General features: G+C 32.7%; 3 protein-coding genes across 3 annotated transcripts; 1 reads left to right on the forward strand and 2 right to left on the reverse strand.

Moving 5' to 3' along the window:
- Positions 1–414: 414 nt before the first annotated feature.
- Positions 415–4,338, reverse strand: LOC126883817 (uncharacterized). Its single transcript, XM_050649487.1, has one exon. The coding sequence runs from the start codon at positions 4,336–4,338 to the stop codon at positions 415–417; it is 3,924 nt and encodes a 1,307-aa protein (XP_050505444.1).
- A 1,053-nt stretch (positions 4,339–5,391) lies between these two features.
- Positions 5,392–7,436, forward strand: LOC126883818 (uncharacterized). Its single transcript, XM_050649488.1, has 4 exons — positions 5,392–5,395; positions 5,633–6,268; positions 6,668–6,747; positions 7,167–7,436. The coding sequence occupies exons 1-3, from the start codon at positions 5,392–5,394 to the stop codon at positions 6,730–6,732; spliced, it is 705 nt and encodes a 234-aa protein (XP_050505445.1). The 3' UTR covers positions 6,733–6,747; positions 7,167–7,436.
- A 3,401-nt stretch (positions 7,437–10,837) lies between these two features.
- LOC126883819 (uncharacterized) lies at positions 10,838–11,791 on the reverse strand. The gene has a single exon (XM_050649489.1). It carries the CDS (start codon positions 11,789–11,791, stop codon positions 10,838–10,840), a length of 954 nt encoding a protein of 317 aa, XP_050505446.1.
- Positions 11,792–72,089: the final 60,298 nt, after the last annotated feature.

Raw genomic sequence — 72,089 nt, forward strand, 5'->3', positions numbered from 1 at the left:
CAGATGGGAGAAATTTTTTTATTCGAATTAAATAACCATCCAATTCTACAACTTTTAGTAACGATACAAATCCATATAAACAGATTTGGTTTTTAAGATATAAGTCACAAATTTCAACACCTTTTTCATATTTTCTAGCTAATTCTGTACAATATTCTGAAGAATATGGGGATGGACGCACTGCACCATAAATGGCTTCATGAGAAGCATCAAATTCCAAATTGGAGAAAAGTTGGTGTAAACTTTCGACACCACTCTTTAAATCCGTAACTTCTATGTCGGTAACGTAACACATCCACATTGTAAATACAAGTTACTAGCAGTGAAGCTGAAGAACAACTGTATAAGTTTTCTCTACAACACGTTATAAACTAAAACCCCCCACCAACAGATGGTTAGTCCCCCACTACGATTTCATAATAAATCCATTTCAAAACTATCTACATAAAATTCGCGCCCATCATTATTTTCTTGTTCTGGTAGAAGTAGTTTAGCTTGTTGGATTAAATAATCGAGATTGTTTTGTTGTTGGTCAGGTATAAAGGCATCTATTTTGTAATGACCCCACGCTAATGTATTAATAGCCCCAGGTATAACATACCTCTTATCATCGTGGGAAGTTAAAGCAACCTTATTTTTTAACTCGGTATACATTTCATGTAAATGTGACTTAAATGTATACATTTTACGATAAATCTTTGCATTAACATTATCAACCACTTGTTTGTAATCCGTAAATGTTAAAGATTTATTTATAACGTTTTTGGAAATCCCTTTTGCTTTTTTAAAATGTTTATTGTTACTCAATGTCACACAATAAGCTTTGGCACCAGTACCACAAAAATTTGTAATTGGTTGACCTTTAAACTCATCCTTTAATTTACCAACTACTGATGGTGTTTTGGGTATATTAAAAATATTATCTACTGGGTAATTAGATGTATCAAATAAATCAAGATTTTCTTTAATATCGCGGTACACGTTTTCTGTTTGAATATGTAAAATTAAAGAATCAGTGTCGGTATACAAAAGGGTTGCATCACCCATATATTTAGCTTTAATATAGTTGTAAAAGAAATCATACATACGAATTTTGGATATTTCTAAAATCGAAAAACCGACATATACGGGTTTGTCGTAAACAATTTTTAAAATATTCATTTGAATTGCGACTAAATTGTCAGAAAATATTGAAACTGAGTGGAAATTCGGCATACTAATAAATCCTTCAGCACCGATACTACCGGGTAAGTTTTCCCAGTGGGATAATAGTTTAATATCAACCCTTTTATCAACGTTTTCCATAGTTTTCCCATAAATAGAGTTGGTGTAATTCTTATATGTGCTTTTATCAAATTCATTATCTGAGGAATTGCGTAAATTCGTATTCAATTCAATATAAGGTTTTAACCACGGTGATTGAGAAAATTCTAGAATTCGATAAATTTTAGCTACCTTTAACCTTTGTTCAACACATTGTTTTAGATTTCTATAATGGATAATATATTTATGTTTCGGTAACAACGTTAATACAAGTTTGGGATCTTTACCATTAGGAGGTATTATATTTTCAGGGCAAAACGGTAAGTCGTTGTGATGATCATGCAATGTTTCAGGATATGTTAAATCAACTTCTAAAACATACCCCTTCGGAGATTCATCATCGATTGATAAACAATCAAAATTAGTGATTTCTACACCATCTAACCACCGAAAATCGCCATGTGGAAGATATTGACTCATAGCGTAACCATAAAGATTTGTTGCGTCTAAATAAAGAATATAGGAAGTAGGTTTAGAACAATCATAATTTTCACAATACTGATTATTTGCAGTAGCAAATCTAGTGCTACATTGACTTATACCTCCACGTATACCCTTTTTAAAAAAATGAAGCATATCAATATCTGTTAATAATTCAAGCTGAATATTAGTTTTACGCAACATGGCATCCCAGCTAAGTGATGGAGCTGTTAAATATTGAGCAGGATCTAATTTATAATTAAATAAACAATTACGCCGAAAATTTTCAAAAACATCAGCTAATAATAAAACATCCGATTTTAAATAAACATCAGAGTACTCTCCTAAATTTTTACAATCAAAAACTTCCCAAACTTGCTTAGCTCGTAAATATTTTTCATCGGAAATACCTTCACCTTTTAAAACATCGAAGAATTGTTCTTGTGCAGGTAAAGATACCTCACTAAGTTTTGAAAAGTTATCCAAGTATGAATAAGGGAAAACACCTTTCTGCCGTAACAATCCGAACTCTTCATTTGACCGACAATATTTTCGTAACTCTAGACATTGTTCACCGTTGAGAGTTTTACTTAAATTATCTAGTGAATGAGGTAAAAATCTGAAAGAATCTACAAACCTTAATTTTAAATATGTATTTTGCTCTAGACCGCGATCAACTAAAAGTAATTTGGTAAATGATATATATTTTTCTTTAGTTTGTGCAATAACATCAATTTTTTCATTATTTTGAGCTAATTTTGTTATAAAAAGATGTGCATCGTAATTGGTTAAATTATGCATAAAAACAGGAATAAATTTTGGTAATTTGTAATTTAAATTACAAGCGTTATGAGCTGCTCCCGAAAACAACCCCGTTAAATGCGAATGATCTCTAACCTTCATTTCGTTAATATCGAATGGTTTATCACAAATGTGACAACACTTACTTTCAAAAAATTGTAATTCCTCTGCCGTTGTGAGTTTTTTCATGGGTTTAATATGTTTAAGGTATTTATGATAAATAGTGTAAACTTCTTTTTCTAGTTTTTGAATAAATGTTTCAGCCACATTATCACCACGGTAAATAATAAGTTGTGATAAGCTATCATCAAAATAACATTTAATATAAAAACCGAATGAATATGGTGTGTGCTGGTAGGTTTTAACAGTGAATGAGGAATTATCAGAAGATGTCGCATGTTGTATCGGTTGTAGTATACTTTCAAAATCAGCGTATATAACAAACGGAACTTGCATTTGTTTATGAAAGTTGGAAAACTGTAAGATATTTTCTTTTTGTAGACGCCCAAATTTATTGAGAATCATGTCTGTAGTTGGAAGCTTAGTATATACAAAGTTACAATCATTGTCTTCATGTTTGTGAAGACGTTCCAAGGATGAGAAAAATTGTAAACAACCATTACATAAAAAAGTCTGACCATTATGATGTGATTTTTGACTTGATATTAACCGTGATAAATTTTTAATATAACAATAATGACTATTCCCGTTATCATCAAAAATAAGTAATAAATTAACATGTGTAGATTTTTTAGATTTTGTATGATACAGTGGTCCAACGATTTCCAATTGTGTAACATTATTTTTAAAACATTCACTGACCCCAAAAACGTTAATTGAAATATTATTTAGTAATTCAAATTTTGGTATATCTGACAATTTCATAGGGAATTCTATATTATGGAACTGTAAGAGACTAGTATAATGCGGATAAGAAGTAGTAAGATTGGATTTACCTGTCGGGTTAAAAATGGATGCGTTTACCGCCCAACCAAAACATGCTTCATCTTTATTCATTATATTAATGACCGCTTTTTTTACCTCGATTTGTCGTGGCAACCTGATATATGAAGAAGATCGTAGAGGGTTGTACTTATTGATATTAACTTCTAATGATTGGATTTGTAAAAGACTCCATCCAGAATCCTTTTCTTGTATTTCCGAAACCTTGGGTAATATTTCACTAATAAAATCTTGATATGCTTGTTTCAGATTAGTAGAAATAGTAATAATTTGATTTTGAGTATTAAATGATTTTAAATCATAAGTATCTTTTTCAGGTATTGTATACATAGAGTAAAGTTCGACATTAACTTTTATCACTTTAAATTCGTGTAAATAGTTATGTAGAAGACTCAAAACATTTCCCTCAATTTCATTAAAAAATTCCAAGTGGTCGGTGTGATGTTTGCTGCTAGTAAGACGGTAACTACTAATACGATTTTTAAACGAACTTGATAGTTTCTCAACCCCACTGTCTAGATAATTAATAACACTTTTGTGTGAATTACTACGTAAATGTCCTGTTAGCCCTCTTCCACAAATTTTTTTATAACAATCTTGACATTCTATAATATTGGATCTAGTCTTAACTGAACGGGTATTAGATGCTTCTGCGGTAGGACGGGAAGTTGCTTCTGCAGTAGCCGAATAGTTTATATTAGCTGATGTATCAACACCTGAAAGTTTCACCTTTTTCACTTTATTATTAAACCGTTGTGGACAACTTTCCCGTTTATGTCGAGTTACACTGCTTCTGCTGGATAAAACTTTTAAACAGGAGTCACACTGCATGGTTCTTGACTGAAGCTTGGTGAACGTATGACACAAAAATAAACAACAACGAAAGAAGTGTGATGTATAAATATAAACCGGTTTTCGAATACCGGTTTTGAACTGGAAATACCAGTTTTAAACTGGTGATACCAGTTTTGGAAATACCAGTTGGATACCAGTTTTAAACTGGATATCCTCGTTATTTTCAAGTAATAACAGATTAGTATTTATATACTGATTAGTATATACTGACTATGAGGTAGGATGAAACCGTTTTTACCGCTTTATCGCGATATGTATGATTTTTTTCTAAAAATTAATGATAGCTTCACATTCTAGACGTCAAGACCTTTCATTAGTGTGGTTGGAATGTGGTAGTAAGATGAAAAAACAGGTTTTACCGCTTTATCGAGCTATGCTTGATTTTTTTTCTAAAAATAATGATAGCTTTACACTCTAGACGTCAAGACCTTTCATTAGAGTGGTTGAAATGTGTAAGTAGGATAAAAAAAACAATTTTTACCGCTTTATCTCACCATGCGTGATTTTTTCTAAAAAATAACGATAGTTTTGTACTCCAACCGTCAAGATCTTTCATTAGAGTGGTTGGAAGGTGGTGGTAGGATCAAAAATAAAAAAACCTCAAAAATAAAAAAATATAAAAAATGGAAAAAAAAAAAAAAAAAAAAAAAAAAAAAAAAAATTGAGAAAAAAAAAAAAATTGAGAAGAAAAAAAAAAAAAAAAAAAAAAAAAAAAAATGAAAAAATTGAGAAGAAAAAAAAAAAAAAAAAAAATTTTAAGACAAAAAAAACAAAAAACCTCTACCAGTGTCAGGTAAACCAAAGCCTTGACCGGTTATCCACCTTTCTTTGTTTGAGAACTGGTTTCAGAACTGGTATTGCGTCGGGTCGATTTAGAACTGGATCTACCCTACCACTTTGTTTGGTTGAGTTCACTTATAAATTGCAGTTTGAGATGTTCGCTCGATTATTCCAGTCTTGTTTTCCATCCGCCGGTGAAATGGATTTAGATAATATTTTAAATTTCGAAACTCTTAAATGTCACACGCAATGTGTAAGTGTCGGAAAGCGTGTTCTGTGTGAAGAGTCGGAGGTGCCGCCGTCGAAAAAAAGACGGGATGTATTTAGTGTTGATTCGTCGTTCGTCCCTCCATCGGTATCGGGAGTGAGGGATAGCAGAAAGAGAGCGCCGTCAGAGGAAAGCGTCATTTATGTGGGGAGCGAAACACTCCCCCTAAATCAGCCACGCAGCGAGATGGGACGCTTAATTCTAAAAATTAAAAAAAAAAAGCGGTGGCGGCGCAAACTTTCAAAGTAGCGGCGGAGGTGCACGCTTCTCCAAGCGTGCAAACATCAAAACACCACTCTACATCTTTTGAAGATATTTCCGACTCTGAAGACGGGACATCTGATCACCCTTCACTTCAAACCTGCAACAAACCCTCTATCGAGGGTTACCCCTCTATCGGAGATATATTAAATATCTCCGAATTGGGATCATCACCTGAAGAGGGGTTAACACAGGCACATATAACTCAACCCCAAGTTGAAGAGGAAATACCCATGAAACCTATGACTGAGACCCAAGTCTGGGAAAAAGAGCTTATATCGAGAACAGAGCCGTCACTCACTAATGTAGTGACGAGAGTTCTCCAAATCCCCAACCGCGCAGAAGCTTACCACCAAGCATTATGTGAGGATTTTAAGGGAGGACTTGTGTCGGCTCTTGAACGTCATCAAGACCGCATTCAGGAAAGGTTAAATGAGAATTTAAAGGAAAGTGAACTCCTTAAAAAAGCCATCCAAAACATTTTTTCATATGGTGAAAAAATTTCCGAGGCTTTTCACGAGGAGAATATCCGGCTTTCACAGGATCTCATTAATATAAAAGCTTCCCTGGCCAATGCTGTGAGGTCAGATTCTCGAGGTAAGAATTTTTAATTATAACATGTTGCAACAATTTTACTAATAAAATGTACAGCAATGCTAATAATGACAATCACAATAGTGATAATGTTTTCCATGAATTTTTACAAACGAAAATTAAATTTATTTTCTATTACGAAATTTTAATTTATTCTTTATTAAGCGTGATCATTAATTTTTGTACACCATTATAATATTCTAATTTGTTCTACATCTTGCTATAGTAATTATTAACTATTTAGTAATTATTTTTTCACAAATTTTAACAAATTGACAAAATTACTTACTAAAATCACTATCTAATTGTGCCTGAATTTAGCGAACCGACTATACTAACAAAATTTAGAGCAATGCTAATATTAACAATTGCAATACTGATTACGTTTTTCGTTTGTTACAGACTTATTCAACAAAAATGTCGCTGGTGATGTCCTGAGATGCGGGATGCGGGATGAAGGTGCATAAAGCGGTATATGTTGTGTGAGTTTTTTATACAATTTTTGACCTAATCTAACTTTTACTTTTATGTATAATAAAACAGTTTTTCACGAATTTTTACAAATCCTCTATTACGGATTTTTAATTTGTTCTTCTATTAGCGCTATTCATATATTAATACAATTTTTTACGTAATCTAACTTTTCCTTTTTACGAGCATAACAAAACAGTTTTACGAATTTTTACAAATCCTCTATTACGGATTTTTAATTCGTTTTTCTATTAACGTTATTCATATATTAATACAATTTTTTACGTAATCTAACTTTTCCTTTTTACGAGCATAACAAAACAGTTTTACGAATTTTTACAAATTTTCTATTACGGAATTTTAATTTGCTAAAATGTTGTTGTTTTCTGTAATTGCTGTTTTCTATAATGTTGCTATTTCTTTGTTACAGATTCTACCCCGTAGGTGGTCCCTGCAACCCTGTATAGTTAGTATTAATGATTTTAAAAGTGTATATATTGGATCAATATTTGTATTTATGTTTATTTTTAGTTAGTATTAATTATTTTTTAAGTGTATATATATTAAATTTTATATTTATGTTTATTTGTTTATTTTTAATAAAAACGTATTTAACAATTTCATTGGTTTTTCTTACTTTAAACTTGAGAAGTATTTAATTTTTATAAAATAATATTTATGTCGAAGGGGGTAATAAACAAATTTACTTTAAAAAAAGTTAAAATATTATTTTAAATTAAGCTTTTATACCTATCAAGTTCATAATTATTCTAGCATAACTTTATTACCATTTTGAATAAACTTTTTGTGAACCAAGTTCTATAGTTCGGTCAGTCTAATTTTTATAAAATTTCTTCTCTCCATCTTAGTAAGGCTTATATCATCATTTACACCATAATTCGATCGCTTTAAAAGTAGTTTTAAATAAAAAGTAATAAATTTTAATTTAATATCCATCTTAACCGCTTTTAACTTAAAGAGTAAAAAATAAGTTTTTATTATCAAACAGTTTAGTATTAATTTTATGTTTGGGTAGTAAAATATAACTTAGCAGGTTGTAGTATAAAATTTAATTTAAACATTTATTTAAAGTTCTATTTAATCTAGTTTTAAATGAAAAAACGGTAAAAATTGTAGTTTGCAGGTTGTAACGAAAGGGTGGAAATAAGTTTGTAAATAATTTATTATCAATTACATTTTCGGATGGTATATAAGTATACAAAGTAAATTATAATTTAACATGTTACAAATTATTATAACTTAAAGTTCTATGATTACATCGACAAGATCGGGTGGTACAATCATAGGTTGCCAACAGATTTCTTCTATCTCACACACACGTCCGTTTTCTATAACCATATTATCATCAACGTTATTTTCTTCATCTATTTCATCCTCCACCCCGTCATCCTCTGAAGAAGAGTCCTCCGGGATTGTTGAGAGACTCCATGCAGATCGCAGCAGGTTTGTTGTAGAATCGCATGGGCCGGGATCAATAGTGTCGCTATTTACCACCCAGTCCGTGCTAGAATCACATACGTCACTATTAACATTTACTAACATGTTTGATGGAGAATAGATTCCCGTAATCAGTACACCTCTCGTACTCTTCTGTGCGACTATTTTCGATTCCTATCACAGGTAGCACCTCCACCACCAGACTAATAAGGGTGGAAGTTGGGTAGGTGGACAAAAAATGATTATCCGGTCACGGACAGATCACTATACCTCTCAAACTCTTGAGTGCGACTATTTTCGATTTCTGTGGCAGGTACCACTCTCCACTACCAGATCAAACAATGAGGGTGGGAGGTGGGTAGGTAGATGGTGAAGAAAGGTGAATATCCGGTCACGGGTAGTTAGGTAACAAAAAGTTAAAAAAGCGGTCAAAGTTTTATTGGTTTTATCTCTTATTGTTGGTTTTTTACTTTTTTGGTAATACGGGAGGTTGGTAGACGGCAAAGAAAGGTGAATATCCGGTTACGGATAGTTAGATAATAAAAGAATAAATAAGCTGTCAAGGTTTTATATTTTATTGTTGGTTTTTACTCTTTATTAATGTTATTATTTTTTTCTGTTTTATAGCGTAATTAGTGTTATTAATGTGGTGAGTTTAAAAATATATGGGCTTATACCCCCCTCCATTCTAATTTTATATTATATAAATTATATTCCCGTATAACTTTTTTAGTCAAACATGTGTCTTGACGATGGTAACTTTGGTAGTATGTGTTCGTTTGAGAATCGTTTACTATCATTTCAATATTGGAGAGGACTAGTCGACCCCGTGTTGTTAAGCAAAGCTGGGTTTTACCATACAGGGGTTGCTGATGTAGTTTGCTGTTTCCACTGTAAAATCGAAATACACAAATGGGAATCATACGATATACCTATTGATGAACACATAAAGTATTCAACATGTCTGTTTGCAAGACTACTGAAATCGAAAACATTTGAACCTGACGATAAACCGAATATGTTAATTAAATCAAAACCGAAACTTGAAAACTTTAAAATTTATGATTGTTTTTTAACTGTAATTGTAATTCTAACTGTTTTATATACAATTTGTAATAAATTATAAAATATTTTTGTACTACTTATTAGATTTAAATTTACATTGGGAACAAAGAAAGTTGGTTAACCTCTAACTTTGCTAAAAAACTGGTTCACCTCTAAAATTTGTAGTTAGCGATACAAGTTTTAAAACCTGTTTTGATGCGATGGAGTGGGGGATTGATGGTATATAACTATATTGATGTAATCATAAAATCAGTTTATGAGTAAAAATAACTATAACCATGCATCAAGAAAGTGTTGAACTTATTATGGATAAAGTGAATAAATTAGTTACCAGTGAAACATCGATACATAACCTAACATCTATTGGATATTACACCAACAAAAAAAAATTAAATAAAATTTGTGTAAACTGTTGGGTAGAGGTACTTTGTGAACTCGGACAACACAACATGTTTGATGATGTGTGTCTAAGCATAAAGTTGCGTGTGTACGTTAACAGATACCCGACAATGCGTTATCTATTAGACACAGCTTTGCAAAGAATTTTTGAACTTTCCGAAGTTTGGTTTTGGGTGGAACAATTCCAAAAAAAGACTTCAACTTTTGATGACCTTTTCCCAAAACTTGTTCAATACCAACAATTGGAGCGTCTTAAGCCTATAGAAGACCTGCTACCACCAAGGATTCTAAAACGATTGAAGGGTGCGCGGTATCAACATCCTTGCAGATGTGAAGGTTGTTTTGGTAAAATCCTGTGAACTGTTAAGCTCATGGAACACCTGACACCACCAAGGATCCCATGATTCATGCGTACATGGTGTCAACATTCCTACGAGTGTGAAGGTTGCTTGGCTGGATCCTGTAGGTACAAGTGAACTATAGATAGAATTTATTATTGTAGTTTGAGTTTAAAAATAAAAAAGTATAAAATATAATTTTTTTATTAAAATTTACTCCATTACAAAATTATCATATATAAAAAATACATTTGAAAGAGCACATATACATTTTTTTTCAGAGTGGTAAAAACATTTTGCTTCCGATACTGGTAGTGGTGGAAATTCACCTACTTCGACTACAGGTGTAGTAGAGTATTTTCTTATGTAATTCGCTTTTTCCAATCCTTTTACATAGACTATTTCAGCTTTCTCTGTTATTTCCCTTATAATTTTTTTAAACTCGTACAATGGGGTATAACCTTCATTCCAAGAAATGCAGTGATGGTGTTTACTTAACCATGTCACCTGCTGAATTAAATTGGGAGGTAACATTCGTAATGGGAAAGGAGGCTTAAAAATATATACTATAACTTTATCTCCTGAATAACACGCTAATTCTTTACAAATAAACTTATTATTCTCGATTTTAAAACCTTGAATGTCAATAACAAGTTTCATATTTTCAATTGTTTAAGTTTTCGAATAACCTGTTTTAGGGCTTCGTACTGCTGAATTTGATTTTTAAGTTCTTTTAAATGATCTATAAAGTTATTTAACGTGTTTTCATGTGAGCGATACATCGTAAACTAACATTTATAATTGATACTATCAAATAATATACAATTACAACATCTGTTTATTAATACTGCTTTACTATTTTTGTTAGTGGATTGTATGTAAATTCCTTCTCATGTAAAATTAAACAATAAGCAGATACATCAGTTGTTGAAGGTGTATTTGTTTCAAATTCGATACGGAGAACGACGGACCCATTTTGGATCACTTCTTTCTGTCTAGAGCAATCTATATGTATTAGTGGTGTCTTAGTTTTAAAATCTTGCGGGTTAAATATCGGTTGGTTTAAGTTTAAATTATAATAACTTGTCTGAAAACTTCCAAACATCTCATAAATTTGAGCGAATTTGTTAGTGTCAAAATCTATTTGTAAATCATTATAAGGAAATCGTTCAGAATTCAAAAATACCTTTATATTTTTAAGGTCGTTATGATCAAATTTGCTCATATCTTTAGTAATCTTTGATTTTCTCCCTTTCTGAAATGCGATAATGATATGTCTCGGTGTTTCAATGTTAGTACTGGTTTTTACCGCCCACGTATGCCGTGTCGCATTATTTAATGATGGGTATTCAATCATTTGCCACGAACGAAATTTAATTGGTAGCTCAATATTTTTATGAGCTATACTATTTAATCGTAGTTGTTCACGCATGCTTGGGCTAACATGGGCTACATTCCACTGTAATTTTGTAATTTCGACTTTGGGGCGTTCGGTTTCGTCAATACTCACAATTGCATCGACATCATCGTTTGATCGTATTAAAATGAGCTCCTGCTTACAATTCATTATAATTCGTCTGAAGTCTTCAAAAAAACCTGATAATAATCGTAATGGTATGCAAACGTTAAAGTTACCATGAGCGTCCACTATTATTTTTTCATTTTCTGATTTTGGAAACCATCCAGCATTTTGGAATAGAATACTTTCGTTTTCGTTGAGACTTAGATAGTTTTTAATCGTTGATACCAGTCCAACCTCTCGAACAGAATCTATAATAACTCCATTTAACTCCATTTAATTCATACCGAAGCTCGCGAAATAAAAAGGAAATAGCGTTATTTATAAATTTTAGTTTTGTTGGCTCCTTATCATCATGTGTGAGTAGCTTCCCCTCTATGTCGAGATATGATGTTGAAGGTAACGTGTACGCGTCTAGATCTTGAATGGGAATTCGTATTTCATCGTTATAGTTCAATTTTCCGGGAATATATGGTGAATAGGCGTGAAATTGGTATTCTTGTATAGTCGTGTCATTATAAGGTTGCCCAGTTACATGTAACACCTCCATCACACTAAAACTTTGAAGCCAAGCTTTTTTAATAATAATCGATTAGATGGTGTTAATATTGCAACTGTTTTTTTGAAACTGTTAGATTTTTGCTTTCGGTTGTCTCTTTTATAGTTTTTTATGTAATGTGGTTGTTGGTAAGAAAAGTTTAAAACCATTATAATCGCTGTCGTAAATGTAAATTTAAAGTAATCTCTTCTTGTCGAAAATTAAGTAATTTACCGTTTTGATCAACAATTTTTATACTAATGTTGTTGATCGTCTTAACGCTGATGGGGTAATATAAAATATTTTGAGGTGACTCAACTATTTTATACCCGCTCGGTACGGTAGGGAAAAACTGGTGGATTATATGAACTGGGTTCCCATTTAAATACGAGCCTGAAGCGATATTGCAGTCCACACAGATTGCGTTTGTCACTGAAATATTTACTGGTTCATCAGAAACATGTGTTTTATTTGCTTCCAGTTCTCTTTTCTTGAATCCAAAAATTTTACCTATAGAGTTTTCAGTAGTGAAATATAGTGCACAATTACTTTCAATAGATACTTTAGATGTGTTTTTATCTGGGGTGATATTAATATAAGCAGTTTTATCTCGTTCTTTCATCAACTTCCTTAAAAGCTGAATTATATCTTCTAATTCATATGAGCCTAAGGGGATATTAGCTGTATAAGTGAAATTACGGCGACCAAAGAGAAATACATTATTAGATTCGTCAATGTTGGGTATGGAATTAAAAGAATAAAAGTTTGTTAAACCAACTTCATAATCAAGACTTTCATCCAAGTAGATGGGTGGATTAAAATTATAACTTAAGGTGGAAGACTTCCCGGTCAGGGTAAAGTTGTACGACATATTTGCTAGAGGCTTGTATTGTTTATACTGATCCACAGGACCTACTTATAGTGGTTATATAGAAATTGTAATGCGTATTGACCGCAATTGTATGAATTATGTTGCAACCTTTCATAATTATAATTTATGTTCACAGAACCACCAGTTTTAAAGTATTTGATTACATTGCGTGGTGGTGGCAAATCACCGTAAGAATCAAAGTATATAATGTTATTGTCTTCCTTTGTATAAGCTGTCCAGTGCGTACCTTTTCCACTATTTGAATCCATATTTATAATACCGCTTTCATTTGTTCGAATTTTATTTGGTAACGTATCTCTCATGAAAACACCTCTAAAATGAGGGATTTTTAATAATTTCACATATTTTCTTACATCGACATCTGTTAACGGATGATGGGGGAATATTAGTTTTTTGAATACGGTTTTAGATACATCCCATACCCTTTAGCAGGTTTTAAGTATAACCCTTTACCTCCTTTTTCCATAGCCAGATTATGCCGTTTTTGTTCAACAATTTGTTCACGGTTGGTTTTTGCGTCGTTAATGGCCTTCATAATCGAAGCTGTCCCACCCCCAACAGCCCCTAAAGCCCCGAGTAATGGTAATAATAAAGGTAAAAAACCTCCTTTTTTAGGTGTTTTAATAATACGTTTTTTTAAATTAATTTTTTTTCTTTTTAAGGAACCACCTTTTTTATTTAACCTGCGTCTAAATCTTTTACGTAAACCCATACCTAATTTGCGTTTACCCTTCATCGCCGTTGTAACTAACCAAGCTGCTGTTTTTTCACCAAATGTAGCGTCTTTGGATTTCACCCGATCCCAAGCTTTGTTTTCTAGTAATTTATCAGCTTCGTGTCTTTTACGAAGTTCTTTATGTTGGGAATATGTAATGTCGTGTTCTTTGCAGGCTTCGTCTAATAAATTTATTCCTGAATCACCGCGTGTAAGTCTCTTCTCTAGCTTAGTCCCCGGTCCACAATACGAATAACCTGGGATGTGTACCTCGACTGGTAGCTTATTAATGATAGAATTTAATAATCCGCGACCTCTTCGTTTTACTGCTGGATCTCTACTAATCCTTTTTTGCCTCATTATACTTCCTTTTATATATAATCTGACACCCTATATATACCCACATCATTCGTAGATATAATGAAGATCGAAAAACAACAACTATCTCTCCCTATTACAAACCACGATGTAGTTGTACAGGATAATAAAATAAAAAAACATGGTGGTTTATTTGGTGGTGATTCAAAACGCTGTCTTATTATAGGGCCGAGTGGGTGTGGTAAGACGAATACATTATTATCGTTGATTGTTCATCCTAATGGTTTAAGATTTCAAAACATTTATGTTTATTCCAAATCACTTCATCAACCAAAATACGTATACCTACGTAATCTAATTAAACCGATATCTGAAATTGGGTATGAAGAATATAGTGATTCCACAAACATACCTACTCCAGAAGACATTAAAAACTATTCAATAATAATCTTTGATGATGTAGCTTCTTGCGATCAAAAACTTATTCAAAGTTATTTTTGTTTTGGTAGACATAAACTTACCGATTGTTTTTACTTATCACAAACTTATAGCTCTATACCGAAACAGTTGGTGCGAGATAATGCCAATCTTTTAGTGATTTTCCAACAAGATATGACGAATTTAAAACACATATATGATGACCATGTTAATATTGATATGAGTTTTCAAAAATTTAAAGATTTTAGTTCTTTTTGTTGGAAAGATAACTATGGGTTTGTAGTGATTGATAAGGATTGTTTGTTATCTTCAGGAAAATATCGCAAAGGGTTTGATACTTTCGTACATATATAAAGGAAGAAGTGTGCCTAGTTAGTGTTAGTAAAAATGGATACTCGAATTGTTAAACAGCTGTTAAAAACCCGCCAGGCATTAAAACGTAAATACCGTAGTTTAAAAAGTGATATTACCAAGTCTCAAAGTCAGCTAGAAAAAAATTATCAACCCATAACAAAACCACTCAAGGAGTTGTTATTAAAATTAGAACCTACAAGTAATATAAAACAAGAACCTGTCAACCCTAAATTTGAATCTTCTGTATCTAATTCTCGTCGATTAAGCGCGCCGAATCTTAAAAAATATTACCAACTTTCAGCTTCATCACCAATTAAAGAATCTACTTCATCACCAAATAAAGGTTCTACTTCATCTAACACACATACTAACTTTGGGGAACTCTCTATTGTCCAGCCTAACGCGATCGAAGAAACATTCGAAACAAGTCATGGGGGAGATAGTGCAGAAAATTCAACCTTTACATCACAACATGTAGGAAATAGTAGTGAAGATTTCAATCGATTATATGAAGAAACTTTACTAGAGTTTAACAGTATGATTAATAATCCTGACGTAATGAGGAAATATTATGAAGTATTCACTAACCCTTTACCTCGGCAGTACGTTAAAAATAATATAGAAGATGTAAAAGGTGAATTTGATAATACATTAGGAGTGTATCACGATTTAGCAAACGAAAAATTCTCAATTGGTGATTCGAATATTGAGTTTGAAGGACCGGATATGATTATAAACGATGTTAAGTATATAGGGACTCCAGGTCTCTATGAATTATTATTTAAGGCTAACCCTGTTAGTTTTAAACGTGAAGATGTTAACGAATATGTTGATATTTTACGGAGGACCAATGCTCTTCATAGAGACAATAACCCTGAATTACCAATTAGAAGAATTGAGTCTAAAATAAAAGATAAGTATCATTTTATCATACAACCAGTGTTAGAAACTAGACCACAACCTCCCCGACAAAGGTTGAGTTCTCTACCTTCAGGTCTTGGTGTAACAACTAGACAACGCACTAAAAAACTTACCGGTAAAAAAGGCGGTGCTTTAACATTGAAACGGTTAACTACGAAGCCGACAGAGTATAAATACTTTGACAATTACAATGAAATCATAAAGAGACTTGGACTGCTTGCAGCATCACAATCTTCAGGAAATAACGCTCACGGTAACGAAATCATTTCCATTATTGAGGAACTTCGAGAGGGGGGTATAATTCAATAATGCCTATTAATAAATTTGGGAGCCACTTTCTAACTGATTTAAAGTCTTGTGATAATTCTACAAATCCGTTATATTTTATTTGTGATCCAACTTCTTACCACAGTAAATGTATTATAGCTTTAAGTGGGGAGAAAAAAACAAGTTTGAACAAGGAGTTTTATGTATTAGATAATGGGGGTGTGTCATATATATTTACTGTGGACGGTATAATTGAAACAATACAGCATTACAGTTTTAATGGATTACTTTTAATAAATTCTACACAGTATAAATACGGTCAATTACCTGGTTTACATATAAAAAAAGGTGATAAACTTTCGTTTAAACTTGATACAAGTCCTAACGTTTTTGTTCATATTACCCTTCAGTGCCCGCTGGAAAAAAATGTTTAATTTTAAAGAACAAGTCGTTAAAGAACTGCATAAACCTGCAAGAAAAAACTTTAAACGAAGACATGTTATAATTAAAGGTTTGCATGATTTATGCCAGGCAGATTTAGCTATTATGTCACAATTTGTTAAATACAACAATGGATATAACTATATCCTTATCGTTATAAATACATTTAGTAAATATGTCTGGGCATCACCAGTTAAAAGAAAAACAGGGGCTGAAGTCACCAAATGTATGAAAAAATTTTTATCTCAAATGTCTAAATCCCCTAAACATTTACAAACAGATAATGGAACAGAATTTTATAATTCACAATTTAAACACCTGATGTCATCCTATGGTATAAATCATTACAGCACATATTCTAATTTAAAAGCGAGTATTGCTGAACGTGTGATACGGACTCTTAAGTCGAAGTTGTGGAAACAGTTTAGTCTGCAAGGTTCTTATAAATGGGTTAAAATACTACCGTCTATCGTTGAACAGTATAATAATACCAGACACTCAACTACGGGGGAAATTCCAAGTAAAGTTAATGATCAAAATGCAAAGTATATAACTGCTTACAACTGGTTAAAAACCGTCGATAAACGTAAACCCAAATTTCGAGAAGGGGATTATGTTCGAATAAGTAAATATCGTCACGCGTTTGCTAAATCATACACACCATCTTGGACCACTGAAATATTTAAGATTAAAAAAGTACAGTTTACCAACCCGACCACCTACTTACTTGAGGATTCCAAACAAGAGGAGATTAAGGGAGCTTTTTACACAGAAGAACTTCAAAAAGTTAAATATTCGGATGTATATCTTGTAGAAAAAATATTACAACGCAAAGCTAATCGAGTTTATGTTAAATGGTTAGGTATGGATAAAAGTCACAACTCTTGGATTAGTAAAAATAATGCTATATAAATATAGAGAACGTAACTAAACGGATTTAGTTCACGCTTAAATAATGTCTGGAGCAGGTCTTTTCATTTTACATACCGTTGTGCAGGGAGTACTTTATATTTACCAACCTTATGCTGTGAAAGATATCCATATATGTTTTGATAAAAATGGTATAAAAAATGATAGTTGGCCTTCACAGTGGGTCAACATGAGCCTCTATAAGCTAAATGGGGTGGAACTTAGATTTGCTTACATACCAAGTAACAGTACAGTGTACAAACTACGGTTACCCTTCCCAAATTACTTAAACGATGAAACGGAATGGCGTCAACTATATAGCTGTTCAGGTGATACTCAAGTTGGAAGAGAATATTTATCAAACATTTGTTTATCCTGGTATTTAGTTATTTGTGTTACTTTTTTACTTTTAAATGTGGTTATTAGATATGTTAAACATTTTGTATTTAATAAATTTTATAAATAAAAGACTTTTATGTTTTAATATTTATTTAAACCTGTTATTGTATACATACGTTCTATGATTTAAACTTAAAATCGGGGATATTATTTTTGAAGTTTTTTCAATTCTTTTTTTAAACCTGATTGTATCTATTACAAACATTTCCCAATACCTTTGCCGTGCTTGATGATGTGCATATTTCCAAACTCGTAGAACATGTGTTTTGTTAAGATGTTCATTAAAAGTTACTTTTTTCCCAGTTTGTGTAGACATCTTTCAGAACTTCTGGATACACATACACTAATTCCAAAATATTACTTAAATCTTCAAAGCGAATGTGGGTGCTTGCGTCGACACTTCTTAACACGTTTTCATAAAAATTACCTGTGTTGTTTCGTAATCGTTGATATAGACTCTTCAAATATTCATCGAAACTTCCTTGTTTTAAATGGTTAATATGATGTTGTATAAGCGGTAACACTTCCCATAATTTGCAAATGCTTTCGTACCCCAAATATATATAGGAGTTAGTTTGAGATATTTTTATTACTTTAGCTTCCTGCACCTTTTCAAATTCTACACTATAGTTTTTTCTATCTATAGACACACTATCTCCCACTGTATACAGATAATTTGTAATTACTCCTTGGTAGTATAGTAAATCTTTCCAATCTTCTTCCGTGAATATCACCCGTTGCCCTTGATTACCGCATAGAGTTATCACTGGTATACACTCCGCACCATACTTTATTCCAATAGATACAAATTTACATTTTGATCTATTTAACTGAAAGCTTCTTTCTGCTATTATTACATCTTTTTTATTCTCCACAATATATTTTTGAACGGGTGTGTTACCACTAAAGTTATATTGAGACATGTTTACTCACTCGATAGACAGGTTACCTAACCTTTGATTCTCTACGTCCGTCTAGTTTATAAGTAGAAGGTGTCTGAAAGTGGGAAGTCTCTGTAAGTGAGGGTGGGAGGTATTTGTGGGTAGGAGGTATCTGTGAGGGGGGGGGGTATCGAGATGGTAGGTATCTGTGAGTGTGAGGTATAACCAGTTATTTTTGTGTTGACTATTTATTCGACATCTAATCAAACATTTAGTATCCAACATGGGTTCTTACAGTAAACACTTTCCTGCTATTCCGTTGAGTGCATTTTCTTCTGAAGAATTACGTGATTTTCCTTTACAATATCTTCAGTATATGAAAACATCTGATTTACGAGAAATTGAACATAAACTACCAGATGAAGTGAAAAATGATCCGCATATTCGACAGAAAATTACTCGCTGTTATCATCATTGGCCTTCCACCTGTGATGGGGTGATGTATCCTCCTTCTATAAGTGACTGCTATATTTGTATTTTAAATCTAGTTGAACATAATCCTTTATTAGAGCAAGTGATAACGGATCATTACCTTCGTCGTAAAGATTTTTGTTTATTTAACAAACAAGAGATGGAGCGATTTCCAGCGTGGTACCTTCTGGATCACGTAGATGGGTTCGATTTGCTAGATAAGTGGGATGAACTTCCACCACATATTCGCGGAAATGAAGCTATACAAATGAAACTACCTTGCTGGGAACACTGTTCTACTTCATTATTTAGCAATTACCTACCATACAAATACCAATGTCATAAATGTATCACATAAAAATAAAGTTGTTACTAATTCTTGTTTATTTAATATATTTTACCTTCCCCACCCTTCATTCCTCAATAGTCGTTGACTTCTTAACCGTTTGTTAACTTCTTGACCGGTCGTTGACTTCTTGATCGGTCGCTGTCTTCTTGACCGGTTGTTGACCTGGTCAATGGTGGGAGGTATACAAAATGGTGGGAGGTATAAAGTGGTAGGGTATAATGTGATGGGAGGTGTAATGTGGTGGGGGTATAAAATGGTGGAATGAGAGTTCTGGCCGCACAACCCCCACCCCTTTTTGTACCCCCCACTCCTACCCTGTATACCCCCCACCTTTGTATAATTAGGGGTGGGGGGTATACAGGGTAGGAGTGGGGGGTACAAAAAGGGGTGGGGGTTGTGCGGCCAGAACTCTCATTTGCCCACTACTGCAATGGACAGGGATTAACGACATACAATCTCTGATACGAATTGCAAGAAACAGAGAGTTAATGGAAAATGTGATCGCTAACATCCATTAGTGGATTTGCATTTGAAGAAGAAGAAGTAGGTTATAGCCTAATTTTATAAATGTTATTGGAGGTCGTGTATAACCTACACGTTTATTTACTTATTGCATATTGTTGTTGCTTAAACTATAATAATTATTTGTTTCATTATAATGTAACTAGGCCTGCAGCGGGGAGTTTTGACCTCGAAACTCATATATAAAAACACGTAACAGATTAGAGAACAATTAATTAGAATTATACGAGTATAAAACCGGACTTCGTGTCAATAAAAGGCTCTATTTTGGGATTAGTGGTTTTACTTACATTTAAAATTTCATCTCGTTCCTGTATAACCAGAAATACATACACTCAAGAACATTTATTCAGACGGCAATATCTAATTTTGGGTCTTCTTATGACAACTTTGTCCCCCCTACTTAGTGTTGGTATTTTTAAGGTAGGGATTCTGCATAGCATGAAAAGACCCTGTTCTTTAGGATATGCCAGGATTGGAGCCATTGTAGTACATTCTTTCACGGTTTTTGCTCTAAATTTTAAAGAACCGCTTGGATTGACATGAAATTTGGCATACGCATAGCTTACATGTCAAAGAAAAAAAGTGATATTGTGCCGATGTGTGCTTTTGACCTGGCGGTGACTTTCACCCCCTCTTGGGGGTAAAAAAATATATGTCCAAAATAAGTCCGGAAATGGGTATACTGACTAATTTTAAGTAACTTTTGTTCCATAGAGCTTTTTCGTCAAGTCAACACTTTTCCATTTATTTGCTAGTGAATATGTTCATTTTTCAACAACATAACCACATTTTTAGACGGTTTTTCGCAAATAACTCAAAAAGTAAGTATTTTGTCGAAAAAAACGTTCTTAGCAAAAATATAGCCTGTAAAAAAGTAAAAAAAAAATGGTGTACGCGTTAGGTCATTGGATGTTGTAGAACCATAGTTATAGCCAATGAAAAATAGATTCATATTCCCCAAAGTTCAAATAGAATATTTCGACGTGAAATATCCAAAAAATTAAGCACTTTTTGTGGAAAACCCATTATAACTTTTTTAAAGCGTTTAGAAAAAGCTTTATTTCTGTTTTTATAAAAAGTTTCTAGCATTAAATTTAAGCAAGTTACGCTCAAATTAAAGTTGGTCCCTTTTGTTTTGACAAAAAAAAATCGGGAAGACCACCCCCTAATTAGCAATATAAATGAAATTAATCGTTACCGCTCCACAAATTATTTTACTTATGTTGTGTTTATATGATCTGTAAGTTTCATCGATTCAAAGTGCTTATTTTAAAAAAAATTTGGTTTTAAAGAAAAATTTTTAAAAATTTTAGTTTTGAAAAATACATTTTTTTTTTCAAAATAACTTCAAAACTGTTAGAGATACCAAAAATCTCGAAAAACAAAAAAACAAAAAAAGTCAGCATTGCTTTTCTGAATATCATGTAATTTTTTGTTTTTCTGTTAGACAAAAATTGATTAACATTTGGTGTTTCTAAATTGGCATACATTCGTGATCAGTGACTCGTTCAACTCCTTTTAACTACAGCCCTTTCAAAAATAAATACTTTGAACCGATGAAACTTACAGATTATATAAACAAGACATACCTACACGAGTCAAAAAACTTGTGAAGTCGTAACAATTAAGTTCATTTGAGATACTAATTAGGGGGTGATTTTCCCGATTTTTTTACCAAAAAAAAAGGGACTAACTTTATTTTCAGCGTTACTTGTTTACTTTTGATGCTAGAAATTTTTTTTATGAGATAAAAATGAAGCTTTTTTTAAACACTTTAAATAAGTTGTAATAAGTTTTCCCCAAAATGTGCTTCATTTTTGGTTATTTTACGTTAAAGTATTTTATTTGGAATTTGACGAATATGAACCTATTTCTCATTAGCTATAACTCTGCTTCTACTAGGTATAGAGACGTGATATATACACCATTTTTTTTAAATTTTTTACAGGCTATATTTTTGCTAAGAAAGTTTTTTCGACAAAATACTTACTATTTGAGTCATTTGCGAAAAACCGTATAAAAGCGTGGTTATTTTGTTGAAAAAATGAACAGATTTACTGGCAAATAACTCGAAAAGTATTGACTTAGTGAAAAAACTCTATAGAACAAAAGTTACTTAAAATTAGTCAGTTTATCCATTTCCGGACCTACTTTGGACGAACATTTTTTCATCCTCAAGAGGGGGTGAAAACCACCCCCAGGGCAAAAGCACATATCGGCACAATATCACTTTTTTTCTTTGACTTGTTAGCTACTTTTGCCAAATTTCATGCCAATCCAAGCGGTTGTTTAAAATTTAGAGGTTTTGCAATATTTTGCCGTTAAAGAACGGACTATTGCCAATTTATGCTTGAGTGAGGTGAAGGAAAGCTGGTAGTCTGGTGTTCTTTTAAACGGCAGCTTTCTCTTAGTCAGGTTATGGATAAGTTTGGCAATCTTTCCAAAATACAGTGACAGTAATAACTGCAAAGGTCAAGGAAGCTTTGCAGTTATTTCTGTCACAGATGTTAGAACATTGTGTTTGTTTCTTGCTGTGGGCCATTCTTTTACTGCTTTTATATACCACCTGGGGGCTCATTATCTATAGGTTACAGGTTCCCTGAGAGACCCATAAATTCTTCTTCACGTGTCATCTCCGCGACGGAGGTTGGCAATCATCATGGCTATTCTAATCTTCGATGCTGCTGCTCTGAATAGTTCGGTTGATGTGCATCCGTACCATTCCCTCAAGTTATGCAACCATGAGATTCTTCTCATTACTACACTTCTCTTGACCTGGATTTCCTCTGTATAATCAATTGAAGTATGTTGTATCTCTCATTACGCATAACATGCCCCAGGTATTGCAGCTTTCGTGTCTTGACCCATAAATTACCTTACAATAAATAAATAAAACAAATTCCAGAACACTTTAATAACTACCTACAGTAAAAATAAATACATTTTATGAATTTCTATGGAGCGTTCGATTATTTTTGAATTTTAAACTGGATTAATATAATGAGATAAGTTGTAAGGGCCGATATGAATACCGGTATCATTTGCTGATTTATATAGAAAAAACCATACATAGTAAATTTTGGTCTCAGCTCTATTATGAAAGTAGACAAACCACGAAGCTCTTCTTCCAGGATTGGATCTTGGACATCTGCGTGTAGACTGTTACATAATTTTGCTATTTTGAATGCGACCTTTTCTGCTTTATCGCAGGACATGACGCTTATGACGGTTAGTATCTAAAACAAAATGGATATTGTTAATTTTTTTTATTTAGCTTAAATGCCTCTACAACTAAGGCCATTGGCATGATACAGTTGATTTTGCAATCAGACTATAGTGTCATGTGTAGTGTGTGTGCTGAAAAAATGTCTTGTTACTTAGTAAAGTCGACTTCATTGTCTTTACAAAGAGACGCTTAGTGTATCCGAACGTCTGAGGTTCCTCAGGTGAGTGCCGATCCCACAAGTATGGCAAATATTTTTATATATTAATAATTTATAGAGAAATAGAAACTAAGAGGTAAATCAAGAATTTGTGAAATAAAAAATAAATTACGTCTTTATATACAAGGTGTTTCATTAATTGGGAAACGGATATGCTTGAATGGTGAATAGAGGTCGCTTAGGCGGTTCTAGAATATACTACATTTATTGCTCCACCGATTTTTATAACCAAATTACAGGGTGTTTTATCGATTTTGCCCATTCATTTCTGCGTCCATAACTTTAGAACCACCTTGTATATATATTTTTGAAGTTATACTTCTTTACCGGCGATAGAGGGTAAATTTTTATATGGGAAAACCTAGCGACCGGGCGCATGCGCATTATAACTTTGTTCTGATTGGATGTTCAAATGACATGTCAAAAATTATTCAATATGGTGGCTGTGGCACAGCTGTAGTTAGATTATTTATGGTTGTTGCGTTTTAAAATTTGTGTGAAAAGAAACAACAAACAAAAGTTAGTTAATAGTTATACTGCCTTTTTAAATAGTTTTCATATACCTATATTTTTGGACTTTTGGACTATTTTGGACAAGGAAAACTCATTCTAATTTGGTAAGTACCTAGTTTTTATTATAATCATATTGTAATTGTACATTTGCATTAGGTTGAAATACATACATTTATTTTCTCAAGAATGCGGATTTTAGAGAGAAATCCCAAATTAGGTTCGATTTTTATTTTTAAATTATGATATTTTGGCGTAGATTTATTTATCTAGTAGGTATGTAATGCTTTGATTTACATACTTAATTTGATTAACAACAAAAGTTCTAGCAATCTTCATCTAATATATTGTTTTCTTACTGTTTTGTTATATTTTTATATTTTCTTCCACAAAATTTAAACTACATAATTTTCAAAACATTTGTCAAACAGTACACCGTTCAGTTACCGTATTTTTCCACATGATAAATAATGTGCGATTGGACGAGTGAGTCTACGCTTCGATTACGAGTCAAAGCGGCACGAAATTCAAGGGTTCAATTCCCGATGCAAGTTTTATTTTTTTATTTTTTTATGCATATTATGATTGTAAGTATATTTGTTATATAATTTTTTTTTTCAGCAAATGCGTATTTAAAATTTTTGCCAACAATTATCGTCCAGAAATCATTTTTTCTTTGTGGCATTTTTCAATGTGTTTGTGTGCGTTTTATTCTTTTATTTTTTTAAATTTTTGGTATAGTCCTAAAAATCACATAATATGTAGTAGAAGTATAACTTCTTACGTGCGTACAAAGTACACACACATTCTTGTTTTGATATTTGGTACACTCATGTCTCATTTATAACCCAAAACACCCAACTACTAATCAAAACAAAAATATCGGCCGGACTAAAAAATTATAAATTTATTGTGACCTTGAAACAACACCCTATATATAGAAATTTTCAAAATCCGTTTTCATATTTGAAAACAGCTCAAAAACTAAGTTTAATGGTTCGCTTCAATTTTTTGGACAGACAATTTAATGACTTTAATTTTGAAATTATACTGAAATTTTTAAGAACTCTGAGATTAAAAAATAGCAGATATTACTAACTTTTAATAAAAATTATTAAAGTTATTTTAATAATAAATTATTAAAGTTAATGAACAAATACTCATTTTAAAAATAATCAATGCTTATTTACCACTTTGGAACGACCTATTTAGTAATCACAAGAAAAATACAGGTCCAGATTAACAAAAAACATAATGTAATTGTGACCTTATTGAAACAATAGTCTGTATATTGAAATTTTCAAATTAGGTTCGCTTCCATTTTTTGCGCAGACAATTTAATGACTTCAATTTTGAAATTATGTCGAAATTTTTATGAACTCAGAATTAACAAAAATTTCGATGGTACTCTTTTCAAATGTGCAAACGGATAGGTACAGGGTGTTGTTTGAAGATCACAATTACTTTATATTTTTGAAGTTATACTTCTTTAGGCGCGACTGGGAGTGAATTTTTATTATTCTGCGCGCATGCGCACACAGACAGTATGACGTTAGTTGCTAAATCTTTCAAGTTATGTATATATCAGTGCAAAAAAGGTGTGAAAAGAATATCTTAGTGTTTTTAGTAAATATATTTATTATAATTTTTGTGTCTTTGGATTTGTGTTCCTGGGAAGTAAGATAAGTATTAAAAACATTTTTATATATTATTATACTTTGTCTGTTTGTTACCGTGAATTGTCATTTTGTCATTATGTCCGAGAAACTATATAAACAGAAAGCTCGTGGCGTTATTGCTAGAGCATTCGGCTACAGATCGAGAGGTCTTGGGTTCAAATCTGGACCATTAATATTCTTTTTTTTTTGGAAAGTGGTAAACATTCCAATTAGTTTAATATTTAGATAAAATAAAAATAAACTGTCTAAATTATATTTATTTCGTTGAAATGATATAATAGAAGTAGGTATAACTTCTTACGTGCGTACAAAGTACACACACATTCTTTTTTTTGTTAATCCGGATCTCGATTTTTCTTGTGATTAATAAGTGGGTCATTCCAACGTAGTAATTAAGTATTGATTATTTTTAAAATGAGTATTTAATCATTAACTTTAATAGTTTATTATTAAAAGTTAATACTACCTGCTTTTTAACCTCAGAGTTGTTAAAAATTTCAATATAATATCAAAATTCAAGTCATTGAATTATTTACTTAAAAAATGAAGCGAACCTATAAACTTATTTTTTGTGCTCTTTTCAAATATGCAAATGGATTTTGAAAATTTCAAATTACAGGGTGTTGTTTTAAGGTCATAAAAACTTTATATTATTTATTAATCAGGTTTGGGTTCTGAATTAGACATATTTGTACCGTATGTAAAAAAGAATGTGTGTGTACTTTGTACGCACGTAAGAAGTTATACTTCTATTATATGATTTAAACGAAATTAATATACTTTTTATTTATATTTTGTTTAAATATTAAACTAATTTATACTTACTACTTCTCAAACATTTTTATTAGAACAGTGCCAAAAATTAAAATAATAAAAGAATAAAACACACACAAACACATTAAACAAGCCACAAATGATGTCTGAACATTAATTGTCGAAATTTTTTTTAACTAAATACGTATTTTCTGAAAATACAATTATATAATAAATATACTTACAATCATAAAATGTATAAAAAAAAAAAACAAAAAAGAAAGTTTCTATTGGGACTCGAACCAGCGCTGATAAGAGCGGTTGGTATTGGAATTCATTCGCCTTCTCCGCTTAGCCACGGACACTATGTGTCATTATTTACGAAGATCGACTAACTAAACGGATTAAACTTGTGATATTTTGATATTTTGAAAATTGATCAAATTATTTTAATTTTGAATTGAAATGATTTAGAATTGAAAAAATACAACAAAACATAAAAAAACAATATATTAGGTGAATATTGATAGAAATTTTGATGGTAATCAAATTATATAAATAAAAGTATTACATACTATGTATTTTGGCAGATCAAATAGGTAGGTTTATACCCATGATACATTAACAATTATTACGTACCTGTTGCTTTTAAAAACTATTTAAAAGTCACTACAATATTATAATTTTAAAAATATATACAAATTGCATACCAATCTGATCGATAAATAAAAAAGATATTTTTTTGTCGATTTATTATGTAGCAAGTGACATTTAATTTAATAAGAGCTTTCTGATTGGATGACATTTAACTGCTGCTTACGATTAATAACTTTTATATTATTGGATTGATTGATTGAAGTTATATTTTTTTTGTTTTGTTTCTATAAGTGTACATATTAAATTTTAATCGTCGATCTTCCTTTTATTGGTGATTTATCGATTTTATTGATAAAAAATTATAATAAGAACAAGAATAAAAAATCGTTAAACGCCTCGCAGTAAGAATGAGTGGCGCACACAATATTCCAACTACAAAAGAGCTGATATGAATATTACGTGGCGCAAAAATGTATGCGCAAAAATGAACTCGGATTGCGTGATTAAATTTAACGTCGTAATCACTACAACTCGAGCATTCCGGCGATAATTGTTAAATGGATTATACTTCTGGAGCTCGATAATTTCTAAACATGATTAATCGGCTTAACCGATTTTAATCACTGAACATGAGTTTGAAAGGTTGTTCCGTGCCTCCACACATTTTTTCTTTTAATTTTTACTAATTATTCTTATTTATTTTATATTTCATTTAATTCGTGTATGTATGTCTTGGTTACGTTACCAATACGGTCCTCTAGGTACTACATCCAAGTCCACACACACACACACACACACACACACACACACACACACACACACACACACACACACACACACACACACACACACACACACACACACACACACACACACACACACACACACACACACACACACACACACACACACACACACACACACACACACACACACACACACACACACACACACACACACACACACACACACACACACACACACACACACACACACACACACACACACACACACACACACACACACACACACACACACACACACACACACACACACACACACACACACACACACACACACACACACACACACACACACACACACACACACACACACACACACACACACACACACACACACACACACACACACACACACACACACACACACACACACACACACACACACACACACACACACACACCCCCACGCACGCACGCACGCACGCACGCACGCACGCACGCACGCACGCACGCACGCACGCACGCACGCACGCACGCACGCACGCACGCACCCACACACACACACACACACACACACACACACACACACACACACACACACACACACACACACACACACACACACACACACACACACACACACACACACACACACACACACACACACACACACACACACACACACACACACACACACACACACACACACACACACACACACACACACACACACACACACACACACACACACACACACACACACACACACACACACACACACACACACACACACACACACACACACACACACACACACACACACACACACACACACACACACACACACGCACGCACGCACGCACGCACGCACGCACGCACGCACGCACGCACGCCCCTTTTAGTAATGTATAAACTTTCAGTGAAACAACCCAATTTTGTAAACAGTTTTAACCCCATACAAAGTGCCAGAAAACCAAGCAGAAATCCAGCCTAGTACTAGGGAGAAGAAGACGAGCCACTCCATGTAAAGGTACCGTAACATGTATTTACATATACTCACCTTTTATTAATTGATAAATTTGCTTTTAACTTATTTTGCTATATTAGGTATTTAAAACCGCTCCTATAAATAAATAATTGTCTTATTTCTAATTCTTTAATTAATAGATACGATCAAAGGTATTGGCAAATAGTGTCTGGTGCATCCAAGTTCAAATTTGATAACTGAAGGTACTATATAATTTAGTGAACTTGAAAAACCGTTTTTGCCATAGTAAACGGATTTGATCATACTTATGACATGAGGCCTACAACTTAAAAATTCAAATTTTCCCAGATATGAGGTATATACCAACATAACATGTTCGCATCATATACTACTAACATTCGACAGAGTATATTCTTTTTAGTACATGCGTAGTACAAGCGTAGCATGTACAGTCACAATCACTGAATAGTTTACACCCTTTAATATCTTATAGTTTCATGGCACCCTTTAATATCCAGTGGCCAATTTTTTGAATTTTTACCTCGCTTAAACAAGGCTTAAACCATAGAGTTAGACCCGTTTGCCATTATACTAATTTCAGTACGTATTTCAGTACTAAAAATATTGGTTAGTTGCGCGAGTCGATTTAGTATGAAAAAGTCAGTTTGTGCCAAGTTTGTGTTTGCAACTATCCGAATTGTAATCAGCATATAGGCATGCGCTCTACCTACTAAATTTACATGAGCTTTACTCAAGGTTCATAGATAGGAGCTTTACTAATTGAGATTGCAAGTTGCAAGCCATTAACTTATTAAGTACCTAATATACAATACAACCTCACTTTTTAATATTGTGTCAATTTCAGTACAAGAAATTAGAACATGTTTTAATTTTTAGTACTAAATCGGCGCGCGCATCTAATTTGTAGATACAATATTTTTAGTACTAATTTCAGTACTAAATTTAGCATAGTGGCAAGCGGACCTTATATATTAGCATAGAGAGAGTGTCATTCAGAGCGAAGTGACGACACCATCTTTTTTATTTGGATTAGTGCTGTTTCACTCTTACGTATAGTAAAGCTGCTACAGTTGTCCTCCTCTTCCGTGCCTATATTCACACTGAACAAGCAAACCAGTCCATGAGATCTTGTCGTCAGGAAGCGCGGAAGGTAGGCTCCGTCCACAGGGCTCCCTCTATGTTAATATATACCTCTAACGCACCTTTTACGTCAAAATGACGTTACCAGTGGCGGACCCAGAATAGGTTGATTAAAATTAAAAAATCAAAATAAAATAAATCTATTTTAAAAAATTTAACAAAACGGAAAGTAGGTATAGAAAGGCATTTTTTTTTAAATAAAATTGAGTTAAAATTATTGAGTTTGGCAATTACTTTTGGTTTTGCGCGTGATATAAACGGCATTTTGGACGCTTTTAATAACTTCTTATTTTATACTTCAATACGCACTAAAATTTTTGACAAGCAATTTGACATTTAGTAAATCCGTACGACACTGCGATTTTACAGTTTTACAATATAAAAATAAAGGTGTAAACTATTCAGTGATTGTGACTATACCATAAAAACATTCTAAATTTCATGTTATCTGAATATACTTTAAAGAATATTCTCGTACCGAATATACTGAGCACATTCGTGTACGTAGTATCTCAGAATATTCGTAAAAGTACATTCTTGGAATATACCTTCATCGAATGTACTTTAAAAGTATGTGCTTAACACATACTTGTACGTATGTACTTTTAAAATATCTTAAAAAGAATATGTATAGTCCGTCCGCTATACCTTTTCCCATGCGGTACGATTCATTTTCAATCAAATTAAGTCAAAACAGAAAGTGAAACGTACGCCGATGTGTGTAGTATACAATAGTATACAGTATACAAAATGTATATACACATCGACGTTCGTTTCAATTTATGTTTTGACTTAATTTGATTGAAAATGAATCGTACCGCATGGGAAAAGTTATATCGGACGGACTATATGTATGTATAGGAAGAATACCGTTAGCCTCTACTTATTATTTTTATAATAATTAATAAAATTTATGTATGTACATAGGTATCCCAGACGAATTCATTTCTCAAAATTGGTTTAATTGTAGGTATGATAAAAAAGTTTAAAAATTAATTTGTATTAAAGAAAAAAATCGTTTTCATTTTGATTTTACCATGAGTATTTTTTACATCGTTGGAATTTAATGTTTGGAAAGAATACACCATCACCAGATCGTAAAAGATCGGAATAATGCAAACGGAAATGACCCTTTTCATTCTACCTGCATAGGAATTAACAAAGGTTTTATGAAAATAAAAACACAAACACTAAACAGGAGGCACAGTGCACGAGTGCACAGGCAATATTTGTATTTGTATCCAATCTATACTTGATGCATGCTTGATGTTGTTAGTGTTAGGATAGGGTGACCAAATCATAAACTTGAAAAAACGGGACACATCCAAGGAGCAGTAGCGCACCTGGAATTTTTCTCTGGGGGGTTGACATTTTTTTGTATTGTTTGTGAAACATAATTTACATTTTCCTACTATTCTTTATATACTTTTCATATGCTCTGGGGGGGGGGTTAACCCCCTTGGGTACACCACTGCCAAGGAGGGTTTGGGGCGATACCCTCCAGCTAACCGAGGGGCCTACACAGAGACGTAATTATTGAAACATGGTCTTTTAGCTAATTTGGGAAATATAAATCCTTTTCAATTTACTTACGTAAATTACATGATCATAAATTACATCAAGGCTGCGAAACAGACAGAACACTAAAACACTCCGCCAGAATGACATAAATCAACAACCCGTCAAAACAAAACAGGAGAGAATACAAAATAGCGATAAATAAGGCTAACGCAACAAATAAAAAGAAGAAAAATGACTGGTTTCGCTAGAGGATATTGAAAAGGACAGAAAAGACCATAAAATAAAATAATTTTACAAAAAAGTCACCAAGAATCCCTATTTGAAGGCAAATAGAACAGTAGAATATGGGAAGATTATTACGAAAAAATGCTATTCACTGCAAAGGAAGACTGTGATGAAGAAGTAAGGCCGTACGATTACAATATCACAAAACCATAAATAATATTTGAAACTGTATCCACCTTTAGCTACTTAGTAGTAACAATAGGGAAAAGAGAGAACAGAGGAAAGAATTCTGAAAGCCAAAAAAAACATAAATATGGATTGAATAGAAATCTGCTGAGAAGCAAAACTCTAAATAAGAGAACAAAGATAAACCTATAAGTGTAAGACAATAATTAAGACCTTAATAAGACCTGTTGTTACATATGGGATGAAAACAACGACGCCTAACAAGAAAGAGGAAGGAAGACCTTCTGAAATTTGAAAGAAAAATAATGAGAACAATACTGCGCCACAATGTAATAATATAGGGAGAAATAAGAATGAAATCAAATGCCGAAATTGATGAAGAATTAAAGAGAGAAAATATAGTCAGATGCATAAAATCAACCCAACGTAAATACGGGACATTTAGGCGTCCCGAGAGACATTTTCGGGACACCGGGAAAAATCGTTAAAAAACGGGACAATGCCGTTTTTACGGGACGTTTGGTCACCCTATGTTAGGAGGAAGACGAACGACAAAGTATACTAGGAACTAAGACTTGGGACATACATAATATCTTTATTTTGTTTGTGTGTGTGTGTTCACAAAGAGGGGATGGCATTAGATAAACTTTTTGCCACAGATATTTGGAAGTTGAAGATTGAAGATGTCATATTAAATTTTTATTTTAGAATCTTTAAGAAATTGTATGATAATATCATTAATAGTTTTGGTATTGAACCTTAGTAGATGTGAAATATTCAGCGGTAAACTTACATTCCGCTCCTGAAGTCTAGCAATTAGTGCTTTCGTATGGTTTTTATTAAGTTCACAATTAAAGAATATATGATTTAAATCTGCAGTAGAGTAGTTATCACATGAACAGAGAGAGTTGATACGCATTGATACGCATTCCTATTTTAGCTAAATGTGCAGGAAAATTGCCATGGTTTAATCTTAAGCGACTTAGGGATGTGGAATAAAATCGAGTAACGTGATAATCAAATATATGTGGGATATTTTGCGGAAGTTGTGGGTGTATGTTAGTGTATGGATTCCTCGAAGTTTGTACAAACTTAAGCCAAATAGTTTCCCATTTTTTTCTTAATTTTTTATGCAATTTGGGAATGTAATCGCTGGAGATTGTTAAATCTACTATTTCATTTAAAGTTGCTGAATTCTTTGCCATTTCATCCACTATCTCATTTTCTTTGATTCCGGCATGTCCTTTTACCCAGATAAAGACCAAGTCACTGCTATTATTTTTAAATCGAGCGATTGTCTTTCTAATATGGCATAACAACTCATTGTTGTGTTTTTTGGTTATTGGTTGCGATATTGCCTCAAGAGCAGATAAAGAATCTGATAGTATAACCGTGTCTCCAAAGTTCTGTTCAACCGCGTAAGTTAGGGCTCTTTCAATAGCATAAAGTTCGGCAGTGAAGATAGATGTACATTTAGGTAGTCTAAAAGAATTACCACTTTTTATATTAGAAACATAATAAGCGCTACCTACACTATTACATGTTTTTGAACCATCTGTATAGATGTATTTATAATTAGAAAATTCAGATAAGATTAATTTTACAATTTTATTGTTTTGGCATGGTAAGTTTCTGTATGTAGGTTTTATGATCTTTGGAAAGATTGCGATTTCCTCAATAGAAAGGTTATATATGGGTAATATTTGTTTAGTGTTAATGCTAAAGTTGTTAGTTTCTAGATAAGCATCTGTAAGAGGGGGAGAAGTTTTAATTCTCCAATAAGAATTTGTTAAGTTATATTCAGTGAGACTGTTAATTTTACTTAATAATTTATGTGAGTCTAAAGTCCTGGTCTTTAATAGAAACTTATTAGACAAGAATTCTCTTCTAAGGTTTAGAGGAGGTTCCTGCGCTTCTGCTAGAATTGCAGCACATGGCGTTGACTTAAACGCACTAATACATATACGTATTGCCTTATACTGAATATGATCGATTTTTGATAAATTAGATTTTGACGATGAACCATATAAAAAGCATCCATAATCAATGATTGACCGAATATACGATTTATAGAACATTAATGCTATCTTTGGGTCGGCACCCCATCTAGCTTTACATATGCAACGAAGCATGTTTAAACCTTTTTCGCATTTGTTGATAATGTGATTCACATGGAGTGTCCAGGTTAGTTTTTTGTCCAAAACCACGCCCAGATACTTATGGTGAGAGGATACATTAATATCAACATTACTTAAATTTATACTGGTAGGGGAACTTAACCTATGTCTAGTGAAAAAGGTGATGCTAGATTTCTCAGGGGATAACGTGAAATTAAAAGCCATAGACCATCTTTTTACACATTGCATTATCAGTTCCAAATCGCATAAACACTCATTATATGATTTACGGCTGCTGTATATACAGAAATCGTCTGCATACTGAATGATTTTAATTGTATTATTTGTTTCATTTAACATGTCATGCAATTCTGCAGTATAGATATTAAAAAGTACTGGACTTAGGACTGAACCTTGCGGAATTCCGACTGATAATAATCGAGGGCCGTAAATGTGATTTTCTGAATCTCGAATGAAAACTTCTCTGTCCCTATACAAATCTGTGATTCTTTGTGCGAATTTATAATTTAGACCGTATTTTATGAGCTGTACAGTTAGAATATCAATATCCAGAGTATCATAAGCCCCTTTAATATCTAAAAACAAGCATGCCGTTATAAGATTAACGGAAAGTGCATTCTGAATGTCGGAAACTAAGTGAGCTAATGCTTCAGAGGTGCCTTTGCCTCTGCGATATCCAAACTGATTAATAGGTAATAAACAATTACTTTCAAAATGCAATTCCATTCTTAATTTGATAATTCTCTCAAATGTTTTTGTAATGCATGATATTAATGAAATGGGTCTGTAAGAGTTAGGTAGACTTAAATTTTTGTTGGGTTTAGCAAGTAAGCAAATTACAGTTTTTTTTAAACTTTGGTCATATAAACCTTGCAACCACCAACTATTAAAAATATTTAAAAGAATGTCTTTAGCAATTGCAGGCAAGTATTCAATCATTTTATATGTAATGCTATCAAAACCCGGTGCTGTACTTTTAGATTGTTTGATTGCTAATCGTAATTCCTCCAAACTGATAGGCATATAAAATGATTCATTGCATGCTACATTACTATTGAATTTACTGAAGTCGATTTTATTTGATGCAAATTTGGGAATAAAAAACTCAAAAAAATCGTCCACCATATCAGCTGATATACTGCCCGATCCCGTTGAGTCTTTGTTTGATATTTTTTTTATAAATTGCCAAATTTTAGTAGGGTGCGTGTTTTTATTAATACTGCTTATGAAAGATATCCAGCTGTCTCGAGCTTTTTTAGAAAATAGTAATTTAGTTTGACTAGCTACATTTTGGTATTGACAATAGTTTGTATAGTTTGAGACATGTTTATACTGGTTCAGGGCTTCTTTTCTGCGACGAAACATATCATAGCATTCGGTATTCCACCATATTGGACGTTGAGTTACTTGTTGTCTTGCTCTTTTTAGGGGAATAGTTGCGGATGCTGCTTCTGAGACCTTTTCCATAAAAATAGAGAAGCTTAGTAGATTGGAGTTTAGATTTTGGTTTGTACTAATTAACGAATTTTCCAGTATAGTGGAGTATGCAGACCAATCAGCTAATTTATCATTCCATTTAGATGCTGGATTTTTATTTATTATAACTCTATCCCTAATAATTTCAAATTTGATTAAACAATGATCTGAACCTAACGCATCTGGTACGACATCCCATATACAACAATCACTAGCCAAACTAGCAGAGCAAAATGTAATGTCTACCGCCGAAGGTAGCTCTTCTGGACGAGAAATTCTAGTTGGTTTACCATTATTGAGAACAACATAGTTATTATCATCTAAGGCTTCTACTAATTGATTACCACAAGCTTTATTAATATGAGATCCCCAAAGTGTATGATGGCTGTTAAAATCGCCACAGAAAATAACAGGAGAATTAAATTGCCGAAAGATATTTGACCAATCTGATTTAGAAACATTTAATTTAGGTGGTTTATACACCGATACTAGTATGATAATTAAGGACGGAAATTTAACTGCGCAAAGTTCTAAATCTTTTTTATATGCAAAAGTAATAGGAAAATTGATAAATTTAATGTCTTGGCGAACTGCAATGGCAACACCGCCAAAGCCATTTGCACGATCCTGTCGGATAATCTTATACCCTTTTAGTTTAAAAGAATGGTTTGGTTTTTTAAAGGTTTCTGATAAAGCTATAATATCTACAGGATTATTGTGTAAAAAATTTAATAAACTTGGATGGTTTTTAGAGAAAGAACGAATATTCCATTGGATAACTTTAATGTTTTTACTATTGAGTGTACTTATCTTATTAGTGGATTGAATCATCAGAACAAGATTCAATATCCATTTCTGGAATTAGATTTGAAGAACTTAATATAGAGGAGATCATATTTCTAATATTTTCTTCTAAATTGTAATTTGTTGCGGATGAATCTGAATTAACTACTTGTTTAACTACGGTTATTATCTGACTTGTTAGTTTTTCCTTATATTGGATAAAGTCATCTCTGTGAGGATTTGGTATGATGGGATTATGTGAAGATTTGGTTTTTTTTGTTTGAAAATGGGAAGAAGTAGGCAGAGACTGAGAAATAGGTGGAGACTCCGGAGCAGATGGTTTACGTTTTTTCACTTGTCTTTTGGGTGAAGTATTTCGAACATTGGGTTTACGTAGCAAAAAGCTAGAATTTGGAGTTTGGGACGTACTAGGGAGTGGCAGAGAGGGAAAATTAGTGGAATTATTAAGAACTGAAAATCTATTATTTGTAGAAATCTTGGCATAAGATGGATTATCATGCACTCTTTCAGCTTCTTTAAATGTAATATTTTCCCTGGCCATGAGTTGTTTGATATTTTTTTGTTTCTTATATACTGGACAATCTCTGGATGTAGAGCAGTGTTCATTATTTTGGCAATAAATGCAGAATTTTTCGCAAGAAGAGTCTGACGTATGATTTAGGCTAGAACAGTTTCGACAGTGAGAAGATTTGGTTTTACATTGCTTGGCAGAATGTCCATATCGCAAGCAATTAAAACATTGAACAACGGGGAATATATATGGTTCTACAGAGAAATTGCATAAATTAATTTGTATATTTTGAGGAAGTTCATTTCCTACAAATTGCACAATAACCATTTGTCTGTTTACATATGAAATATTACCGTCTTTATCTGTTACCTTTCGTTTCATGCGTTGAACTTGAACCACCTCTTTATTAGATATTATGGCATTTTTTAAATATTCCTCAGAAAAGTATGTGTCAATATTCCTCAACACACCCTTCTTGTGTGTAAAAAATTTGGGTATATACGCTACTAAGTTATTATTTGACATAATTTTATTATCAACTAGATAATTAGCTTTTTCATACGACTTAAAAATAACTTTAACGCGATTAAGACCAACCGATTTGATATCAAGGACATCGGATTTTATATAATTGTCAGTCAACAAAACGTGACCAATCCGGATTGGGAAAATTCTTCCCAAATGCTTATCAGTACTCTCAATATATACAAAATATGGATCTTTATCCTCAGTTCTATATCTATTATTTAAATCTATAAAATTATTTACATACCTATCCTCCTCTGCATCCTTATTTTCGGGTGGCGAAGTGCCACCCGAGGTCTCATCCATTATATATTTTTTTAATTACTTACCTAACCTACCTATTATAAACAATAAAGAAAATTAACAAAAGGAACACTAATTAACACAATAACACACAATACACCGAGAACTGCTCGTTTGTATCGTTAAAATCAAACTATAAAATGCGGAGAATAAAAATTCGTGTCCACACTTTGACAATTATTTGACGTTTTTTTTTTGTTATTTTGTTTGTGGTGCTGGAAAATATTAAATTCATACTCAGTATTACTTAAATAGTAGGTAAGTACAAATTATATAAATTTTAGTTGTTTAGTTTCAATAAATATTATATAATATTTATATTTAGGTATTATATTTATAAATTCAGCATGTTTATTTTGATATGCACATAATACCTAAATATAATTTAAGTAAGGATATATTATATACTTGCCTATATAATATTTATATAAATAACTAAAATTTATGTGTACCTACTTAATTTCTAAGTAATATTATAAAATGTGCTAATTACATTCTCGTATGCAATTTGAATATGTAAATAGGATAGTTGGTAGAACCTAGGATGAGATTAGGTGATGCTGAAAACATACTTCTGAGCAATATAGCATTTGCTTGGAATAATCTTAAAAGCATATTCTTCCCACATACTAAAAGGATGTGCAGTAGTATATTCTTGGTATATACTGAAAAGAAGTGCGGCAGTACATTCTAAGTATATAAATAGAACGTTTAAGTACTGTAATGTAGTATATACTCAGTATCTGCTCTGCACCTTCGTAATGGTAATTACGCATATTCTCAGCATATACTCTTTCTGAAAAGTATGTTCTATGAATTTACTAAGAACATGAAATTGTTATGTGGGTAGCGATAGACGTAACTATAGAGTCCTCCTACAAACGTTCAGTTATTGGGGCAATTCATAGGTTGAAATGGAATGACCACATAAGTAAGGACAGCGAGACACGGTTCCCCAATAGGAAGACGATCAGTGGGAAGACCACGAAAACGATGGAACTTACTGGAGACACATTGAAAAAAACAGAGAGAGTCATGTCTATACAAATTGAGGAAGAAGAAGTTTTTAAGAAATGCATGCAGATTTAATCATAAAAATACTTACGCTACCGATTCCCGCAAATATAATTGATCGGATAAGAAGATGATGAGCTAGACTATTCGACGGATCATTTTGTAATATGGGAGACAACATTTTACTTAAATCGCTGATATACTCGAAAAATGTAAGAGTCACTAAATTCAAAAAGCTTATTTGAAATATTGAGTTTGTACTATCTGCAATAAAAAATATATCTCTGTACTTTTGTTTAATTGTTTTTATGTTACTATAAATGTTCATCTGTTTTTCTGTGAACGATAACTTTATTTGATCATTCAATTGATTTTGCCTTCGAGATATGATATCAATAAGTTCTTGGAGGTGGGTAGTAGTGGAGATTAATTGGATATATGTTATTAAGAAATATATACCTCTTAAAAGTGCTATCACACTATAATAATTAGTCATAATTATTTGTGCGAAAAATATACCTAAACAACATATTGATAATAAAATATGTCGACATGTTCTATGAAAATCTTTCTCTTGAAGGACTGTTTTTGAAACATCCAGTTTATCAAATATTAGTTTCCAGTCTTTGTTTTTAATTACTGACACATACATTGTGGTTGTAGTAAAATGAGCATATAGTCCCAAAGATATTATTGTTAGAACCTCCTCTATCAATGAACTTGTAGAGGTAAAATAAGAAGTAATACTAATGGTGACAACAATATTCCATGGCAACAGAAGAAAGTTAAGTAGTAACTGCATCAAATTTCCCAAACATTGACGATCAAGTGCCCAGGGAAGTACTCCACAGTAGACACTAATTTTATACATTATTTTTAAGTAATGGGTATCAAGCTTGTTACCTTCAATATTTTTTGTGTACATGGTACTGTACTCTAAAACTAATTGCGAAAAAATGTAATAAGAATAAGGGACTGAACGCTATGCAGTGATTAATATTGTCATATAATTCTTATCAATTCCTGTCAATAAAAGTAAATGCCATTTATGGACTTAGTCCAGGCTGTATGCTCGTCCCGTTAGGTAAATTATTCCGATTCGTTTTTTTTTAAACGAATCGGAAAACATATCTCGTAAAGAAGTAAAAAACATGGTGTATATATTAGGTCACTATACCTAGTAGAAGCTATAGCTAATGAAAAATAGGTTCATATTCGTGAAATTCCAAATGGAATATTTTAACGTGCCATAACCAAAAAACCAGGCACTTTTTTGGGGAAACTCATTTTACCTTTTTTAAAGTGTTTAAAAATGCTTATTTTTGTTTTTAAAAAAAGTTTTTTAGCATCAAAAGTAAACAAGTTACGCTAAAAATAAAGTTGGTCCCTTTCGTTTGGTAAGAAATCGGGAAAATCACCCCCTAATTAGCATTTCAAATGAACTTAATTGTTACCACTTCACAAGTTTTTTTCTCGCGTATGTATTGATCATATGATCTGCAAGTTTCATCGGATGAAAGTCCTTATTTTTGAAAGAGCTGTAGTTAAAAGGGCTTGAACGAGTCACTTATCACCAGTGTATGCTAATTTAGAAACACCTAATCTTAACCAATTTTTGTCTTACAGAAAAACAAAAAAATACAAAATATTCAGAAAACTAAAGCCGACTTTTTTATTCTTAAAGATTTTTGGTATCTATAACAATTTTTAAGTAATTTGAAAACAGCATTTTTTTCAAAATTAAAATTTTTAAAAATTTTACTTTAAAATTAAACTTTTTCAAAAGTAAGCACTTTGAATCGATGAAACTTATACAGATCATATAAACACAACATAAGTAAAGTAACTTGTGAAGCGGTAACGATTAATTTCATTTAAGTTGCTAATTGAATTTCCTGATTTTTTTTGCCAAAACAAAAGGGACCAACTTTATTTTGAGTGTAACTTGCTTACATTTGATGCTAGAAATTTTTTCAAAAATAAAGCTTTTTTTGTAGTGTGTTTTCCCCTAGAATGCTTCATTATTTGGATATTTCACATTGAATTATTCTATTTGGAATTTTTCGAATATGAACCTAGTTTTCATTAGTTATAACTCTGCTTTTGCTAGGTATAGAGACCTAATATATACACCATTTTTTCACTTTTTTATAGGCTATTATAGTTTTGGTAAGAATATTTTTTTCGACAAAATGCCTATAGGTCTGGATCCCGCGTATGAAAAAAGTTGATTAATAGCAAGCTGAAAATTTGTTAATAGCTTAAGGGTGTCTAGTCGGACAAACTTTGATATATGGGAACACTGATACAGGGGAAGTTTTAATTGTGGAGCAGGTTAAAAATTTGGAACGGTCAGACCATGAAAACGTCGGACACAAAATCCAATTGATTTGTTACCCTTTCATTAAACACTCATGCAAAAATCAGACTGCTATTTATCACCTGTCATAATTTCTGTCATTTGACATGTTCTACGTGTTCCACTCATTAAAATGCCCATTTGGTGATAAATATCAGTCTGATTTTAGCATTAGAGTTTAATGAAAGGGTACCAAATCAATTGGAAGTTCTGGCGGACAAAATACATGTGACATTTTCGTGGTATGACCGTTCCAAATTTTTAACCTGTTCCACAATTAAAATTTCCCTGTTCCAGTGTTCCAATATATCAAAGTTTGTCCGACTAGACACCCTTAAGCTATTAACAAATTTCCAGCTTGCTATTAATCAACTTTTTTTTATACGCGGGATCCAGACCTACTACGCAGGGCCGCCGAGAGTGATGAGCGGGCCCCGGTAAAAAGTGAAGGGCCCCCGGCAACAGTGAAGAGCGAAAAAAATTGTTTAATTTTTATAGAAATAAAATTATTAATAATAAATAATAATAACAAACATTTCAAATATAAATTTTATTAAATTTTGATTATATTTATAATACTTAGTGAAAATATTATAATACTGGTGTTTTTCGAGTTCTCTGATCGGCAAAAATGTCTCTAATTTTCGAAAAATCGCATGATTTGGCCAAATCATTCTCAATTCACAAAGTTGATAGGCAACCAATCGATCCTGTTTCATAGTAGCATTACCGCATAGCATTTTTTATGCGAAAAAGAAAACTAAAGGATCTTTCTGCTTATGCGACTGTCACTGGTAATGTGCAAAATATTCTTAACGCAATAACGATTCAAATTTGAGATGTTTAATTTTATTAAGCAATCTATTGAACAAAGTTAAGATTCACCAATATTATCGGTGTGTATCGCTCTCAAATGAAAAATTTCATCTATCAATTCTTCACTGATATCTTCTTTATAAAACTTGCGCAATACATAAGTAATACTTATCATTTTTTTTAATATTGTCTTCATCTTCATCTCGGAATATCCATAACATTTTAAATAACAAATTAATTTTATTTTCCGCATTAAATCTCCTGGTTAAATTGCTTATTATATGACAATATTAAATATTTCCCAGCGAAATATTGCGTCGGGCCGTTGATTGAGGTCCTCCAATACCTTAATCAATGGTCGGGCTCAAAATTATCAGTCGCATCACTACTAGGCCCAGGCAAATCATCATAAATCTCACAGGCTTTTTGCGCCGATTTTCTTTATTTGATGTAAATACTGGATTTATTCCATAGTTGCTGGTAACTAATTTAGATTCTTCAACATAGATTTTTCTGATTTTTTTGTAAATCTTCTAGAGGCCCTGATATAATTTTAATCTCCATATCCATACCATAGTTTTATTTGACTCCACTGTAGTACTTGACACCTGTGATTTATTGCTGTTAAAATTTTACACCAAATCGATCAAAGGTCATAATATTAAATATAGCCGAGTATTACGGACCACGCGACGACGCATTATGAACATAAAGTAAGGGCAAAAAAAACGGGAAAAATTACGTCTTTGGTCTGGTCGACGCCGGGCTCCTTACATCGCCGGGCCCCGGTAAAATGTACCGGCTGTACCGCCCTCTCGGCGGCCCTGCTACTACGATTTGAGTTATTTGCGAAAAACCGTCTAAAAACGTGGTTATTTTGTTGAAAAATGAACATATTCACTTGCAAAGAACTCGAAAAGTATTGATTTGGTGAAAAAACTATAGAACAAAAGTTGCTTAAAATTAGTCAGTTTTATCCATTTCGGAACTTAGCTTGGACATATATTTTTTCACCCCCGAGATGGGGTGAAACTCACCCCTAGGGCAAAAGCACACATCGGCACCATATCACTTTTTTTCTTTGACATGTTAGCTATGCGTATGCCAAATTTCATATCAATCCAAGCGGTTCTTTAAAATTTACAGCAAAAATCGTGAAAGAATGTACTATAAGATAAGCCTTTTTTGAATTTATTTAAAAAATTTGTTTAAACCATTTTCCGACCGCGGTACCGCCTGGCACCCTGTGGGTTTGTTATAAGGACCTCTTTTTGAGTAAGTTTTGTACAAAAAAAAAACAAAACGGAATAATTTCCGTAACGGGGGCGAGCATACATCCTGGACTAAACATAATTTTCGTAATTGACTGGTTTGGAGAATAATGAATGATATTAGTTAAATATTACATACGATGAATAATTAGATGTGCTTTATAAGATAACAAACGATAAAACATTAATAATAACCGTAAATGTCATTTTAATGATGAAAGACATATATTAATCTTCTTCTTCTTCTTCGTCTTCTTCTTCTTGTTCTTCTTCTTTTTATAATAGGCCTCTTGGCCTGTTCCTTACCGATTTTGAGCTTGTATTCGTAGCTGTGATGTTGACTGCCAGCTATCTCGCCACCTTTTAAAGGGCCTTTCTATTGGTCTCTTGCCTGTTGGCTTCGAATCCCTGGCTATACGGGCTATTCTCTCACTGTCCATTCTAGTCACATGCTGATTCCACTCTCGTCGTCTCTGTCTTCACCACCGTACTATATCTTGTATGTTACAGATATCTCTTATTCTGTCGTTCGGTATTCTGTCTCTCAGTGTTTTCCCAGTTATTGACCTCAACGTTCTCATTTCTGATGTTCTCAGTATCCTCTTCTTTTCTGCAGTGTCACATCTTGTTTCTATCGCATACGTCATGATCGGTCTTGCACATGATTTGTATATGCGTACTTTCCCTTCCAGCCTCATATATTTGTTTTTCCAGATGATATTGCTCAGACATCTTGACACGCAATTGGCTTTATTTGCTTGTTTTTTCGTCGCTCTCTTTAACATCTCCATAACTACATATTTTGATTCCCAGATATTGGAATCTCGAGACTTGTTCAATTAGTTCGTTGTTAATTACTAATTTGCATCTTATGGGTTCCCTTGACACTACCAGGGATTTTGTCTTGGCTGTTGATATTTTCATGTTGTAGTTCTTCGCCACTGTATTGAAAGTTTGTGCCATTCGCTGTAGATTATCCTCGTTATCGGAGATTAAGATTGCGTCGTCAGCATAACAGAGGATTTTTATTTGTTTTTCCGCCATCTTATATCCTTTTCCAGTACCTTTAATGTTTTCTATGATTTTGTCCATGACCAAATTAAAAAACAATGGACTCAAGCTATCCCCTTGTCTGATTCCCGAGTTGATTTCTACTTCCGATGTTAGTTCATTCTCGACTTTTATTCTGGTTTTGTTCTTCGTATTAATGTGTTTAGTTATCCTTATCATCTTGTTGGGCTGATTTTTCTCCTTTAGCAATCTTAGCACATCTTCCAATCTTACACAATCGAAAGCCTTAGTCAGATCTATAAAGCTCATAAATGCAGGTGTATTACATTCCAATTTTCTCAGCAATTTGTCTGGCTATGAATATGGCGTCTATTGTGGACTTATTTTTCCGCAAACCTTGTTGTTCCTCACTAATTGTGTATTCTTCATTTATTTTATTGGCAAGTATTTTTGTTAAGAGTTTAAGTCCCGGCGCCTATTGAACCTAAGCGAGTCACAACTTGCGCCGGTTGACGGGTGACCTGTGCAGTTATTTTTCTAGCGTGCCGCATATTAAACACAAGCTAACCCGACCGTCGGCTGTCGCCGTAACGAATAGAGACGGGCAAAATAAGTGCAAACGTGTAACGGTTACTATTGATACCGGTTCTCAGTGGTACTGAGTACAAATACTGATTACAAAATACTGATGTATCTGATCCTTGTACTGAATTGAGTAGGCAACTAAAAAACGGTAGTTCCGTACATGTAACTAGTAACGTTTCAAAAATATCTTACACGTCTACCTAGTAGTCTTAGCGGTATGACTTTCGAAAACATCGAATTTGATCATAAGCGGGGTGCATAAAAAGATATCTTACACTGAGTATTCTATTTCTACATACCTTTATAATAACAAGCATAAGTTAAACACTGCATTGATTGTGATTGCAAAAACGGTTCGCATGTTTTAAATAAGATTTTTGCTGATTATGTTTTTGCTAAAATATTAAATAACACAAAAAATACAATTCACAACCATCATTTAATTTTTAACGATAAACAAAAGTCTAATAAATATATGATGACAAGTTTAAAATTGATCGACTTTGTCGATAACAGTGTCATTAATAGATATTTTTTACCATGAATCATTTTCCAATGATTGTGTGGATTTAGAAATACATACTAAACAATTTTTTGATCTGTATAAAGGAGATTATAATTATGACACATTATGGTACTCCTTATTTTTCAAATAATATGCTCTTGTAAACGCATAACTTTGATTTATTGGCAAAAGCCACACTAACTGCAGAGCCGTGCGGTTCATCTTTTCAATATGATGCAAGTCTTCGAAATGCCGCCTCTTAAGTATTACAGAAACTTAACTTTTATTTTTATTAAATGAACCTACACAAAATGAAGGACACCTTTTATTTTAAAATCAAAACATACTTTATAGACCTGGATCCGGCAAACTTAAAATTTATTAGTAGCTTATCGGTGTCTATTCGGACAAACTTTGATGTACAGGAACACTGGAACAGGGGAAGATTTAATAGTAAAACAGTTTAAAAATTTGGAACGTCACATTACGAAAACGTCCCATGTATTTTGTCGGACAGAACAACCAATCGATTTGTTACCCTATCATTAAACTCTCATTCAAAAATCAGACTGCTGTTACTAACCAACATGATTCCTGTTATTTGACATGTTCTTCCTGTTTCACTCATTAAAATGCCCAGTTAGTGATAAACACCAGTCTAATTTTTCCATGACAGTTTAATGAAATGGTAACAAATCAATTGGAAGGTATGGCCGGCAAAATATATGGAACGTTTTTGTAGTCTGACGTTCCAAATTTTTAACCTGTTCCACAATTAAAACTTCCCCTGTTTCAGTGTTCCCGTACATCAAAGTTTGTCTGACGAGACACCGTTAAGCTATTAACAAATTTTCAGCTTGCTATTAATCAACTTTTTGTTGGTACGCGGGATCCAGGCCTAGAAATACAATGTCACAAAAATGATGGCGTAATCCCTTTTCTATAGGTATAAACATTTTGTAAATATCATTCATTTCTTAAATCTACACAACATTATCATTAAAAACCGTTAAGCATATCTGTGAATATCGCACAACCCTCAAATAAAATGTGTCATCATACCGGGCTTGTTCATGCTTAAAAATAAAATATGTAGACAAGATATAAATATATGTAATAGGTAAGCAGTTTTTGCAACGACGATCCAATCACAATCAGTGTTGTTTATAATAATAGTAATTCCGAACGAGTTCTATTAGCTTTTCTACGTCCATCTCGAAAACAAAACCGCAACTGAGAATTGAGTCACGCGTCCCACGACACCAGAAAACTGTACGCCGATGACAAACGTTCGCATGCTAGACCCAGGTCTCGATTTTTGACCCTTCGCTTCGTTATCGAACGTATTCGTTTCGTATCTGTTTAGTATACGAAGAAAAATCGAGGCCCTGGCACTGTATTCACTGATATTAGGATGCGCAGAACTCTCTACGCACCTCGCCGGTGCCAGGTTGTGTTCTCTTAGGATCAATTTGCGCCGGCACTAAGAGTTGTGCTCAGCAAGGTAATGGTACGGTAGTTGCTAGGGTCTTTGCTGTTTCCTCTCTTGTGTATAGGTATTGCTATACTCGTCCTCCACTGCTCTGGTACACGCTGGCTACATATTATTTCTTGAAAGAGGATCTCTATGTTTTCGATGAAGGTTTTTCCTCCGTATTTTAGGAGTTCATTTGGTATCCCATTGGGTCCTGGTTCTTTTCTGTTTTTTTAATTTACGTATGTTATTCCTTATTTCTTCTTTTGTGATTTCTAGTTCTGTGTCTATGTTGGATTCGTCATTTCCTGTTTCTTCCTCTTCTTTAGGTATTATAGTATCTTCCTTATATAGTTCTTCTATATAGGCGGTCCATTGTTCTGCTTCTATTTTATTTAAACTTCTATATTCGTTAATGGGGTTTTCCTATTTTTTAGTATTTTCCAAACATATATTAATCGACAGAGGTAACTGGGTTAATTGTCGACAAGATGTGAAAAAATGATGCAAACTGTGTGACTTGTGAACATCTAAAACGGGACCAAATCAAGACTTACGGGAGAATTCAAACAGTATATCACAGGTAGAGAAATTAGAAGTCCCAGATCTAAACAATAAATCTGAAATTTCTGGTGGAACCAATATCTGGTAACATCCTTAATCTCTGCCTTTTACCATTTATAGGGCAAGGAGACGACGAATAAAGAATACGAAAGAGACTCTACAATATGCAGTCACATTCCGTCAATTTATCTAGGAGAAATTCCAACGAAAGTTGATTCCTTGTACTTAAAATTTGAGTAAAATGAAAAATTTAAAAACAGCTTGTTTCAATTCGGTTCAGAAGTCCATTCACGATCCCCATATGTACGTTTCTGTCTCTCCAGACGTCTTTAGTGGGACTATCTGAACACCTCTGAATCGAAACGAAACCTAGTTGCCTATTTAACCTTCGGATGACCAAGAGGGGGAAAAAGTGACCCCAGCGTATGTTTTTCTTTAATAAATTCAAAAGTATTTTCAATTTTTAACTCATTATTTTTTTATTTGACTTTAATATCATTCTTGATATCCTCATATTTTGAAATAAAAAAAATTCCCTATATTTTACGAATAAAAAATATATTCTGAAGGTGATGTTTAGTAAAATAGCGTCAAAAAAAACTTAATTTTTTTGTTAATTGTCATTTTTGACATTTTTGACCTGGGGTCATTTCCCCCCCCCAACTTGGTCATCCGTGTAACAAAAAAAGGTTGGTCATCGGAAGGTTAAACAGAACTATTAAAATAGTTCTGCGTATCGGACGTTCGGTCAGTGGCGTGCTGGCCATATAAATAAATCGGTGCAATCACCGAGAGGTCGCGGCCTCTAGGTTTTTTCACAAAAAATTTTAGACGTAACAAAAAAAATATTTTTTCATTTCTAATTGAATGTTAATTTTGCTCATAATATACTCACGGACAAAAATATTGCATATGTATGTGAAATGAAATTTTTGGTGCTGCTATCTTTGGCACCCCAGTATCATAGGAATAGGATTCCTTTTCCGAATGCGATTTTTTTAATTGCCATATAAATGCTATAAATGGATTTAAATCTTCTTCTTCTTTGAGTGCCTCGCCTATCGGAGATTGGATATCATTAGGGCGATTCTAATTTTATTTACTGCTGTTTTGAACAATTCGTTAGTGGTACAGTCAAACCACTCTCTCAAATTTCTCATCCAGGATATTCTTCTACGGCCTGGATTTCTTCGTCCTTGGATTTTTCCTTGCATTATATTTTGTAGGAATGTGTACTTTTGTCCCCTCATCAGGTGGCCTAAGTATTCAAGTTTTCTCTTTTTTATATTCAGTAGAATTTCTGGCTCGTTATTTATTCTGCGTATTACTTCTTCATTTGTAATTTTATCCACCCAACTTATTCTTAGTATACGGCGGTAGCACCACATCTCAAAGCTTTCAAGATTTTTAATATTCCTCTGTTTAAGAGTCCATGACTCAACACCGTAGAGCAAAGTACTGAATACATAGCATTTTAATATTCTAGTTCGTAGATGAATACTAATACCACGATTACAAAATAATTTTTTCATTTTTATAAAAGTAGACCTGGCAATTTCAATACGTCTTTTTATCTCGTGATTTTGGTCACCTGTTTCATTGATAAGGGTTCCCAAGTATTTGTATTCGTTTACTTTTTCAAGTTGGGTACCGTTTATTGTGATACTAGTGTCATTAATTGGATTCTTACTGAAGGTCATATATTTGGTTTTTTTGACGTTCATCCTTATGCCGTAGTTATTACATATCTCATTCATACTTTCAACTAGATGTTGTAGATCTTCCGCTGTTCTTGTCATTATCACAGTATCGTCAGCATATCGAATGTTATTGATAACTTCTCCATTGACTATTATCCCTTCGTTTGCATATGAGAGAGCTTCTTGGCATATTTGTTCGCTGTAGATATCAAACAAGAGCGGTGACAATATACAACCCTGTCGTACCCCTCTACGTATTTCTATTTCGTCCGATGTTTGGTCTTCTATTTTTATATGAGCTCGTTGATTCCGGTACAGATTTAATATTATTTGTATGTCTCTGGTGTCAATGTTCTTACTCTCCAGGATTTCTTTGAGTTTACTGTGGCGTACTTTGTCAAAGGCCTTTTCAAAGTCTATAAAGCAGGCGTGTACCTCTTGGTTAACATCTAGGCATCTCTGTGTTAGAACGTTCAAGGCAAAGAGAGCATCCCTTGTACCTGATCCTTTTCTGAATCCCATCTGTGTATCGTTAATATCGATGTTTAGTTTTTGATAGATTCGGTTGTGGATGACTCTAAGAAATATTTTAAGCAGGTGACTCATCAAGGAGATTGTTCGATGATCTGAACATTGCATTGCCTTAGTTTTCTTCGGTATGGTAACAAACGTAGACAGCAACCATTCTTGCGGTATTATACCAGTACTGTATATTGTATTGAATATATGCAATATTATGAAGCAAAAGCTTCAGCAGTTCTGTAGGGATTTCATCAGGTCCGTTTGCTTTTCCATTTTTAGCGTTTCTTATTGCGTATTCTACTTCTTCTTTCAATATGTCTGGCCCAGTTGCATTGATTTTCTGAGTTAAGTTGTTTCTATCGTTATCAAATAATTCATTTTAAATCTGATTTAAATCTGATCTCGCCTATATGCTGGCCAATATAATTTTTAAATTGAATCCCAGCACCAATATGTCACATCCAATGTGGCTTGCAAATGGCAAACCATGATCTCCTAAAATGTTTCCAATGTACATGTCAGTTGGCATTCGCCTAATCACCTCCACGTGTTCGGTATGTCCTTTCAAAGCAATCACGCTCCGCAGCACTATTCGCCACCACCAAAACTAACGCTCTGTATGAGGTTACAAATGGCATACTGTTCACCAACTCTTCTGTAGACGAAGTTTTGTCAATCTTGCTTCCATATTATAATGAACGGTATGCCAGATGTAACCTCATACAGAGCGTTAATTTTGATGGTGGCGGTATAGTGCTATACGCTGTGAGCTCGTACGTAGAGGGGATATTTATAAATTCGCGAGCGCCAGTAGTGGTAAGTCTGTAAACGTTTACCGGAAATTTGACATAAATGTCAAAGTGATTAATTTAAAATTAAAATTAAAAACATTAATTATAAAAAATATTAGTTGGTCAAAGCTGTGGTATATATTTTCACCTTAAATATACTTACGTTTTAAATACTGAATTTACGTTTTTTAATGTTCCGTAATATGTAATTATAAATTAATCTATTCATCTTAGCGCCATCTACACGATAATTGTGAAAGTATCCGAAGTAAGAAATTAATATTTCATCAATAGAACGTCAAAATGATTAGCAAAATCTTAAAAAAATCGATTACAATTTAATTACTTTTTTGCGTTGTAAATATTCAGCGATAACAATTAAATAACAAATTTAAAAATTACCGGTGAAAGTTGAATTAGTCATCCGCTAGGAGCGACACCAGCGAAGCTCAGAGCGTATAGAGTGGTATTTCTTGGAAAGGAGATACCGAACTTGTGGAGGTGATTGGGTGAATGACAGCTGATATGTACATTAAAAACATTTTAGAAAATCATGTGTTGCCATTTGCCAGCCATATCGGATAACAAATTCGTGTTAATGCACCATAACGGAGGTCTTTATGTCGGTAGAATAGTGAATACTTACCTTGATGAGATTCAATTTAAAAATTATATTGGCCACCATATAGCCCACATCAAATTTAAATCCGATTATAACATTTATATAATACTTTAAAACACCGCATTCGTAAAAGAAATCTGATTTCTGTGACACTGGGGGCAGCACAAAAAATTTTATTCCACACGTTAATTTCAAAATATTAATGCAATATTTTTGTCCGTGGGTGTATTATTAAAACATTTCAACACGATTAAATTTTTTTTTAATTATAAAATACAGTTTATGTAAATGAATGAGACTCTATATACATAAATAGATTGCTACAGATAATATTTATTTTCATACATACAAGTAGGTAGGTATATTTATGGTTTTCCAATTTCCTTCAAACCTTCTGTAGAATAAAAAATGAAAACACGTCTTGCACATTCTTGACGGAATTATTGGAACTATCGAAAAACGATTTGATCAAGACAAATCGTTTTATGATGATTTCTGCCTTACTGCAATTGTCATATATGTCATTTAATATTTGTAAGATTGCTTATTATTAAATAAAAAAATATAGCAAATTAAAAAAACTCATTGAATTCAAAGTTTTATGTTTTATTAAAAATAATTTATATTTTTGTTTTTTTGATTTTATAAATAACGAATGAAGCATCCTGATAATAGAAGGTAAAATGAGGATGGGGGGCCGCTTTTCTATAAAATCACCTTGCAGCTTGAAAAGTTCCAGCACGTCATTGCGTTCGGTAGCGACATCTATTAAAAAGAAATGAGCTACGGGTAATATTACTAGTTATACCAGTGATTTCCAACATTTTATGTCAGGCGACCTACTTTCTGATGTTTTTTCATATTCGCGACCCGTCCCACACCCATGATGATACATATATGTACGTTATTCAGCTACCGTAAGAGCCACGCCGCGACCACTGACATATTTATAAAGCGTAGACTCGGCATACTCACCAAAAAAGCGTAACGCGGAAACAGCATGGAAGCAGTCGATCGGTGGTCTATCTATCTCTTTTAACCAAATGATCCCGCGCATGTGACTGACACAGATGGCTAGACCACTCAATATTATGTCGACGTTACATCTCGATGCATTGAGTGGCATATCCCTAGCCAAGTCTATCCTTTTACAGGTCTCTGGCCGCGACCCACCTGAAATTCGCCCGCCACCCACCGGTTGGGAAACGCTGAGTTATACAATCAGATGCGGATTTGAAGATTTGCCGCCCCTGGGCTATCCACAATTTTCCGCCCTCCCCGCGCCCTTTTTTAATTTTTTACCAAAAATTGCCGCCTTGGCTATAGCCCATTCAGCCCCTATGTAAATCCAGCAATGTATAAAATAAACTTACACAAAATATTCCTGTATAAATCATTAAGCTAAATCACAATTTAAAGATTTTTGTCCCAATATAATAGTTATGATCAAACTGATAATACATTCAAAAAATGTAAGAGTGAATAAATTCCTGAAACATATTTGAAATATAGAGTTTGTAGTTTTCGCAATACTAAATATATCTCCGCATACCGATGTTTAATTGTTCTTATGTTAGTAATAATTTTGTCGCGTTGTTCTATTAACAGTAAACTTATTTGATTATATAAATCGTTTTGCTTTTGACACAAGACATCAATAATTTCATCTAAATAGCCAATTATAGAAATTATTTGAAAATATATTACTATGATGTATTTCTTTAATACAGCCTTCCTCCAATCCCCGTGTTGAAGACCACCGTTAGAATAAACTATGCTTAAACAACATATTACTAATAAACTATATCGATATATTCTTCTAAACACGATATCTTCAATGGTTGTTTTCAAAATATCAAGTTTATCAAATATCATTTTCCAATCTTTTCTTTTAAAAATCAACATATACAATTATTGTCATCGTAAAAAATGCATATTAAAAAGAAGATATTACTATGAGAATACGCTCTGTCGATATCCCCATGGAAGAAAATAACGAGAAAAGCCTGATCGTCTGAAGATTGTTCCATGGAAGCGTAAGAAAATTAAAAAGTATTTGTATTAAATTTCCTAAACATTGATACTCACAGCTCCATGGAAATACCCACAGAATGTACCTATTTTGTAAATAATTTTTAGGTAATAGGTGTCAAGTTTGTTTTGTTCTATGTTTGTGTACATTATGTAAATGACGAGTGCATACAATCGGCTCTAAAAGCAATTATAAAAATATATTAAAGTTGTATACCAATGTAAAACCTGATCGATAAACAAGGAATTCATTTTTATTATCGCTTTATTATTAGTCCAGGAAAAGCTTTTCTCAGGACATTCCAATAGCCAGGTATTCGACCAGCTCTTCCGGTAATAACAGTGTAATGATATGATGCCTTCAGGCCGGAATTCAGCAGAGAACCGTACGCGCTTCGATACCAGCGCAACCTTACTAATTTCCACTTCTACTTTGAGGTATCCAAGTAGAGCAGCCGAGAGTGTATTTAAGAAGAGAATGGAGGATCATTAAATCAGTTCCAATCAGTGTACTGAACACTTCACGAAGACTTAAATATACTTTTCATCAGAGAAGAAATCCATCGAGCCACGGAGTCACAAAATGAGTGTACCATTCACCATGACAATGAGTTAGTAAGGGAATTATTCCATAATGGCCCTGCCACAGGGAGACTAGATAGAACCTGGCCTCAGGACCTATTTTAAAACTTAAAACATAAATAGAATAAGATGAAATATCATTGGAAGTATTTTCTTCATGTCCAAAAACATGGAACAAATTTACTTAATACTCTTTTAATGACGTAGACTGTAAATAAACATAATTACATAAAAAAAAATGTGTGTGTACTTTGTACGCACGTAAGAAGTCATAGTTCTATTACATGATTTCTTAAAAATAAATATATTCCCATATATATCCCAAATAAATATATATTCCAAATAAATATATATTCCAAATAATATATTCCAAATAAATATATATCCCAGCTCAATCCCCAAGGGGATTGAGCTGGGAACAAGCGGCAGTTATGCGACGGAATGAGTCGGAACTCTGCCGCCGGTGGAGGTATTCTGTAGTGAAGAGAAGCTCCGTCGTTACTAGTGATGTAAAATTTCCGGGAAGATTCAAAGGCCTGAAAGTTTCCGGAAACTTTCCGGGAATATTGGAATCTTTCGGAAACTTATGGAAATATTGTATTTTTATTTAAATTCTTATAATAAATTATACAAATCAGTAGTTAACTTTATTTATTGCTGTAGTATTTCGACTACAGAAAAAATCTGTTAAAAATTAAACGTTCAAAAATACTTACCTAATATTTAATTAACTTGATTTAAAAAGTACTCGGAATATTTGTTATTAGTCATAATTAAACCTAAAAAAATTATTTTATTTAAAAAAATTTTAAAATAAGGTAGATAAAAAAACCAATATTAACGTGATTCAGGTAATCTGTATTCCTATATAGTATTAAAGCAGGAACTTTTTTCTTAACTAATAATAACAAAAGAAACTAAAAAATTCTTAGAAATTATAATTATAAAAAATATAAATAAGTAAGACTCTATTCTTGTGAACTAGAGAAATTTTCTTCACACGAGCAGGACTCTGTATCATAAAGAGAATATGATGAAGAGTCTCTCTCCGTCTTGATTAATCTTTCATTTTCTGATATGGATTTAGAGCCTTGCCCCGGTTCCAACAGATGAGTTCTAGAAGGACTCTCATCACATGCCATTTTCCCATATTTATGATCTTTTAGGAGTTTTTCATTATGAACTATATACATTAACTTCCTGCTCTATCTATAGCAAATTTATTGCTCCTTTTATTATGTATGAAAGAGTAGGTATGTGCTAAAACTACGCTCTGTTTCAGCGTAGGAAGCTGGTAACCCCAGTATTGTAATTGCCAAATCTTTTAAAGAAGTTTTGATGCACATTATTTATTAACAGCTTATACAATCTACTGATCTGCTGCAAGCCAAATAAAATTTATTGATCAAAGGTCTGCTTTTGCACAGACATTGTTAGTTCTGTAAAAATGTTTTCTTTTCTGTCAATAAACTTTAGATGATTGGTTATTTTCTTGTCTATACAGTGCATAGCTAATATTATATGCTCTTCAGCAGTGAAGCTTTGTCCTGTTAAAGAAGGGTCATTTTTCTTTTTTCTGATTCAGATAAGCATTCGTTTTCCTCAAACTTACTGATTGGAAGTAATGGAATATTCTCGGTAAAAATGTTTTCTATATCCTTAAATGCCTCAACCTGGTATGTTTTAAACATATTGCCTTCCAATAAAGTAATCCATTTCACAATCGGTGTTAACACAACTGTTACTTTTAGTTTATCCAAAATATTTCATCATCCAGAAAGTTTTGTTTAACATTCCGTGAACATTTTTAATTTTCTTCCTCTATCACCATAAGCATTTTTTGTAAATCACTTTTAGACGCAATAAGGCTATTTATACAATTAAGGATTGAACCCTACCTAGTTTTTATAGTAAGTTTTAATGATATAACTTTATTGTAGTTTTGAAGCTGGATTTTATTAAATTGCAAGACATATGTAGGAACTAGTTACATTTTTATTATAAAAATAATGAAGCTAATATTTTAATTTGCAATTAACTTCAAATTAAAATCAACAAATCATTCAACCACAAAAAGGAACTAAAAACAACTGGCAGTGGTGTAGGTTCGCTGGTCGTGTGAATTAAATAGCGCTACTTCCACGTAAATTCACGTCATGTCACGTCACTGACTCTTATGTCCAAAAGGTTCTAGGAAATATTCTCAAAAGTTCTCTGAAATATTATGGAAAGTTCTCGGAAATATTTTCGAAAGGTGTCGGAAATGTTATCGAGAATTTTCCATTGAAATTTTTCGGGAATATTCGCGGTCAGGAGAAAATTTCCATTTTTTATAGGCGAATATTCCCGGAAACTTTCCAATGTTTGCGAATATTTGCTTGGAAATATTCTCGACTCAGATCACTAGTCGTAACTGTAGCCGCAGTGAGCGGTAGCTGCTATCTCCGATCAGGACTTGGTGTATGGATAGCAGTTAAAAAAATATATTGAATTGATTATGTATCGATAAGTACCTATACTAAAAATAATGAGTGGACCTATATTAAATTAGACAATAAACTTACACAAAATATTCCTGTATAAATCATTAAGCTTATAATAATATCATTATCAAAACTATTTAAAGATTTTTGTGGCAATATAATAGTTATGATCAAACTGATATCACTAATACATTCGAAAAATGTAAGAGTGAATAAATTCCAGAAACATATTTGAAATATAGAGTTTGTAGTTTTCGCAATACTAAATATGTCTCCATACCGATGTTTAATTGTTCTTATGTTAGTAAAGATTTTGTCGCGTTGTTCTATTAACAGTAAACTTATTTGATTATATAAATCGTTTTGATTTTGACACAAGACATCAATAATTTCATCTAAATAGCCAATTATAGAAATTATTTGACAATATATTACTACGATGTATTTCTTTAATACACTCTTCCTCCAATCCCCGTGTTGAAGACCACCGTTAGAATAAAGAATGCTTAAACAACATATCACTAATAAACTATATCGACATATTCTTTGAAACTTGTTATCTTGAACGGTTGTTTTCAACATATTAAGAGTATCAAATATTAGTTTCCAATCATTTCTTTTAAAAATCAACATATACATTATTGTCATCGTAAAAAATGCATATTGAAAAGAAAATATTATTATGAGAATACTCTCTGTCGATATCCCCATGGAAGAAAATACCGAGAAAAGCCTGATCGTCTGGAGAATGTTCCATGGAAGCAGAAGGAAATTAAAAAGTATTTGTAAGAAATTTCCTAAACATTGATATTCATAGCTCCACGGAAATACTCCACAGAATGTACCTATTTTGTAAATAATTTTTAGGTAATAGGTGTCAAGTTTGTTTTGTTCTATGTTTGTGTACATTATGTAAACGAAGAGTGCATACAATCGGCTCTAAAAGCAATTATAAAAATATATTAAGTTGTATACCAATGTAAAAACTGATCGATAAACAAGGAAGGCATTTTTATTATCACTTTATTATTAGTCCAGGAAAAGTTTTTCTCAGGATATTCCAATAGCCAGGTATTAGACAAGCTTTTCCGGTAATAACAGTATAACGATATGATGCCTTCAGGCCGGAGTTCAGCAGAGAACCATACGCGCTTCGATACCAGCGCAACCTTACTAATTTCCACTTCTACTTCGAGGTATACAAGTAGGGCAGCCGAAAGTGTATTTAAGAAGAGAACGTATGATCATGAAATCAGTTTCAATCAGTGTACTGAACTGACTAAACTGAAACGGAACTCAATCCCAGGGGGATTGAGCTGGGAGCAAGCGGCAGTTGATAGAGTTCCTTGAGAGGTTCTGTGGTGGGCACTAAATAAGAAAGGAGTCCCTGGTGAATATGTAAAGATTGTGAGGAATATGTATGAGGGATCAACGACTAGTGTTAGGACAGCTTGGATATTAGCGAACCCTAATATGTCTGTGTAGATTTTGGCATTGAATCCGAGTATGACATGTAACACAATTTTTTGTGATATTATATTTGTGTGTGAAATGTATCATTTGTGTATTTTAGGTATGTTTTAATAGGAGAATGCATATAGATTTTCACTTCGGAAAAAATCAAACAAGATAGAACTTTTTTAAATTTCATTAAGAAATGTTTAGTAAACAACATATCAAAAAGTTCTACTCGAGAAGTAGGTGCTTCATTTTTTATTAAACAAATGAACTACGATATTAGATGTTTTTTAAATAATTCCGAAAATATAAATTTCAGAAAAAACCTGACTTGACCATTGCAAAATTCAGAAAATTTTACAAAAATAACCTGATATGAAGATTTTTCTAAAATAAAATCTGTAGCTTCTACAATTTTTTATTTTTAACGCTAAAGTCACCCTTCTCACAAACATTGGCGCACTGTAAACTAACGTACGGCTAAGTGTACGGTTGAGTTATTTTAATGTAATTCTTTAACTAATGAATAAAATGAAATTTTACAAATTGAACATGAAAAAAGAATCATTAAGCTATCTTATATTTATAATAGAAAGAAATAAAATGTATGGTCATAAGTACAGTGGGGGCGGAAAGTGAGATGAATTTTGTTTAAAAATGATTTAAAAATGTGTAACTTTCTTATAAAACTCTCAATTTTGCACAAATTACCTTTCAAGCATCTTATTAAATGATGTTTCATTCAAAAAAAATCTCAAAAATTTAATTCAAATGATATGACGTCTCAAAAAATGTAATTTTTGAAATCTTCGTAGTTTTATAGAATTACCACCACTTTAAGAGGGTATTACTCAAGTTTGAACAGATCTATTACAGTTGTATAACTGCTTTTTTAAAGCTTAGGATGCAGTCTTTAAAATGCGCTAAATTATTTTACTTTAGAAATGAGATAAACTATTTCTTGTTAAGAAAATTAAGAAAGATAACAAAAATGTAATACAAAAACCGAAAATTACCAGCTAAAAAATGTTTATACAAAGTGATCAAAACTTTTTTCTGCAAAACTTACCTAAAATACATTTAATAATAAGCTTCAACAATAATAAATGTTCAGCAAAAAACTTTTTTTTAGCTCTTATACAGTATGTCTGCGTAACTTGGATCCTATTGATAACTTTTTTATTATCAGTTTTACGAAAAAAAGTTATTCTTTATAAAATAATCTGCATCACATATAATCTAAGATGCAATCATCAAATATCAAATTTAATTAATGTTATACGAGGTATGTAAAAAAATATGAATTTCACTCAAGAGTAAAGTAACTTTACATTTCACAATATCGAAAATTTTTATTAAGAAAAGTTGTTTGGAATTGAAAAATTTGTTTTAGTGTTCAATTACATCCTAATTAAAATATTGTGAATAATAAAGGCACTTAACTCTTAAGAAAAATTCATATTTTTTACATACTTCGTATAAAATTGTAAAAGCTTGATATCTGATGGTTGTATCTTAGATTTTATATCAGGGACAGCATTTTATGAAGAATAACTTTTTTTCGTAAAATTGATAATAAAATAGTTATAATTTTAATAAAATGATGATGAGTATTCGTAATTTGAGAAAAAATTGAATTTTTTTTCGATTAGAATGATGTAATTGTATATTTAGACATAGTTTCTAATTTCAAACAACTTTTCATAATAGCATTTTTTTATATTCTGGAATATAAAGGTGCTGTACCTACTCTTTACCGAAATTCATATTTTGACATACCTCGTATAAAATTGATAAAATTTTATATCTGATGGTTCAGTATTAGATTTTTGACTATCCAGAGCATTTTATTAAGAATAACTTTTTTTCGTAAAATTGATAATAAAAAAGTTTTCCATATGGTTTCTAGCTACGCAGACACACTGTATAAGAGCTTCTGTATAACAATTTTCAAATTCAATGCCATATTCGGATTCAGCATAATCAAAAACAAAATAGAAACATATTTGATCAAAGTAAAATGATGAATTTAACGACATTTTTAAAATTATTTATACAAAACAATTGTTATTGTTTAAACAATTAATAAACAATTAGCGGCCAAATCTGCGAGCAGAACTTTTTACTTTAACATGTATATAAACTAACAAACAAAGGTTTAGAAAAATATAATCTTGTTTGAATTTTTTCAAAGGAATGCATGTTTTCGTTCTAATTACACTCCCCTATAATATGTTATGTATAAATAGGTTTTTACTTGATAATTTTAAATCATTGTGAAGTTTAACTTGCTATAAACCTTGTAATATTGTGTAATGTGTAAAAAATAAGTAGTTTTGAAACACCAATTAAGTAAAGTTTATTATATTGTTGTTTTCATCAATTTTGAAAAAATGTGAAAACGTTGAATTATCCACGTCCGTCTGTCCGTCTTGTCTGTCTGTTTGTAAACTCAACTCCTCCGTCATTATACCAGGTAGAATAACAAATGAGGTGTCAAATGAAAGCTTATACTCCAAGGATGGTACTAAAGGTGAGAAATTTGACATAGGCTGTATGTCCGTCTGTCCGTCCGACCGCAAATATAACTCCTTCGTCACTATACCAAGTAGAACAACAAATGAGGTGTCAAATGAAAGCTTATAAACCGAGGTTGTATTAAAAAGTCGAGTATGAATCTTTAATTTCGATTTTGAAGTCATTTCTGTTTAAACAATTATGACCCACAGTTTAGTAAATAAGACTCAAAATTAGTAAAATCGTATATCAATCGACGCAAAGTTACAGGAAGGGTTCAAATATCGACTTCCAGTTCTACTTTCGATTACTTTGGGTGAAAATTTTGGACTTACTTGTCCAATTAGGGATTAGGACGATAAAAATAGGACGAAGTCCAATTACTTGTTTTTTACAAACAGCTCAAAAGAGGGATGTGAATTATAAAAAAGTAGATAAATAATTATAATAAATTAAAAAATAGTTTTGAAACACCAATAAAGTAAAGTTTTTTTAATACAAAAATCTCAAAAGAGTCATTTTAAATCAAAGTTACCTTAAAATTGTTATAAAAAAGATCAACTGATAAATAAAAGAAGTCAATGAAGATAAACTGTAAAAATGTTTTTAAATCAAAGTTAATTTAAATCGTTATAAAAAAGTAGATAAATAGATAAATCAAACAGATGAATGATACAATAAATTAAAAAAGAGTTTTGAAACACCAATAAAGTAAAGATTTTTAATACAAAAAGCTCAAAAGAGGCATATTAAATCAAAGTTACCTTAAAATTGTTATAAGAAAAAGATCAACCGATAAATAAGAAAGATCAATGAAGATAAACTGTAAACATCTTTTTAAATCAAAGATAATTTAAATTGTTATAAAAAAGTAGATAAATAGATAAATCAAACAGATGAATGATTATAATAAATTAAGATAAATAAAAGAATACACTACCTGGTATAATGACGGAGAAGTAAACGTTCTTATAAAATTATTCTATTATTCTTGTAGGTACATTTAACATTTATTGAAATTATGAAAAAAATAAAGAAAACAGTATGGCAACACTGTGACGCACAAACATAAGATTTAGCTGTGGGTTACATAGGGTGCACTAATATCCAAGCTGTCCAAACTGTTGGCCTTGGCAAAAAGTTTGGCTAAATCACTACTACGACTTTTCCAGGGGATTTTTATTTGTTTTCAAAACTGGTGTTTTGACTTCGTATGGTGTTATATCTGGCATTAATTCTGGTCCCTCTCATACATTTCGCTCGCGGTGAAAGGATTCAACCACCTCGAGGATTTCGGTTCTATCTGTAGTAATGTTGCCATATTTTTGTTTTTTATTTTTAATATTTTTTTTACATATTTTTGTTGTATAAGAACGTTGTATATGTTACCGTTAAAACCCGATTTCAGTTAAAACCCGAATTTACTAAAAAAACTAGTTTTAACAAGCGCTTTAGACAATTCTAGTTTTAACTAGTCAAAACTAGATTTGACTGCTAAATTCAGTTAAAACTAGAAATCGTTAATGGGTTTCATTTAGAGTAGTTTATATTATATGCGATTCTCTTGTGATTGCATATCGATCAAATTTACCTAACAGCGGCTATTCATTTCTGAATGCAATATAGGTTTGGACACAAGACCTCTCTTCGTTTTTATATTTTTACTCTTCTTCCGTTGGCAGGTTTTACAAATTGGTATAAAAGTGTTGATCATATCAATAAAAAGCTATATTTGCCTATTTCCTGGCGGTTTCAGTCTTCAACCTATCCCGATTTCCATGAAAAATAGCAACATGGGCTGCTTCAGTTATGCCAAAACTATTTTCGACAGGTATGTGTATATAATATTTGATGGGATCAATTTTAGAAGCTAACTTTTTTATTTCGCCAACTTCAAAAATTCTAAATCATTTTAGTATTCGATTTTGTAATGATGTTTTCTTGGCAGATAGTTCCGCATCTTGTACTTCGACCATTTATTTATTATATAATATGCTTTTGTTCACAACATTGTAGTGACTTTCTTTCTTTTCTTCTCTGTTTCTTCCATTTGTAAAATCATTTCCAAAACACGTTCTTTTCACGTTCTTATACCACTGCTCTCAATCTGATCTTCGATATTATCACTAATGGTGAATAATACACAGTGGTGTAATATAGCCAATAAAAACGGTGCAAAACAATCAACAGTTTCACACACTACTTTGCTACCGACCGACCTGCCGCCTTCGTCATTAACACTACCCCGAACAAGCCGTAAGACATACTTGTCTCTTGCAACAATTTTAACTGGTATTCGACAGTAATTCCAAAAAAGCTACTTTGAACTAGTATAAACCACTCTAAATTAAATCCGGTCGGGATTTCTAGTTTTAACTGAATGTAGCAGTCAAATCTAGTTTTGACTAGTTAAAACTAGAATTGTCTAAAGCGCATAGTTAAAACTAGTTTTTCCTAGTAAATTCGGGTTTTAACTGAAATCGGGTTTTAACGGTAACATAAACACAGGCTTGAGTAAACGGACTGTTTCTGGACCACAAACTGCGATTTGGTGGATTCGTCCATAAGAACTAATACGGACGCCTCCACCAAAATTTTCCATTCTGGTCAAATTTTGCTCGTTTTGTGGTGGGATTAGATCGGCTCGTCGGCTCTTGACGTATTGGAAATCTTGGTTAAGACAGCGGATAGTCCAAAAAGTACGTAATGACGTAGGGATCTGGCCAATAGGATCTGGTCTGTAGGTGTTCTATGGTACTATGTCAACAAACTGGTAACTATCGAATTTATTTGATAGTCGTTAGTATAGTAATTATTATTTTGGTAAGCAGTTTGTACGGATGTGATAACAGGCTTAGTGGTTTGAAATTTTCGCGTTTGTGATACATATATATTATGTGTATGTATATATAAATAGTATAGGACGCACGCAACACGTGTATAATATAGGTATAGCACGTCTTTGTGGATTGAGAAAAAGCATTGAATTCGCAACCGTCATCGCTACAGCGAGATATTAGTAATTTATATACTATAGGTTGAATTTCGTATCTATAAGTTCGAACGAAGTTATAATGGTTGGAGGAAGGATAGAGTGTGCACCCGAAGCAGCTCGTGAAGCAAACGCATGAGGGACCACACTATCCCTACTCCAATCATTATAACTGATTAGAGTTTAAAGTATTTTCGAAGTGAAAACTTTTGTAGCGATGTTGTGCACTTTCTGGATCGGAAAAAGCATTGAATTCGCGACCGTCATCGCTACGGCGAGATATGAGTAATTTATATACTATTTGTATAAGTTGAATTTCGTATCTATAAGTTCGAACGAAGTTATAATGGTTGGAAGAGGGGTAGAGTGTGTACCCAAAGGATCTTGCGAAGCAAGCGCATGAGGGACCACACTGTCCATACTCCAATCATTATATACTCCAGTTATTGATATTTTGATTGTGAGAGTATGTGAGGTTACACTGGATTGAAGTGTAATGCGGTGCGAGTCTGTGCGTAACTGCTTTTTGTATTACAGTAATTGTATTATCTTTTAATAGTAGTAAATACAATTTTATTTTTCTTTTGTAAAAGACGGAATAGATTGTAGAGTCAATATTTAAGAACACTCAATGGCAAGATATGGGCATCAATATAGATGGAAAGAGATTAAATCATCTGAGGTTTGCGGATGATGTTGTATTAATCGCAGATGACTTACAGGATACAGTTTCTATGCTACATTTGCTTAAAACTATGTCTGAGAGAGCAAGATTAAAAATAAACTTTGCGAAAACTCAACTTATGATAAATTTCGTAATGAGTGGACATTGTTTTTGTGCTAAATATTGGCAATAATACCATACAACAAACAGACACTTACAAATATCTCCGACACGAGATCAAAATAAGCAGAGATTATCAAACACATGAAATACAGAGTCGAATAGGCCTTACATGGACAGCATTTGGCAAATTAAGCCATATTCTAAAAAGTTCAATTCCCATGTGGCTCAAGCGAAAGATTTATAACCGATGTGTTTTGCCTGTACAAACTTATGGAGCAGAGACTTTAGTTTAGATAGGGCGGTTTGCCAACGTAAACATCGCAATGAACCTGTTTAAATGCTCGTAAACCGCGTAAAACTCGCGGTTGCATATTAGTCTGGGCTGATTATCGGAGAATAGGCCATTTTTGGGAAAAGTTATTTACCAGCAATTTTATTGCTGGAATCGAATTATAAGATCCTATATATTAATAATATAGGTATGCAAAGTCCTCAGATAGTGTGCTACTTTTTTTATAAACAAAATGGCGCCCGAAAATCGTGTTTTTTTCAATTATTGCTCTAGAACTCCGAAGATTTTAACTTTACAACAAAAACACTCAAATAAAAATTCACCGTGATTAAATTATGCATAGAGACGTGTTTTTCCCGATCTGTTCCGATGAAAAGTTTCCTCGAAAAATGCGGGTTTTCCCAACAAAATCTTTAATTTTCAAATAAAGTTTTAGGTAAGTAATTATTTAACAATAATTAAATAATTTGGTGACTTAAAAGCCTTCTTGGTTTATATTATAGTTCCAGAAGCTGGTGAAAATTAAACGAATATTTTAGCAACAATTCAATTGTTAATTAATAATTTACGGTCGCAATAATAACCAAAATAATTATGATACACTGATCAAACTTTAAAATCTTATAAAGATGAGATGCCTATTTAAGATTTTGTCGACAAAATATAATTTTTTTATTTTTTTGCATAATCTTTAAATGTTTAAAAAAAATAGTTATAAACAAATTAACGTTTCTCCGAAAGTTTTTCTTATATTATAATTTTAAAAAATAGCTAAAATGCGCATTTCAAATATCTTGAAAATGAATGCTTTAAAACTTTTTTGCAACCATTTGCAAAAAAGTTATGAAACAGCAAAGTAAACATACGATTACTACGGTGTTAATAATTTTTTTAAATTCTTTCAAAGCGTAGAAGTGAGTTTAAAGTACAAGCTAATTATTTATAAAACAATATCGATTATCAGCTTAATGGTTATATTTTGATTAAAGATTATAAATATATTTTTTTGTAATTTACACGCGCGAAAGTAGAATAATACAGTACCGTAGCTACCCGCCCACATACACAACTCGCGCGAATTTAAGCGTGTCAGTCGTAGTCCTGTCGCCAGTAGGGGTACAACGGCCTCCTTAATTCAGATGGACTTACCCAAGTTTTCTTTATGTATTTTGACCCGTAGAACACGAATTTTTTGGGTAACAGTCGATCCGGATGTCGATAAGATTGTTATAAACAAAGAACTTGAGGAATCACATAACAGCGATTTTTCGCAAAACAAAACATGTTTTTGTATTCTTTCGGTCATTCTAAGCAAACAATTATTTTACAAGTTTTTTGGTAGGATGCATAGTTTTCGGCATAAACGGGGTTGAACTTTCAAAAAATTGTAATTTTTGAACCCGAATAACTTTTGATTTAAAAATAAAATAGCAATTATGCTTAACGCATTTGAAAGTTCAAGTAAAATTCTATCGGTTTTGATTATTTTCATTGCTAGAAATTAATTTTTTTATTGTTAAACAAAGCTATCAACACATAGTGATTGAATGATGTTTTCAATGCATTTCTAATTTGAAATCGAACGAGTAGGCGCGCATACAGAATTTCTACGTACATTACGTCCATTAAAACGCATGCATTGGGCCCGGGAAACACTATGTGTTTATACCTTTATTTAACAAATAAAAACTTATTTTTTAGCAATGCAAACAATCAAAACCGATGGAACTTGACTTGATCTGTCAAATGCAGTAATCAGAATTGCTATTTTATTTTTTAATCAAAAGTTATTCCGGTTCAAAAATTGCACTTTTTCGATTTTTTGAAAGTTTAACCGCGTTTATCTCGAAAACTACGGGTCCTACGAAAAAACTTGTAAGATCATTTTTTGCTGAGAATCACCCAAAAAATACAAAAAAATATTTTGTTTTGCGAAAAATCGCTGCTATGTAATTCCTCAAGTTCTTTGTTTATAACAATCTTATCGACATCCGGATCAACTGTTACCCAAAAAATTCGTGTTCTACGGGTCAAAATACATAAAAAAAACTTGGGTAAGTCCATCTGAATTAAGGAGGCCGTTGTACCCCCCCTGGCGACAGGACTATCGCTTCGAGTGAACATTTTATCTCCGGCTTTGTATCAAGCCTACTTTCGCGCTAAAAATTACAAGAAAATTTTTTTTTAATATTTGATTAAAATATAACCATTGCACTAATTTTTGACATTCTTTGTGAGTAATTAGATTGTACCATAGACTCACTTTTAAGCTTTGAAACAATTAAAACAAATTATAAACAATTATTTTGCTGTTTCCTAACTTTTTTGCAAATGGTTGGAAAATTTTTTTAAAGCATTCATTTTCAAGACCTATGAAATACGCATTTCAAATATTTTTTAAAATTAGAATATAATAAACAATTTCTAAGAAATGTTAATTTGTTTATAACAATTTTTTTTAAACATTTAAAGATTATGCAAAAAAATGAAAAATTTATATTTTGTCGACAAAATATTAAATAGGCATCACACTTTTATAATCTTTCTAAGTTTGATCAATGTCTCATGATTATTTTGGTTGTTATTGCGACTGTAAATTGTTAATTAACAATTGAATTTTTGCTAAAATATTCGTTTCATTTTAACCGGCTTCTGAATTTATAATCTATACCAAGAAAGCTTTTATTTCACCAAGCTATATAATTATTGATATATACTGGCCCAAAAAATTTATTTGAAAATTCAAGATTTTGTTGGGAAAACCCACATTTTCCGAGGAAAATTTTTGTCGGAGCAAATGGGGAAAAACATGCCTCTATGTAGAATTAAATTGGGGTGAATTTTTATTTGAGTATTTTTGGTGTAAAGTTAAAATCTTCTGAGTTATAGAGCAATAATTGAAAAAAATACGATTTGTCGGCGCCATTTTATTTATAAAAAAAGTAGCACACTATCTGTGGACTTTGCATACCTATATTAATAATATATAGGATCTTATAGTTCGATTAAAGCAATAAAATTGCTGGTAAATACCCTTTCTTTGTACTTTACTAATTAGACTACGTATTATAACTATTTTTTTATTCAAAATTTAAAGATTATGCAAAAAAATGAAAAATTTATATTTTGTCGATAAAATATTAAACAAGCATCTCATCTTTATAATCTTTATAAGTTTGATCAATGTATCATGATTATTTTGGTTATTATTGCGATCGTAAATTGTTAATTAACAATTAAATTGTTGCTAAAATATTCCTTTAATTTTCACCGGCTTCTGGAATTACAATCTATACCAAGAAATCTTTGATGTCACTAAGTTATTTAATTATCGATTAATAATTACTTACCTAAAACTTTATTTGAAAATTATAGTTTTTGTTAGAAAAACCCGCATTTTCCGAGGAAAATTTTCGTCGGAGCAAATCGTGAAAAACATATCTCTATGCAGAATGTAATTGTGGTGAATTTTTATTTGGGTGTTTTTGTTGTAAAGTTAAAATCTTCGGAGTTATAGAGCAATAATTGAAAAAAATACGATTTGTCGGCGCCATTTTGTTTATAAAAAAAGTAGCACACTATCTGCGGACTTTGCATACCTATATTATTAATATATAGGATCTTATAATTCGATTCCAGCAATAAAATTGCTGGTAAATAACTTTTCCATGAATTTTGCTAATTAGCCCAGAGTATATGTTCGATGTTGAGCGGTTGCATTTGTTTCTATGTTAACTTGAACCACGACGGTTAGGTTTTTTAGGTAAACCGCGACGTCGACGTTGGCAAACCACCTGCATATAAATAAAATATAAATTCATTGTGTATTGTTTTGATGTTATTATCAGTATATTTTGAAAACAGCAGTATTGTAAATTGTTACTAAGAATATTTTAAAAATTAGGAATTTATATTTTGAATGCTAGTGAAGTTTTTAGACATCTTCAATTTTGTTGAAAGGAAACTGAGGAATTTTTTTTTATTTGTAATTAACGTGTCTCGACAGCTACTGGTCATTAACACGGGAACAGATTACATAGTTTACAACATTATAGATACAAATTATACATATACATACATTATGCATACATTATAAATACAAAATATACATTTGGTACGATCAGTTCTTATTAGTGAAGGCAAACAATAAAACTTACACATTGAACACTGTGCACTGGTTAGATTAGATGGAATAAACCTGTTTCTTTTAGGAATTTTAGAACACAGTCAAAACCATTTGGAACATTGAGGATGTCTTTTAAATTCCCTTTTAACTTGAACTTGTTTCTAGAGAAATCATACTGACAGCAGTATATTACTACATGTTTAATAGAGAGGAGAGTATTGCAGAGATGGCATACTGGAGGGTTTTCTGACGCCATAAGGTATCCGTGTGTGAGACGTGTATGCCCTATTCGTAGTCGGGGAATAACTGATTTTTCTTTCCTGTTCATGGATGACATATTGGGCCGAGATAAGTTAGGTTGAATTTCGTGCAGCTTAGTTTTTGTTCTATTCCATTGGTCTACCCATGAGCTGAGAGTATTTTTGTTAAAACAATATTTTAAGGTCCGTGTAGGTTTGGACCTGTTTGAAGGCTGTGTCAGAAGAACATGCTGCCTTAGCGGCCTGGTCTGCTTTTTCGTTTCCCAATATACCAACATGGGATGGAATCCAAACCATTGTGACTGTTATGTTTTTGGAATATAGTTGGTTACAGATGTTGTGTATTTCCTGGACTAATGGATTTTTTGTGAAGATGCATCTTATCGAATGAATCGAGGAGAGAGAATCTGTACCTACATTTGGCGATTTTCTTGCTTTCATTTGAAGTAGGGTAAAGTGAAGTCTTTAGTGCCTGAAGTAGTCCATACAATTCTGCGGTGTAAACACTACAGCTTCTAGGTAGTCGCACAGAACTTATTGTCGTCGTCGTTGTGGACACAGCGCAGCCACAACAGTCTTCATTCTTGGACGCATCGGTGTATAATATTTCCTCAAATTGTGTTGAGTTGAGAATGTTTTGAAAGGATTTTCTGAGGAGTGAGTTTGGGGTTTCTGTTTTATCGAATCTGCATAAATCGGTATTAAGTACTGGAAGATTGTGTAGCCAAGGGGCTGCATTAGGAGTACAAATAGCAGTAGTATGTAAAAGGTTGATAGAATTCAATAAAGGAGATAATATTTGTGGTAACGTGAGAGTGTGATTGGATGCATTTTCTGTGGGAGGCTCTATGGATTTGATTAGATTTATTACTGGGTTACTTGGATTTTCTGATATTCTTGCAAAGTCTGTAAGTAGAAGTTGTTGCCTTCTTAGGTGGAGTGGTGGCTCTGAAGCTTCTACATAGATACTTTCAGCGGGGCTGGACTTAAAAGCACCGAGGCATAGTCGTAGTGATGTATTTTGAATTGGGTTTAGAGACTTTAGTGAGGAGCTACTGGATGTCATATAAAAAATACTGCCATAGTCTAGCTTAGAGCGAATTAACGCTCTATATATTTTAAGGAGAGATTCTTCATCAGCTCCCCAAGAGAAGCTCGAAAGAGATTTAAGTAAATTGATTCTTTGGGCACAGTTTCCTTTAAGTTTCTGAATATGCTGTCTCCAAGTAAGCTTTTTGTCAAAGGTGACGCCCAGAAGTGTCAAATAGTTAACTGTTTCTAAACGAAGTCCGTTTAGACTTATAGAGGGTGAATTTGGTCTACACTTTTTGGAAAAGTGGATAACTTTGGATTTAGGAGCTGAGAAAACAAATCCAGCACGCGCAGACCAGATGTCTATTTTATTTATTGTATTTTGTAGCAAAGCGCTGGTGGTAGCTGCGACTCTGCCTTGGCACTATAATATAATGTCATCGGCATATATCGAGTATCTGATTGGTGGTTCAATATAAGAGTGAAAGTCATTCATACTAAGTATAAATAAGGTAGTACTTAAGACAGAACCCTGGGGTAAACCGTTATCTAGTGCGTGTGGTTTTGATATTTTTCCATTTGTTAATACTCTAAAAGATCGATTTGTTAAGAAGTTTTTTACAAATAGATAAATGTTACCAGTTAGATTGTATTCTTCTAATTTTCTGAGGATTAGAGGTCTTTGTACAGTGTCGAAGGCACTTTGAATATCTAGAGTTACTGCTATGACTTCGTTTCTCTTCGAAAATGCGTCAACTATTTCGGTGTGTAGTGTGACCAAGTTGTCAATTGTACTTCTGTTTGACCTGAAGCCTGTTTGGAAAGGGCCAAGAAAATTATTTCTTTCTAGATGCCATAGCAGGCGTTTATTGACCATCTTTTCTAACAGTTTGCATAGTGAACAAGTGAGAGAGATTGGTCTATATTCTATATGACTGTAGTAGATTTGGAGATGAGTCATTCTTTCTGATAGGGATTGTAGTGGCTTGTCGCCATAACGTTTGGAATTGTTTTTGAGACCAAATCTCATTATATAACTTTAGTAGTTTGAAATGTGTATCCGGATGAAGATTTTTTAAGAATATTGATGGTATCTCATCTGGACCAGCAGATGAGTTTTTTAGTGAGGAGATGGCTTCGTTTAATTCTAGGAGATTAAAAGGAAGATTAATAGGACTACTGCTAAGCAACATTTTGGGACTGGAAATATTGATATCTGAGTTATTGGAAAGATTCGAAATATTTGATTTTTCTGAAAAGTGTGAGGCAAAGATATCTGAAATATGTTGATCATCGGTAATTGCTTGATTTTGCAGAGAGATGGCAGACATTTTGGTGGACGTATTATTACCTTTCATACGTCTTATTTTTGACCACATTTGCGAGGGTGAGGTGTCTGTTGTGATTGAACTAACGTACTGGTTCCATGAGGCTTTCTTACTTTCTTTTAAAATGCGCCTGGAATTGGTCCTAAGTTTTTTGAAATTTATTAGGTCTGTAATCATACGAGTCTTCCGGTATTTATTTAATGCTTTTTTGACTGCTATTTTCCATGATTCACTCCACCAGGGAACATGTTCCTGGAAGGATCAATCACGCATTTACCGATACATTACTGAGGAATTTAAAATAAATAATCATAGTACAAAATGCTAATTAACATGTTATCTTTTCTACATTAGTTTTAATGCAAGGTGTTTGCTGCAAAATTATTAAATCTGAAAATTATTTTAATTAAATGCACATCTGAAAAGTACTCCTACTTAACAAATAGTAGAGAGGAAATAAATATAAAAAAATGCACATGACAATTTTATATTACAGCTTACTTAATGTCAAAATTAATGATTAGTAAGTATAACAATAAGGGTGAAAACCCTTTACAAAATTATATTATCAGAGAGAAAAATGACTTTTTTTATGTACAACCTGTCTGAAGTTTGGAGTGGGTTTAGGGCAACTGAGTCTCATTAGGGAGTTGAGATATTCATCTGTTAAGTGAGATCTCTACCGATTTTTAATAAAGTTCATTCTTGATAAAGCGGCTTCGCACACATAAGTTGAGCCAAAGATAGTACACAATTTCATGGCCAAACATTTTCAAAATTGCCAAACACTACGTATATTCTGAATTTATTCACAAAACTAGCACCAGATATGGTCACAGCTAGCACAAAACTAGCTCACGGTCTGGATGCGGATCGCGGTCCGCTAATTGGTGACCCCTGGTCTAAACAGCAGTTAGCTGGATATGGAGGAAACCCTTAAGAATGCAGAATTGAGATAGCCACAGGATAATCGAAGCACAAACGTCGCCCTTCTGGCACTAAGTACCCTTCAGGTAGGCCAAATGGACCATAGTCGCGGAAGTTCAGCATCGAGATGACGTACCGACAGACGTGGGCTTGATAGTCACACCTTTCGGGCGCTCAGCCGTTGAGGAGAATAAAATTTATTTTGCCAATTCGGCGGCTAAGTGACCGGAGTACATACGGTCTGGACAGCGAGACACCGATTTAGATCGGTGCCACATTTTTTTTAGGACACAAGTCCAAAGTAAAGTAACAAATTAACTAAGTGATTAATAGGGAGAAAAGCTCTTCTAGCTACCCCTAAAGTCAGGTGGCTTAACCACATGAAGCAATACAGAGGATGTCCCATTACCCAGGGCATCCAAAGTAACGTTAAGTTCAACGCCTCCCCATTCGGTATGTCCTTCGATGGGGAGGGGTGGTGGTATAGCTTGGTGGTCATATAGGTACCACTCCATCATGGGGTGTGACCGGTTTGATCTTCGGA

Source organism: Diabrotica virgifera, chromosome 4, assembly GCF_917563875.1.
Source record: "Diabrotica virgifera virgifera chromosome 4, PGI_DIABVI_V3a".
Lineage (NCBI taxonomy): Eukaryota > Metazoa > Arthropoda > Insecta > Coleoptera > Chrysomelidae > Diabrotica > Diabrotica virgifera.

Excerpts from the sequence above, each read along its gene's own strand:
- LOC126883818 (XM_050649488.1), top strand. Across the intron at positions 6,269-6,667 it reads TGTGAGGTCAGATTCTCGAG|ACTTATTCAACAAAAATGTC; the intron begins GTAAGAATTTTT and ends CGTTTGTTACAG.
- LOC126883819 (XM_050649489.1), bottom strand. The coding sequence starts at position 11,791 with ATGGAGTTAAATGGAGTTATTATAGATTCTGTTCGAGAGGTTGGACTG.
- LOC126883817 (XM_050649487.1), bottom strand. The coding sequence starts at position 4,338 with ATGCAGTGTGACTCCTGTTTAAAAGTTTTATCCAGCAGAAGCAGTGTA.